This window comes from Arvicola amphibius, chromosome 1 (assembly GCF_903992535.2).
Source record: "Arvicola amphibius chromosome 1, mArvAmp1.2, whole genome shotgun sequence".
Taxonomy (NCBI): Eukaryota; Metazoa; Chordata; class Mammalia; order Rodentia; family Cricetidae; genus Arvicola; species Arvicola amphibius.
In genome coordinates, this window is record NC_052047.1 from 100,220,839 (window position 1) to 100,281,550 (window position 60,712).

The 60,712-nt window shown below is 55.9% G+C and overlaps 5 protein-coding genes across 13 annotated transcripts; 2 read left to right on the top strand and 3 right to left on the bottom strand.

Moving 5' to 3' along the window:
* Positions 1 to 1,066: 1,066 nt before the first annotated feature.
* Fstl3 (follistatin like 3) lies at positions 1,067 to 14,027 on the bottom strand. Of its 2 annotated transcripts, XM_038314068.1 has the most exons (6): positions 13,859 to 14,027; positions 5,670 to 5,927; positions 3,818 to 4,003; positions 2,607 to 2,822; positions 1,453 to 1,680; positions 1,067 to 1,370 (listed from the first exon to the last, which is right to left on the bottom strand). In XM_038314068.1, exons 2-6 carry the CDS (start codon positions 5,674 to 5,676, stop codon positions 1,327 to 1,329), a joined length of 681 nt encoding a protein of 226 aa, XP_038169996.1. In that variant the 5' UTR covers positions 5,677 to 5,927; positions 13,859 to 14,027; the 3' UTR covers positions 1,067 to 1,326. The 2 variants fall into 2 exon arrangements, with proteins under 2 accessions (XP_038169996.1, XP_038169989.1); XM_038314061.1 differs by lacking the exons at positions 5,670 to 5,927; positions 13,859 to 14,027 and adding an exon at positions 5,152 to 5,270.
* Positions 14,028 to 14,370: 343 nt separating this feature from the next.
* Positions 14,371 to 21,127, top strand: Rnf126 (ring finger protein 126). Of its 5 annotated transcripts, none has more exons than XM_038313997.2 (9): positions 14,371 to 14,522; positions 18,374 to 18,432; positions 18,540 to 18,603; positions 18,676 to 18,986; positions 19,422 to 19,490; positions 19,557 to 19,626; positions 19,976 to 20,069; positions 20,151 to 20,266; positions 20,676 to 21,127. In XM_038313997.2, exons 1-9 carry the CDS (start codon positions 14,448 to 14,450, stop codon positions 20,823 to 20,825), a joined length of 1,008 nt encoding a protein of 335 aa, XP_038169925.1. In that variant the 5' UTR covers positions 14,371 to 14,447; the 3' UTR covers positions 20,826 to 21,127. The 5 variants fall into 5 exon arrangements, with proteins under 5 accessions (XP_038169925.1, XP_038169946.1, XP_038169936.1 ...); XM_038314018.2 differs by having other exon boundaries at positions 19,976 to 20,065; XM_038314008.2 differs by having other exon boundaries at positions 18,742 to 18,986.
* Positions 21,128 to 22,801: 1,674 nt separating this feature from the next.
* Positions 22,802 to 24,678, bottom strand: Fgf22 (fibroblast growth factor 22). 2 transcript variants are annotated; one of them, XM_038314089.1, is made up of 3 exons: positions 24,492 to 24,678; positions 23,076 to 23,179; positions 22,802 to 22,999 (listed from the first exon to the last, which is right to left on the bottom strand). In XM_038314089.1, exons 1-3 carry the CDS (start codon positions 24,676 to 24,678, stop codon positions 22,802 to 22,804), a joined length of 489 nt encoding a protein of 162 aa, XP_038170017.1. The 2 variants fall into 2 exon arrangements, with proteins under 2 accessions (XP_038170017.1, XP_038170026.1); XM_038314098.1 differs by having other exon boundaries at positions 22,959 to 22,976.
* Positions 24,679 to 30,903: 6,225 nt separating this feature from the next.
* On the top strand, positions 30,904 to 41,077 carry Polrmt (RNA polymerase mitochondrial). 3 transcript variants are annotated; one of them, XM_038313806.2, is made up of 21 exons: positions 30,904 to 31,022; positions 31,543 to 31,641; positions 33,226 to 33,755; positions 35,262 to 35,392; positions 35,487 to 35,673; positions 36,207 to 36,356; positions 36,442 to 36,606; positions 36,687 to 36,857; positions 36,996 to 37,220; positions 37,408 to 38,196; positions 38,489 to 38,611; positions 38,831 to 38,977; positions 39,067 to 39,246; positions 39,424 to 39,510; positions 39,611 to 39,724; positions 39,810 to 39,862; positions 39,951 to 40,049; positions 40,479 to 40,551; positions 40,624 to 40,715; positions 40,803 to 40,873; positions 40,963 to 41,077. In XM_038313806.2, exons 1-21 carry the CDS (start codon positions 30,935 to 30,937, stop codon positions 41,010 to 41,012), a joined length of 3,624 nt encoding a protein of 1,207 aa, XP_038169734.1. In that variant the 5' UTR covers positions 30,904 to 30,934; the 3' UTR covers positions 41,013 to 41,077. The 3 variants fall into 3 exon arrangements, with proteins under 3 accessions (XP_038169734.1, XP_038169739.1, XP_038169747.1); XM_038313811.2 differs by having other exon boundaries at positions 38,855 to 38,977; XM_038313819.2 differs by lacking the exon at positions 36,207 to 36,356.
* A 634-nt stretch (positions 41,078 to 41,711) lies between these two features.
* Positions 41,712 to 59,982, bottom strand: Hcn2 (hyperpolarization activated cyclic nucleotide gated potassium and sodium channel 2). Its single transcript, XM_038313869.1, has 8 exons — positions 59,432 to 59,982; positions 51,242 to 51,665; positions 49,879 to 50,040; positions 47,447 to 47,665; positions 45,841 to 45,987; positions 43,255 to 43,495; positions 42,924 to 43,088; positions 41,712 to 42,394 (listed from the first exon to the last, which is right to left on the bottom strand). Exons 1-8 carry the CDS (start codon positions 59,980 to 59,982, stop codon positions 41,712 to 41,714), a joined length of 2,592 nt encoding a protein of 863 aa, XP_038169797.1.
* Positions 59,983 to 60,712: the final 730 nt, after the last annotated feature.

Genomic DNA, 60,712 nt, shown 5'->3' on the forward strand with positions numbered 1-60,712 from the left:
GGACTTGAGGAAGGGTGATAGAAAAGACCCTGGGAAATCCTTTCCCCACATGGGGCTCTGCATGCTCCTATGGTTCTCTGTATGTGATTGAACATTTTGTCTTCCTTTTTTAAGTTTTTATTTATTTATTTGTTTGTTTGTTTATTTTGAGACGGTTCCTCTGTGTAACAGCCCTGGCTGTCCACAAACTCAGAGATCTACCTGCCTCTGCCTCCCAAGAGCTGGGATTAACGGCGTGTAGAAATATGGGCCTGTGTAATATGGCCTACAACCACCCAACCCTTTTTTTTTGTTGTTTTTTGTTTTGTTTTTCGAGACAGGGTTTCTCTGCAGCTTTAGAGCCTGTCCTGGAGCTAGCTCTTGTAGACCAGGCTGGTCTCGAACTCACAGAGATCCACCTGCCTCTGCCTCCCGAGTGCTGGGATTAAAGGCATGCACCACCACCGCCAGGCCCACCCAACCCTTTTTAAGTTTTTTAGAGATATAAGGTCTCAGGCTGGCCTTGAACTCACTGTGCAGTCAAGGCTGACCCTGTGCTCCTGATCCTCCTGCCTCTATCTCCCAAGTGCTGGGGTGACAGGCATGTGCCCCTATGTCTGTTTTACATGGTGCTGGAGATGAAGGCCAGGCTATGTGGGAGCTGGGAAAGCACTCTAGCTACTGAGCGACAGCTCCCCATTCTGCGTGGTCTCCTTCAAGGCACATGTGGGTAATTCTGAGTGGCAGCTGTCAGAGGGAAGGGTCATGCCCCAAGCAGCACCTGGCTGATGTGCAGGGCTGGGTGGGCACTGGGTAGAAGCTGATTCTGGTGTCTCCAGAACAGGGTGGTAGGCACCAGAGTGGCTCTGGAATGCTCTGGGCACAGTGAGCCCTGGCATCCACTGGCTACCCTGGGCCTGCCAGTCAGCCACGGCCCGATGCTCCTACCAGGTCCCTCCTTAAGTGGAGCGAATAGGGAAGAACCCAGTGTTTCTCTGGGCTGAGGCCAAGAGGCCCTGTGTGAACAGCAGCTGAGGCGAACACACTACCACTCACCGTGCCCTGAGACTCAACTCCAGTCTGGAAAGCAGGCAGAGAGATGAAGTAGGAGTCTCCATGAAGCTGCCCTCCTTGGGATCCTAACTTGGTCCTAGTCCCTGGTGATGGCACATACCAACTCTTACAAAACCTCCCTTCAGTCCTTGTGTTACATGCTCAGGATCCTAGGGGACCCCAAGTGCTTTCAGGCCAGGTTTGGGGAATGTCCACGTGACATAAATTAGAATCTTTTCTGTGACAATAAATAAAATTGGAACGGCCTCAAATACCAGGCCCAGCTGCTGCAGCTCACAGGAAGTTCTCTTCCTCCTCTGGTGGTACTTTGGGGGCACCTGCAGGGGTGGAGGAAACGGGCGAGAGTGAGCGCACGTGCTATCCCTTGGTGGACCAACGCCCAGACGCACGGAGTCTCACCTGTGCAGACACCCGGGTGGCGAACTCCAATGGAGCGACCCAGGAAGCAGGTGGCCTGGCGCAGGTGACACGAGGAGATATAGGTAACGTTGTTGTTGCCACAGAGTTCCTGGCCGGGGCTGGAAGGCACTGGGCAGGGGGCAGAACGACACACCACACAGTGAGCGCTGCCGGTCTGGTCCACAAGGCATGACTGGGGGCGTGGGCACACTACGTGAGCGCAGGACTCTGTGGGCCGAGAGAGGGAGGGTCAGGTCCTGGATGGTGTTTCCTCCCAATGAGTCCAGCTACCCTTACACTAGGACTCCACTAGAAAGCCCCATTCCCTAGGACACAAAGGTACCGCCACTCTTCAAGCCCCGCCCTGGAAAGCCAGCTCCGATGTGCTGTCAAGACCCAGCCCTAGAGGGCAATCCCCACCCCGGCTCTACTAAGCCCCACCCTAAAACGCGAGCCCAGCTCACCTCCGTCAAGCCCAGTCCTTCAGCGACAAGCCCCGCCCCCAGGACAACGCCCCATTCAATTGTCAAACCCTGCTCGGTTCTGCCAAGCGCCACCCATCAGGTTGCCTTCATGGCTCCACCCACGTTCCCCCTCCCCCGTCCATCCCGAGCCTCTTTCCCCGGCTGCGCAGCTTCTCCCGCGCCAGCACTTGTGAGGGCACGCTGGCCCGCAGGGCTGTGGAATGCTACGTGCTGCTGCGCACAGCCCTGCCCCCGGACACGCCCGAGAGCTGCAGTTATCCCGGGGCTCGGGCTCAAACTCTGAAGCCAGCCAGGCGACTCTGACACCCACCTGACCTGACCCTCAGGCCCCTCCGTAGAACGCGGCCGTTGTGGCCACGCCTCTACAGAGCCCATTTACCAACATTCTCCCCCCACCACCACCACGTACAGGTCACGCCCTCAAGGCCCTGCCCGAAGTAGCCTCAGCCCCACCCATTTCAGACCATGCCCTTAAGTAGGTCCATCGCTCCCCAAGCACCTCTGCTCCAGGCTACGCCCCTGCTTGGGCACACCTCCCTTAGTCCCCGCCCCTCAGATACCCGACTCCACCCTCAGCATGCACTACCTCCCCGTCTTATCTCCCTAACCCCGCCCCCATGCCCCGCTTTCATCTTCCTGGCCCCGCCCCTCCACGACCGCGGCCCTTACTTTGGCAGCGGCCTCGGTACATGATGCGCAGGTCCGGGTGTCCACGGCAGCGCGCCACACGCAACTCGCACTCGTCCCGGTAGGTGGCGCCATCAGAGCCGCAGACCTGCAAGCCCGTGGGAAGCCCCTCGCAGTCGGGTGCGCACTCGCAGTGTGGACGGCCCCCCACCATGCGGCACGCCTTGCCAGGCCCACACTCCACGCCGTCGCAGGAATCTAGGGACACAGTTCGTGCACAGGTGTGGGTCACACGTGCCACTGGAGTCAGTTTCACCTTAGCGCACAACCACTGAGTGCATGTGCCCAGAGGGTTCCCACTAGGGCTTGGGGGAGGGGTTCACCCTGCACATCCTCATGTCTCAGGTGGAGAAACTGAGGCCCGCCTGGACAAAGTCTTGTGTTGGGGTTTCCACCTTGCCCCACACAAGACTTTATTTTGTTATTTTGAGACAGCATCTCCCATAGCCTAGGCTGGCCTTGAACTCCTGATCCTCCTGCCTCCTACTTCCCAAGTGCTGGGAATCTGGGCCTGCACCACCACTCCTGTCCATGTGTCCCTTTTAATACGTTGTTCAGCCACCATTTTACAGATGGGAAAACTGAGTCTGTTATGGATCCAAGTACAGGAGGACCCCAACACATCCTAGCTTGAGAACATCATGATAGACTCAGAATGGACATCCTTCCCTCTCCCAGTTCAGTTGCTTTGTGGGTCTGGGGAACAGAACTTGAATTCTTTGGAGGGAGCCACATTATAGGGCCCACCCACCCACGCACCCACGCACCCACGCACCCACGCATTGGGAACTGACCCTCTAGCCAACTTCAGGAAACCAAGGAACTAAAGGGGAGGGGCAAATTCCCATCCTCAGGACCCAGGGACGCAGGAGGCTGGAGAAGGCAACCATAGGCCCTTAGGCCCAGGCCAGGCCATTCTGGATATGTGTCCTCTTTCTGGAGGAGGGGCGTATGGCAGAGGGCTTGGGACACAGCCAGGATGATGTGACATTAATCCTATCCCAGAGGCCAGTGCGAGTCTGCAGCCTCGACTCCTGGCTAAGCTGCCTGTGGCATCCGGCACCCGGTCCTCCTAGAGACGGTGTGCTCTTCCTTGTGAGCTCCACCCAGCAAACTCCTAACCGGCTCCCAGTACCCTCCATCTAATGTCCATTCTCTCCAAGTTTGTTCCCAGCACTCTCCCCGGCCCACACCTTTGCATGGCAGGCAGTGCACCAGGCCCAGGAAGCCCAGCAGGCTGATTTTATTGCCCGGGTGGGTGAAGTTGGACCAGGCTGTATTGATGTTGCTGGAGGCGCAACACTCCTCCCGACTGACGTCTGTCTTCAACACCAGGCTGCAGGTGGCCTCTCTGCCCTGCTGGAGCCAGCACACACCACCTATGCGGAAATGGAGGAGGAGGTGACTCCAGACCCCATCTCTACCTATGAATTATTCTTTGCGGACGTTCTTTGTGTGGCAAACTCCTAACCAATCCCCAGTACTCCAGGTCTAATGCCCCCTCCAACTGAGAGATGCCCATTGCTATCATGGATATCCTGCCCCCCAACACAGGAGAAAGGCACAGAAAGCCACAGTTATGGTCCTAACTCTGCTCTGTGGGGAGCCCTCTTCCTCTGAGTCGCACCCCAGTGCTCCACCACCAGCTCCTGCCCAGCCTCCGGCCTGAGAGCTGGCACCCTGCCCAGCCCCTTCAAATGCCAGGCACTCGGCATGTGAGGGTCTGTGGGCCTGCACTGGCTTCCCGCCTCTGCCCTGTCTAGACAGTGCCCAGGGCAGCCGAGCCCCCGGCCTGCAGCCCCCCCTCGCCTGACCCGCCTCTTACTCACTCCAACTGGGGAACATTCCCTCTGCGTGAGCTCACTCCCCTGGGATGGGACGGGGGACGCGGCCCTAGGGGAGGGGGCTCGGCTCCCCTGGAGGCCAGCAACCCTGCAGGGCGGGGTGGAGGCTGGAACGCAGAACCCTCGGCTTTCTTCACCCTTAAATGGGGACAGCTGCATCCCCTCATCCGTGCTCAGGACACACTACCGACCGCCTTCCTCGAACTGGGCCCCGGCACCTCAGCAAACACTTTTCAAAAAAGGGAAACTGAGGCTAGAGCTCTCCCAGCCAGATGCAGGTACACCATTCCAACAGAGGCGTTCCTTCTAGGGGATCCTGAAACCCTCCACCCAGATGGCATTAGCAGGTCCAGCCACCCAGAGATGTCTCTCTAAAAGAGATGTCTCTCTAAAGGAGCCAACCACAGTGTCACTTACAAGGTTCATGACCCCAAGCCTCAGTTTACCCATCCTGAGAACGGGGATGGAAAAAGTACCCACAACTTTGGGTTCTGTGGTCTCATGGGAAAGCAGGTAAACAGTAAGAGCTTAATAAATAAATGTCAGTCCTCTCTTGAGGCTGGAGGCGTGGAGCACCCCACTCGCCTACCCAACCAGAGCGCACCCCCAGACATCCCCCTGCCGCATTCCGCAGGCCACGTGGGTGGCCCACTCTCCCGCCCCTTCCGCCCAGCCCCACTCACCGGGCGCGGAATCCCCCGAGCCCATCACGGCACCCACGGATCCCACAGCCCAGACCAGGGCTCCCCAAAGCAGCGGCCACAGTGCCCCAGGACACATGGTGAGTGTGGAGCAGCGGGGACTCTGTAAGTGCGGGCGCCTCGGCCTATAAAAGCCCAAGGCGGGCGGGGCCGGCGGCGGGCGGGGCGGGGCGCGGCGGGACGGACGTGTCCCCTAGGCGCAGGGCCCGGGCCTGCGCGGGGGTGGCCGCCGGGGGCAGGCCCTGTCCCATCTGGGAACCAGACAGTTGTCTAGAAAGAACAGTCCACAGTGGGGTCAGGTCACAAACTGCGGCCCGGGGGGCATGTTCTGGGAGTTGACTAAGGTGGACACCTCCAGGTGTCTGTGTTCCTTTGGGGTCTCCACCTGGAGAGTGTCTGGAAGTTCCTGCTGCGCACCTCTGGTCAGACCTTCACACTGACAAGCCCCAAGGAAGCAAAGGGTGTCCCTGAGCTGTTCCCAGCCGTTTAAAGGCTCATACCTCTCATTCTAGCCGTTGGGAGGCTGAAACAGGAGGATTGCTGCGAGTTCCAGACCAGCTGGGGCTTCAGAGTGAGTCAAACTCGAGTCGAGGTCATCAGTAGCTGACACGGTGGGCACAGGGCTTGCCCAGCATGCACGAGCCCTGGATTCCGTGGGCACGGTGGCGCACACCTGCTTTTCCACCTCGCTTGCCAACCACAAGCCTGGAGGATCAGGGTCAGAAGGAACTTCAGGCCAGTCTGGGCGACCTGAGATTCTGTCTCAAAAAGAACAAACAAAACCCAGGGGTTAGAAGATGCGTTCAGGAGTTAAGACTGATTGCCATATAAACATGAGGACCTGTTCAAAAACTCCAGCACCCGTGAGAGACCGCAAGTCCGGGACTGTGGGCACCGGAGACGGAAGGGCTCACTGGGCTCGCTGACCGAGAGCTTAGCTCCAACTTCTGCTGGAGAGTCTGTGTGGAAGGGGTAAGGCCAAGAGCGCTAGAGCAGGACACCTGATGTCCTCTGGCCTCGGTGGGTGCATTCGTGCGTCTGGACCCCCACACCCCCAGACAGGCACAGAGGCACACCCTAAAATCCCAGCATTTAGGAGGGTCACAAGTTGACGTCCAAACCGGTCTACCTAGGGAGTCCAGGGCAGGAAGACCCTATGTCAAAGCAGTCAGGACGGTGCACACCTGTGATCCCAGCCCGCGGGAGGCAGGGGCAGGCAGATCTCTTGTGAGTTCGAGGACAGCCCAGTCTGCACAGTGAGTTCCAGGACATGGTGAGACTCTCTCACAGAATAAGCACAGCAGAAAGGTGGCTCAAAGGGTAGGGTGCTTGCAGCCAAGCCTGACAACCCGAGTCTCGTCCTCAGGATAGACACTCATGGCAAGAGACCTGATTCCTTCAAGGTGTCCTCTGACCCCTACACCTAGCTGTGGCACACATATACAAAGAACATGTGTTGAGGAGTGGGAACTGCCTCCTCTTCCTCCCAGGTAGAACACTTAGAGATTCTGGCATAGGCAGAACATAGGTGCCATGGGATTCCCCCAGTCCATAAGGGTAACTGTTGAACCCAGACCCTCATATCTGAGGGCCTCCAAAGTAGCCAGGTCACTCTTCCTTGAAATGCCCTGAAGTCCTATGGAGTTGCTCGTGGAGTTGAGATAATTAGTGGACAAGCCTAGTGTTGGGGAATCCCAACAACCAAGGCTGATCTAGAACTATCCTCACCCGGCTCATGGTTTAGACAAGAAAACACACATTTGAGGGCCTGTAGAGAATGCTCAGCAGTTAAGAGCATTGACTGCTCTTCCAGAGAACTGGGGTTCAGTTCCCAGCACAAACATGGAGACTCACAACTGTCTGTAACTCCAGTTCCAGAAGATCTGACACCCTCTTCTGGCTTCTTCAGGTACTACACACACATGGTGCATAGGCATGGCAAATGAAGCACCCATTCACATAAAATAAATATATTTGAAAAATACACAGATAAATTAATGTAGAATTAGAAAATACAGAGGCTGCTATAGGGAGCACTGATCACCCCCATCCTAACATCTACTCCAGACCCCTTCAGGTGACTTCTTCCCCCCAGTTCTTGGCATCCGGAAGCCCCAGTGGGTCCACTGGCTGTGGAAGCCATCCTTTTCCTCACCATAGCTGTCCTGTGCCAGTGAGGAGGGATCTTGACCTGGCTCTGGCCCCTGGAAGTCCCCCAAGGGTGTTCCTAGGTTGGCGTGGGGCACGGGACCCTATGTTCTCACCAAGAGTTTGCAGGAGGGAGTGGACAGCACTGACCTTGGCCGAGGCCTGACCCCTCATGCTGGACCGCTGTGGCCTCGCCCGGGTGAATCAAAGGACCATTGTGTGGTTGGCACAGGTTCAGGGCCCCTCTCTGTCCTGCTCCCACATACTGGAAATCCACGGGTTCCCCAGGGACACCCATGGCACAAGTGTTCCCAGCTCAGCCTTCTCTTCTGCTGCCCACTTCCTACTGACTCACGCCCCATGATCTCTGCTCAGCTTCCCAGGTTTCTCTCTCACCCAGACCCAGGAGCACAGAGGAAATGACAGGCTCACGACCCCATGACCCCTGACACTAGAAGAGCCTGGAGGGTGAAGCCGTGCTTGAGATCAACACAAGAGGTCATGGCTGACTGAGGAGAGATTTGTGTGTACGTGTTTGTGTGAGTGGCGACCAGAGGCCGGGGCCCACACCTGATTGCTCCCCCCTTATATTTTGAAATGGGGTCTCTTGGGGACACTGGAAGTTAAGTCACTAATTCAGCTAGACTGGTTGGCCAGAGAGACCCAGGGATCCTCCTGTGCCTACCTCCCCAGTGCTGGGTTATATCCACACACCCAGCTGTGTCCATGGGTGCCAAGGATCTCAACTCAGAACCCCACGGTTGTGTGCCAGGCACTCTGCCCTTCAGCCACATCCCCACCCTCATTTCCTTTTGACAAAAAGTCTGGCTCTGTAGCTCACACTGGTTTGGGACTCCAGATCATTCTCTACAGCTAGGCACAAAGAAAGATCTGTTGGGCTTACAAGTCTGCTGCGATGTGCCTCAGGGCACCCAGGACGATGGAAGTGGGGCAGACTGGTCTCTAACCCAAGCCTGGGGATCTGTCTCTGTCTCTAGTTACAAGAAGCTATCCAGCTAAGGACCTTCCAAGTCTTGAGTGTGATGTCGTGATGCCGCACACGCATCCATTCCAGGCTGAGGCAGGAGGATGACAAGCTTTGGTTAGTCCTGGCTGCATGGAAAGACAGGGCCAGTCAGGTGTGGTGGCACACACCTTTAATCTCTGTGATTTCAAGGCCAGCCTGGTCTACTAGACTGGTTCAGGCCAGCCAGAAAACAATGAAATTTAGAAACCCAAACAGACAGAGTTACAGCTCTAGCTCCAGGTGTTGGAAGGGCAGGAAGTCCTGGGCTCTACCAGCGTACCTGAGAGACCAAAAAAGGTGAAGCCAACTGCTCTCCCTCCACCCGGGAAGACTCTGGGAGGCCAAGGTCATCCAACACTATATTTTTTTAATTGGTATTTATTGAGTTCTACATTTTTCTCTGCCCCCCTCCCTGCTTCTCCCGTCCCCCTTTCAACCCTCCCCCAAGATCCCCATGCTCCCAATTTACTCAGGAGATCTTGTCTTTTTCTACTTTCTACTTCCCATGTAGATTAGATCTATGTAAGTCTCTCTTAGTGTCCGCATTGTTGTCTAAGTTCTCTGGGATTGTGGTTTGTAGGCTGGCTTTCTTTGCTTTATGTTTAAAAACCATCTATGAGTGAGTACATGTGATACTTGTCTTTCTGGGTCTGGGTTACCTCACTCGAAATGATGTTTTCTAGCTCCATCCATTTTCCTGCAAAATTCAAGCTGTTGTTATTTTTTCTGCTGTGTAGTACTCCATTGTGTAAATGTACCACATTTTCCTTATCCATTCTTTGGCTGAGGGGCATTTAGGTTGTTTCCAGGTTCTAGCTGTGACAAACAAAGCTGCTATGAACATAGTTGAGCACATGTCCTTGTGGCACAATTGAGCATTCTTTGGATATTACCCAAAAGTGGTATTACTGGGTCTTGAGGAAGGTTGTTTCCTAATTTTCTGAGAAACTGCCACACTAACATCCAAATGGGTTGTACCAGCTTACATTCCCACCAGCAATGCAGAAGTGTTCCCTTTCCCCCACAACCTCTCCAGCATAAGCTGTCATCAGTGTTTCTGCTCTTGGCCATTCTTACAGGTGTAAGATGGAATCTCAGAGTTGAGTTGCATTTCTCTGGTGACTAAGGATGTTGAACATTTCCTTAAGCGTCTTTCAGCCATTTTAGATTCCTCTGTTGAGAGTTCTCTGTTTAGGTCTGGACTCCATTTTTTTTTTTTTTTTTTTTTTGGATTATGTGATCTTTTGGTGTCCAATTCTTTTTCTTTTTTTTTTGTTTTTCGAGACAGAGTTTCTCTGTGGCTTTGGAGCCTGTCCTGGAACTAGCTCTTGTAGACCAGGCTGGTCTCGAACTTGGTGTCCAATTTCTTGAGTTCTTTGTATATTTTGGAGATCAGACCTCTGTCTGATGTGGGGTTAGTGAAGATCTTTTCCCATTCTGTAGGCTGTCCTTTTATCTTATTGACCGTGTCCTTTGCTTTACAGAAGCTTTTCAGTTTCAGTCCCATTTATTAATTGTTTCTCTCAGTGTCTGTGCTGCTGGGGTTATATTTAGGAAGTGGTTCCCTGTGCCAGTGAGTTCAAGTGTACCTCCCATTTTCTCTTCTATAAGGTTCAGTGTGGCCGGCTTTATGTTGAGGTCTTTGATGCATCTGGACTTGAGTTTTGTGCATGGGGATAGATATGGGTCTGTTTTCACTCTTCCACACCAACACTACACTTTGAGTTCAAGGCCAGCCTGAGCTATAGGAGACCTGCGCCCATGTTTTCATTTTTTAGACTGGGCCTGGTCCCCTCCTGTCTAACTTGCTGGATTGGAAGGCTGAGCCCACAGCTGCAGGCTGCTCCTGCCATGGCCAGAAAGAAACCAGCCAGGCAAGCTGCAGAGCCAGTAGGGGTCATCGGCACTCGCTATGGCAACGGAAGTCCTGGGTTCAGCCATGCCTGAACTCCTTCCCTATGAGTTGAAGTCAGTATACAGAAAGTTCCTGCAGCATTTCCAAAGGATTGCTTTGCATTTCATTCAAATGGAGTCTTGAGGGCACGAAGTGGCAGGTTCTTAGGACTCTGGACAGTCACTTCCTGTGCTTGCTTCAGCTTCCAGGATGTGGGTTGTGGTTCTCTGCAGGACTTTCTAGGCCCCCCACTCTGGAGATGAGAACTCGAGGCCTTCTGCGTCCAGGGAAGAAGTGATATGCTCAGAACCAAGCACAGCCTGAAGACTCCACAGTGAGTGTCTCTAGCTCCATACCACCCATGGCCTCCTAGAGCCAGAGGACACATACAGGTGCAACCACCTAAGCTCCAGGTTCTGGCTGTGACAAACCACCAGCTCCAGGTCCTTCTTGTTTGCATCTTATGTCACCCTTCCCCATAGCAACTCTCCCCTGCTGATAAGGAGTCCAATCTTAAAACAAAAAGTTTTATTTTAAATTATCTGTATATGTCTATCTGTGGGTAGGTATTTACATATGCACGTGGATACCCAAAAAAGGCCAGAAGAAGACGCCAGAGCTTCTGAAGCAGGATTTACAGGCAGCTGTGAGCTGCCGCACGTGGGTTCTGGGAACTTAACTCCAGTCCTCTGCAAAAGCTATATATATGTGTTATTAATCAGAGTCATCTCTCCAGCCCAAGGGAATCACGCAGCCGGGTCTGGGACAGAGAGCAGGTCTGTCCTTGTGACACGGTGAGTCTGAGTAGCTGAAATGGGTCACAGTGTCATCAGTCATCCCTTTTTCTAGACATTGACTCCCAGGAGATGGAGTGAAGGTCCAGCCTGCAGTATCTGCACCAGTGTGGTCTTCTGTTTGCGAGCTGTGTTTTCCATTCTATTCCCTGGCAGTTCTAAGCACAAATCCCAGAGTTCTCTACTGAATCCAGTTTGTCTTTTTTTTGGGGGGGGGGCTCTTAGAGTAATTTCTACCACATTTATTTGTGTGTGTGTACATGGGTGCATATGTCAAAGTGCGTGTGTTTGTGGAGGGCAGAGAATAACCTGGATCCCTCCTTTCACCAAGAAGATTCTGACTGCTGAACTCAGGCCATGAGGCTGATAGCCTCGATTCTGGCATCTTTGTTTTGCTAGCACTGAGGATTGAAGCCTTGTAATGGATGTGCCCTGCCTCTGAGCATCACCCTCAGCCCTTCATGGGGAATCCTAGGCAGAGTCTCCACCCCACCACATCCCCAGCCCTCACTGGAGATTCTATGCATGACTCCACCCTGGCTGGCCACGCCTCCAGACCTTCATCTTGAATTCTAGGCAGGTGCTCCACCCCTAAACAGAGGTCCCTAGATCCTCACTGGTGTTTCTGGGAGACGGGACCCTCTAAACCATGCCCTTGGCTCTTTGGTTTTTATTCTAACACATGGTTTCACTAAGTTGCCCAGGTTGGACTGGCCTTGAACTTGTGAAGCTCCTGAGTCAATGTCTCCTGGAGTTAGGATGACTTGTCCCCTGAATACAGTAATTGAACAGGAAACTCCAGAGTTCATCTCAGAGGCGCTATTGCTTAATGGGATGGAGTGTTGAGCAGCTGGGCTCAGTGTGCTGAGCCTACAGCCAGAAGGTAGGGAAAGCTGCGTGAGGAGATAGAGCCACTGTACCACAGAAAAGGCTTTAGTTTTTCTCGGAGGGGGACATTCATCACATAGGTAAGTCAAGCTTAGGGAGGAAGAGTGCCTCTGCGCATGACTCCTCAGGAACACACAGCTTGCATCTTGGGCTCCATGGTCTGAAGAAGGAAGAGACTCTTGCAATGAGTCTCTGCTCCCCACTGTAGAACTTTGGAAATCTACCCCTTCAGGGGTCAAGGACCTAGGAAGTGCCTGTGTGTCTTGTTGATCAGTGGGACTGAACCCTAGGGAGTCATTGGAAGCCTCATGGTATAGAGGACGCCCTCCTTCCCAATCTGTTTCACCAGCCATAAAAGGCACACAGCCACCTGTTTACCAGTGGACCACCTCAGGCCACAGCCCCCAGGGCTGCTGGGTTCTCATCACTGGGTCTCACCCTAAAGTACAATACTGGATGTGGACCTGGGTTGCCAGTGGCAAGCAGCAAATACAGGGGAATGAGGTTCCCAGGAGGTAAGCTCTCTCATGGTTCAGGTAAAGGTTAAACAATCTGCTCAACGTCAGACAGCAATGGCCGGGTGGGAGGTCAAATCATGTCCACTGTCCAGTAACTTTTATCAGCTACCCTGAGCTGCCCCGTGGAGGGTATCTCCAATGAACGTCGTTGTGTTTAAACGACTCTGGGGCTGCTTTGAAGTCTCTGCAGGACCACCAGACTTGGCGCTATATAACTAGGTCCCATTGATGTGGCCCATGCGCCCTCTGGTGGTTAACGCCGGAATGAATGGAATAGTGGAAAGATAGCTGGCTAGTGAGCAGGTTGAATGTCCCCTTTTTATAAGAATCCCAACTCCATGCAACTCCTATCCTTTCCTCAAACTCTGGTTCCAATGCACCCTCCTGGCTCTCAGGAAGCCCTTCTTGTGCCGTCATACACATCCAAGGTCGGTCTGGAATCCTATCCTTTCCCCTAACCTCATGGGGTTGGGTGTTTGTGTGCATTTCGTAGATGCTTGATGAATGCTGAGTGAATAAGAAAATAAATACGGGAACTAGCTTCAGGAATATTCTGGGCCTACCCTAAAAGATGACGCAGGTTTCATCCTCTCTTCAAGGGTCACACGGGCTGCCTTCAAGTTAGAGGTTCTTCCTTTGACCAGAGAATAGGTTCCTATGCATCCATATGTCAGGTGTTTGTAGGACGCCTGATGTGCACCACCCAGACATAATACTCCTTTCTGCCTGGCGTTGTCAGTTTATCAGGTGCACGTAATTGTATGGAGGAGGGCTGTGGAGACCGCGAGAGAAGGCGACATTGGAGCTGAGACTTGGACATGAGAAAGGAGGACGCACTGGGAATTCTGGGGGACTGTGCACTTGGAGAGACACAGACAGTGCGAATAAATGCCTGGAGTCGCCTCCGTGCTTGCTTGGTGGATCAGAAAAAGGGGTAAGGGCAGAAGGAAAACAGGGCTTGACAGATCGAGAAGAGGAGCAGCCTTCTAGGCCCCGCCCATCAGCCTCCTCCAGGGGTGAGCGGTTGCCAAGGCGACTAAGCCCCGCCCCTCAAGCGACTCGGCTTCTCGAGGCTGTACCTGGCTTTCCGAGGGCTCTCCAACCAATCCTGGTTGCCACAGAAACTCAACCCTGTTGACTACAGCCCCTTTCCCGAGCTAGTCACCCGCTTTCAGGCTCCGCCTCAACCTCCCAGCCCGGTTACCAAGGAGACGGCCCTGCCCGACGTCGATCACGCCCCGAGCGCCTAAGCACGCCTCCAACCGACCCAGCTTGCTAGCCGAGTACCCAAGGAGACGAGCCCGGAAGCTTGAAGCTTTGGCTCCACTCCAAGCTCCGAGGCTGTTTCCACGATTGGTCCGGTCTCCGATCCTCCTTACCAAGGAACCGTGGCCCCGCCCTGCACAGGTTACAACCGTACCTCAGGTTGCCAAGGTCTCTGCGGCTTCCACGAGGCCCCGCCCCACCCAGGTTACCAAGAAGCGTCTCCTCCCCAAGTAACTCCTCCGCTCGCTTGTCCCTGCATCCACAGCTTGGCTTCACCTACGAAAGTCGTTGTCAAGGAGACCCGCCTTCGCGCCGTTCCGGAATTTCCGAGATCTTCAAGCATGACTCCGCCCCTACTCCGGTTGCCAAGGCATCTCGGCTCCGCCCACTCCGGATAGTCCCCGCCCCCAAGATGCTCTGCAGTCCCGGTACTGCCCACCTCCGCCCCGGTTGCCAAGGAGACTAGGCTCCGCCGCCTGGTCGGGAGGCTCCGCCCCTCTCGTAGGCTCGTGTCCCCGACTTCCGGACGTACCTAGTTTGTCCTAGTGCGGCCACCGTCCTCCACGAGTCTGCCCCCCCCCCACAGCGCGTCGCCCGCGTCCCTCCACGAGCCCCACGCCTGAACGTGCGTGCCGTGCGTGCTATGCGTGAGCGTGCGCGGGCGCGTCGGCCGGCGAGGGAGCAGCAAACGGCCGGCGGCGGGCGCCGCGCGGGGGGCGGGCGACGCGGAGGCGGCGGTGGCCATGGCCGAGGCATCGCCGCAGCCCGGACGGTACTTCTGCCACTGCTGTTCGGTGGAGATCGTGCCTCGCCTGCCGGTGAGGTCCAGACGGGAGGGCGGCGGGGCTGTGCGCGCGAGGCGGGCTAGAGGGGAGGCTGAGACCCGGTGGCGTGTGAGCAGCGTGGCGGGCAGGTCCGAGGCCCCAGGGCTGCGGCGGGGGTCTCTCGGGGGGACGTGTGGCGTTGGTCGGACTCCGCGGGAAGCTGAGCTCCGCGCCGGGGACGGTCGCCGAGCGCGTGGCCAGGACGCGGGGACGCGCAGCGCGGCCTCGAGCGCTGCTCCGGGCCTCGCAGCTGCGCCCAGAGGAGCTATAAATCGGACGCCGCAGTCTGGGGGGTCTGGGCTGGTCGCACCGGCACCCCACCTGGTTGTTACAGGCTTTGTGCTACTGCTTCAATGTGGCTTTGGCCAGCTGCATCCCCAGGGCCCCACCCGGGTGTCCCCAAGCCTCCTGCTGCTACCTGGTGGCTTTGGGTAGATGTATCCCGAGGACCCCACCAGAGTATCCCCAAGCTTCCTGGTTCTTCAAGGTGGTTTTAGGCATGTGTACCCCGAGGACCCTGCTTGGGTATCTTGGGGCCTCCTGCATCCTGTTCAAGGTAGTTTTGGCCAGGTGCCTCCCAGGGGTCTTGCAAGCCTGTTGAGAGTGATTGACTAGTTCTGTGTCTGGTATCAACCAGATCTCCCCTTTTCCCAGGTCTGTCTGTCCAAACCCTTGTGGGTAGCTCTTAGGTTCCCAGGGCAGCATCCTCCCAACACCCGCCACCCTCATCATCCCTTGTCTCATACCTAGGTTTGAGGCTTGCCCTCTTGAGGGTTCATCTCCCAGTACTTGAAGACTGCCGCCACCTTCCCAGGCCATGCATGGAGTCAGCTCCTGCTTTTTTGAGGAAAGGAAGCTTGGGTGGGCCCTTTGAAGGGGTACCTGGTCTGGTGTAAGTCACACTGCCATTGCTAAGGTGGTGGAGTGGTATCTGGATCATGCATAGGCAGTCCGGGTGAAGTGAGAGTTGGTGCAGTTTCTTCACGTCTCCCTGCACACTGCCCCTCTGGGTAGTGACAGTGGCTTTTTTTTCAGAATTCAGTTTGACCAGGCTAGGTGGCTCATGCTTTTAATCCTAGCACTAAGGAGGGGCAAGTGGAGTTCAGGCCAGCCTGGTCTACATAATGGATTCCAGGACAGCTAGGGTGACACCAGGAAACCCTGTCTAGAAAAAAGAAAATAAAACAACAGACTAAAGTAGGCTGAAGGGAGAATGGTGTCTGCAGTGGGCGTCTCCCTGATTGTGATTTCTGCTTCTCTGTCTGCTGAGCTTCATCCCTGTCCCTCCCAGCTCTGCCTGGACCTTTCCTGTTCTCAGTATTAAGGATGGGCCTGGACTGGGGGCTGTGCAGCCTCCTCACCATCCTTGTCAATTCTGGAAACTGAAGTGTGGTTCTTGGGTCTCTTTGCTAGGAGATGGCCTGACCCAGGTGCACACCTTGCTGTCACTTTTTCTTACTGGGGCCAGCACAGCTCCAGGTGCTGGCCCTGTGACTTTGACACAGAGGACCCTGACCTCTAATGCCACTGTGCCTGGCAAGGGCCCTCCTGTAAGTCCCAGTGACCTAGCATGGTCTTTGTTCTTACAGGGTTTGTAGGCCAGCCAGGAAGTGACAAGTGCTTAGACAGTGGCATGGGTGGTTTTTGTAGAGCATGCTGAAGGGGCTGGCGCAGGTCTGCATTCCAGGGTAGGCCACCCAGGAGAGGACCTGCCCCGTTCACAGCTGTAGTGACAGCTGCTGCTCTAGACTCCCACTTCCAGGGGTGGCACCTTCACAGACCCTGGGCTGCCCACTCCAGACAAGTGAGCAGCACCCCGTCTCCAGCGCAGAGGCTCTCAGCCTTCCTGACGCTGTGACCCTTTACTACAGCTCCTTGTGTGTAGTAACCCCAACCGTAAAATTATTTTCATTGCTACCTCATAACTGTTTGCTACTGTTAGGAATTGTAATCCAAATATCTGACACTCAGTGTCTGGTGTACTCTGAGAAAGGGCAGCTCAGCTCCCAGGGGTTATCCCAACCCACAGGTTGAGAACTGCTGCTCTGATGGGCAGTTTGTCTGTCGGTGCCCGTGGGGCTGTGACTGCCAGGCAGTGGCAGAGCTTCAGGGTGCTGGACGGATAGCTTGCTTGGTTGGGAACGTATCAGTAGGGAGCAGATGAGTTGGCTAGAGCCAGGGGCTGTGGGCAATATGTGCCCAGACTTGATCCTCTTCAGGGTGTGTTGATGGAGGCCATGTGACGTACAGGTGCAGACATGGGCTTTCCATGTGCAGACACCTGCAGCCCAGCTCCTCATTTTACCTGCTCACAGCCTCATGGGTCAAAGGAAGTAGATGAGGGCACCAGTGCCTGCTGCATGAGTGGAACACAATACCTAGCATGACGTGGAGCCTGGCCTGGGTTCTGGGCAGAACCACTCCTACATACAGAGCCCCAGGCACGGTGGGTGTGGTGGGAGACGGCATGGCCATGTGCTGGGTAAGGTGCTGCTGCATGGGCTTGTGAGACAGGTAGTGGCTAGCTGCATCTTCTGGGGATGTGGGACACGCATGTGCCCAAGGATGATGCTTCTACCCTAGGAGCCATGGCAGGGAACTGGGCCTGTGGCTCCCGTGCCTCACGCCCTGTCAGTTCTGAAGAGCAGTCTGCAGGCCAGTGATACTGCCCAGAGATGCTTGGGATCGGTCCCCTGCTTTCCCTATGGCACCTGAGCATAGGGCCCCCCATGTTCTGTGGCTATCCTATATCCTTGGGTCTCTATGGGGATCTTCTCTGGGCAGGCTGTCATTGGGACCATCAAGAGCAGAGTAACAGAACCAAGCAAGGCAGAATGGCTTCTGCTGGGTCCCCCTGGCACCAGATGCTATGAGGGGTGAGCGGGTGCCTACCTGAGAGACAGACATTGGCAGTGGATACAAGCCCCACCCTAACTGTCCCTCCTCTGAGCCAGTGAGAGGTGGCTGGGCATGGCAGTCGAGCAGAGGCCACCAGACCTGATGCTGTACTGTGTCAGGAGAGGTGATGGTGGTCAGACTTTGGCCCTGCTAGTAGTGTGCCACCCAGCTCTGATGAGGCTGCCCTGGGTCTGCTGACTGTCTCAGGTCAGCTGAGTTGTACTGGCTGGCTTCGCCCCTTCACATGTTCATGGCGGTGCATCCATCTGTGGAGGTGTGTCCACAGGGGGGGAGGTAAGCAGGCCTCCTATGTCACCTTCTCTGCCCACTCTACTCTTGTCGGACAGCTTGCAAGCTGCTTTTGGCTGGAGCAGGACGCAGTGTGGGCCGTGCTGTGTGAATCCCAGTGGTCAGGCCCAGGCCGTGCTTGTCTGGGATCCATTCTGTCAATGCCAGACCCATGGTCTGGGCTGCCTGCCTGCACCACTGCCTTCGCACTCGCCAGCTGTGGCCTTGGGCAGCACACTCTGCACTTGTTGAGACCTCCCGTGTGTGGTGTTCCCAGAGGTGGCTCAGCCTCTGGGTCTGTGGGTTCTGGCACCAGAAGCACAAATGCGGTTTACAGTTGGTCTCAGGAAGGCTTTTCCTTTTCCTCCTGCTGTGCCTACACGAGTCCCTAGCTGTCCAAGTCCACCTTTGTGAAGTGGAGAAGAAGACACCATAGGCCCTGTCCTTGTGGAGTGTACACTGTCTGCTATTCACCAGGATTGGGAGGTCACTGGAGGAATCCAGACTTGGGGAGACCTAGCAGGGTGCTAGAGTTGCTAAGGCTGTAGGAGGGGGCAGCTGTCTTTGTAGCCCTGTGCCCCTCGGGCGCAGGCTAGACAAAGCTGCCATATGCGGCTTGGGATGATGGATAGTCATACTGACCCCTGCTTTCCCCACAGGATTACATCTGCCCAAGGTGCGAGTCTGGCTTCATTGAGGAGCTTCCAGAAGAGACCAGGTAGTGATCAGGGCTGGGGGTGGGGGGCTACCATAATCTTGACGTTCTCTGACTTGAGGACCTCGGAGAAACTTGAACTGCAGTTGACAGGCGCTCTCTCCCCCCAGGAACACAGAAAACGGCTCTGCCCCCTCCACAGCCCCCACCGACCAGAACCGGCAGCCATTTGAGGTGAGTCAGGGTCCCTAGTTCCCAGGTCCTCCCCTGCCCCATACTTGATGGTGCTCTTCCTAGCCCTGACAGTTGTCTCCCATTCCTTCTCCCTTCGCTGTTGCGGTGTACGGCGGCCTCACTGCATCTTCCCCACAGAGTGTGGACCAGCACCTATTCACGCTGCCGCAGGGGTACAGCCAGTTTGCTTTTGGCATCTTCGACGATAGCTTTGAGATTCCCACGTTTCCTCCTGGGGCACAGGCCGATGATGGCAGGGACCCTGAGAGCCGTCGGGAGAGAGAGCACCAGTCTAGACATCGGTACGGAGCCCGGCAGCCCCGGGCTCGCCTTACTGCCCGGCGGGCCACTGGCCGGCATGAAGGTGTCCCCACGCTGGAAGGGTGAGTGGACGGGGTACTGGTAAGGGCCTCACGACCACAGTGCAGCCTAGAAACATGGGAGGCAAGCATACTCCACTGACCTGAGTCTCCAGGCTTCCATAAGGAAGTCATCTGGCCACCTGTCTCCTTAGACAGGACCCAGGGAGTCTGGGTCACCCACGGGACCTGAGTAGTGCATCCCCAGTCCCCTGTGGAAGAGAAGTAGGCTGGGGTCCGGGTCCTTGGGGCCATGCCCCATGGCTGCTGGCTATCAGGAGTCCCTGTAAAACGGTTTGCACCATTGGCTCCCTGCCATTGGGTAGAAGGGTGCCCACCTGTCATCCCAGTACTTGGGTGGTGGAGACGGAAAGACCACGCAGTGCAGGACTGGCTGCTCTGTCTCGTGAGGTGTGGTGCTGGCTGTTGTAGGCCCCTGTGACACCGTCTCTCCCACAGGATCATCCAGCAACTTGTGAATGGTATCATCTCCCCGGCCGCTGTACCCAGCCTGGGCCTTGGTCCCTGGTGAGTAGGGGACGGGTGCCTGGCCCCTCACACCCTGCGTCCCCTGACCCGGCCTCTCCCCCCCAGGGGCGTCCTGCACTCGAACCCAATGGACTACGCCTGGGGGGCCAACGGCCTGGACACCATCATCACACAGGTACAACCGGCCACTCAGAATCTGGGGGGGGGCTAGGAAGTCGGCCGGCCAGCCTGGTGAGGCAGATGGGTGCAGGCTCTGTAGTACCAGAGGCCCCTGCATCCCGCCCTCTGGTGTCAGCTCAGTGACCGGTCCCTTTCTCCCCTCCTCTTGAAGGATGCCTGCTGTCCTAGAAAGGACAGTGGCCTGTACTAAAGCTGTACACCTCAGACAGCTCTGAGGTTTAAGGGCCTGGTGTGTCCTGCTGGTTTGCAGCCTTGCAGAGCTGGGCAGGTGGAGACTCCTCGATCCCCACTGCCCTGCTGGGAACCCTGCCCCCTTCAGGTCACTGCTCCTTCTTGTCTTTCAGCTCCTCAATCAATTTGAGAACACCGGCCCCCCACCCGCAGACAAGGAGAAGATTCAGGCCCTCCCCACGGTCCCCGTCACAGAGGAACACGTGGGTATGCTCACAGGATGGTGGCCAGAGTCCTGGGTACCTCCCCTGCCACAGCATGCCTCTCACTGACCCGCTTCCTTTGCAGGCTCGGGGCTGGAGTGCCCCGTGTGCAAAGAGGACTATGCGCTGGGCGAGGTCGTGCGGCAGTTGCCCTGCAACCACCTGTTCCATGACAGCTGCATTGTGCCCTGGCTGGAGCAGGTGACTGCCCTACACTCTGAGGCGGCCCACAAAACCAGACACAGCTCTGACCTTAACCCTAGTCTGCTTGCCTGCCAATCAGAACCCTGTGCTCATCCTGACTGCAGCCCTAACTCTAGCCATAGCCTTCTTGGCTGCACTTCCTTCTGAGCCTGCCTCCCACTGTGACCTAAGGCTGACTTCACGCCAGCTCCGGCTGTACTCTGCCCCACACAGATCCAGAAACAGTTCCCGGGTAGAGTGTGCATAAGCAGTAAGCGCTGGTTTCAGTGCTGACTCGCACTGACTTTGTCCCTAACACAGACTCTGATTGTGAGCCAGACTGGTCATGAACCTGATGTTAACCTTGGCCCTGACCCCAGGCCCTGCTCCTCCTCCTCTTAACTCCTTCCTCCTCTGTCCTCTCAAGCACGACAGCTGCCCAGTCTGCCGCAAGAGCCTCACCGGACAGAACACGGCCACCAATCCCCCAGGCCTGACAGGGGTGGGCTTCTCGTCATCCTCGTCTTCATCCTCGTCCAGCTCGCCCAGCAACGAGAACGCCACAAGCAACTCCTGAGTCCCACCTGGCCACCCACCCCCGGGGCTCGGTCATCCCACCCGCCCCAGGTGCCCTAGCACCGCCGTGACCATGGACTAGAGGTGCTGCCCCATGGTGGCCAGGAGAACCTGGCGGGCCCCAGGCTGCGACAGGCGTGGACTTGGCCGTGGCTGCTCCTGTTTGGAGGCACGCACGTGGGCCCCATGTCCCCAGCAGGCGCCTTCAGTCCGTCTTTAACCTCACCCTCAAATGTTCAACGGCAGAAGGGTTTTTATGATTTTAAATTATTACTGCTTTGAAATAAATGGACATTTGAGCCACGTGCGGCCATGCATGATCTGTGGAGAGTCGGCAGGACTGTCGCCAGGCCCAGCCTACCACATGCCCTGGGAGGCCGGGCCCAGCACCGGCCAGCACCGACCTCGGGACCACAAGGGTGACCAGCAGACCCAGGAACAAACTGCTCCAGCAGACTTTTTTTTTTTTTTAAAGGGAAATGTGTGTTATCTGGAAAGCTATTTAAAATACACCTCCTCAAAAAGCAGAGCCCATGATTTGGCGTCTTCCTTCAGCCAGGGTATCCATGACTGCCAAGTGGGGCAGCTCACAGGGTGGGTTTGTGCTTCTGGCAAAGGCCAGAAGGTACCCAGGCTTTGGCAGTATTCAGCAGAAGGCATTTTGAACTCCTGCCTTCAGGGCTGCTTGGAGTGGAAGCCATGTGTTGCAAGCCCTGCGTGTGGGTGACTGCGTGGTAGGGCCTGTGACCAGTCTCGCGCACACACCACTTTCCTGGACTCGCAGCATGGATAAGCTCTCCTAATGCCACGCCAGCATTGCTGTGGGTGAGCAGGCCCGCAGCTCTGTTCCTGAGATCCCGTGAAGAGCCCAGAGCAGTCGCTGATGTCAGCACCGGTACGAGCTGCCCATCCTGTCCTCAGAGCCCAGAGGAGCATGAGTCCTCCAGCCCTGGCGCTGCGGCGGTGTCATTCTAGTCTATCGTCTGGGGCACAAGTCTTGGCTTCCTCAGGTTGGTGCTTAAATGACAAAGCTGCCAGCCATATCCCACCCTGATGGCCTGGTAGCAGAAAGGATCCCAGCCATGGGTACCATGCAGACTGCCATTCCCTGGAGGTGCTGGCACTGTACCCTTGGCCATCCCTGTTAGCATGGTGCGTGCATCCTGCCTCTGACGAGCAAACATGCTCACTTAAGGCTTAAGACATTTATTGTTGATGGTTCTGGGACAGAAGCTGACACTGGTGTCCTCAGTCTCTCCCAGGGACTTGAGGGAACACAGACTGTGAACCCATCTAGTGTCTAGAGGCCCCATGTCAGCCCTCCATAGTGGCGCATGCCTTTAATTGCTACAGAGGCAGGCAGATATCTGTGAGTTTGAGGCCAGCCTGGTCCACAGAGCAACTTCCAGGACAGCCAGGGATATGTAGATACTCTGTCTCAAAAAAAAAAGTGTGTGTGTGTGTGTGTGTGTGTGTGTGTGTGTGTGTGTGATCTTGGGTGTATGGGAAGCAGGGTATGTGCACATGAGTGCAGGTACCTGCAGAGGTCAGAAAAGAGTTGGATCTCTGGAGTGGGGCATACAGGTGATTGTGAGCAACCTCGTGTGGGAGAACTAAGCTTAGTCCCCCTGGAAGAGCAAGAAATGCTCTTAGCTCCGATCCCCTACTCTAACCACATGGGACGATAGGTGTGCCTTGCTGTTACCACCAACCTGGGCCATGCCCTCTACAGCCTGTCCACCCTCCCTGGCCCTTAGCCACCTGGTGTGTCCCACCTCCAAACTAGATGTGTGGAAACTGCCAGTTTTGTGTATCCCCTGAGAGTTGGCCTGCCCTATAGGGCCCCTGCCATATCTCCATGCCTGGCAGCCAGCAGACACCCATGTAGGTCCAGGCTCTCTAGCCTGGGCCCTTCCTGCCCAACTCCAGGTCTTCCAGCCTCCTCTGCCATGCATGCTTCCTTAACCAGCAAGCCCTTCAAGACGAGACCATCACTGGCAGGAAGTGTGTGGACAGTTGGTGTCGCCATGTCTGTCCACCTTGCCGGGGAATGCCCTGGCCGTCCAGTGCCAGGAACATAGGGCGACCGTGGTGCCGCCAGCGTCGTGAGGCGTATGTGTTGTAGCCGTTCTCCTCAATGCGTTCTCGGAACCTACAGTCCACAGAGTAGACCCGCTGCAGTGCGGGCATGTGAGGCTGGCTGGCTGCCCCACCAGCCACCACCACCCCCTGGGTACTGCCCATAACTCACCGACCCATAGAGGTGGCCTCTGCGATTCATGGCCACGTAGAAGCCTGAGTACACAGCCTTGATCACCACGGTGCCCACATGGACAGAGCGGATCTCAACAATGCCTAGGAGATGAGATGGAACAGTCAGACAGTGCCCATGTGGACAGAGCAGATCTCAACAATGCCTGGGAGACGGGGTGGAACAGTCAGACAGTGCCCACGTGGACAGAGCGGATCTCAACAATGCCTGGGAGACGGGTGGAACAGTCAGGCAGTAGCCACACTGGGCTTCCCATCACCACTGTCTCCAACCCCAGCTGGCGTGGACCGTGAAGACCAGGACTCCACCCTGGATGGAGGAGTCCGTCCACAGCCACCAGGAGCTAACCAGAAGAGACCTCGGGAACCAGGACACCAGCTGCCTACACAACCCTGGGTCAGGGTGCCAGCTGTACCCACTTCCAGAAGAGAAACTGAGGGCCAGAATTGAAAGAGCCAGCCTTGGACTTCTGTCTGTTCAGTCCTGTGAGTGGCCCTGGCAAGCCCTACGTGTCTGAGCTGCAGCTTCCTCCAGGAACCCATTCAGGGAGATGAACCCACCACAGGCCTCCAGGCCCTCTCCAGAAGCTTGAGGTCCCATGCTGGGGATATCAGCCACATCACTGTGTCCCTGTCCCTTCGGGAATGAGTGTATTTTCTCCACCGCAGGGAAGACCCATCACAATGGGCCATCTTGGTTAGCATTGCATCCTCTTGGCCAGCATCACATAGTAACTCACAAGCCCGTCACCTACCACCTATAGATAGGATCTAAATCTCAGAAGTACTAAAGGGCCCAGGTCACTCAGCTGGGCCTCTTCCCCAGCCTGGGGCCACCCCACCTGACTGTGCTGCCACAGATGGACCTGCCCAGCCAGTCCCCTGTCATAGCCCTCGTCCTGTGTGGCCTAATGAGTGCCTTGGAACCCAGATGAAAGCCACTGGGATGGGCAGTGCTCTGTCACCTGCCCAGGGCTGAGCTCAAATCCTCCCAGGAACTCCTACCAGACTTTAGCACCAGGGGAGCTAGCTGTGGCCTCCCCATCACCGGTGGCCTTTCCTTTTCCTACATAGATGCTGCAAACACTATCAAAGGCCTTTCGGATGTAAGGCAGGGTTCCGTCCCGACCCAGCTCCATTTCTTGTGCAGGACCTTGAGATCAGGGCATCCATCTTACCTCACTTGCCAAATAGGGGTGTCTGGAACAGAATGAGCCTCAATTCAGGCAGGTCTCAGTTCCAGGAGCGGGATTCCTGTCTTATGGTCCCACTGGGCATGCACAGCTCCTATGGGCAGTCTTAGTTTGACCCTGTATGTAGCCCAGGCGCTGGCCTCTGCCTCGCCTGGGAGCCCACAGGAGGTATGCCCATCTCGCCCTGCCGCCCCATCACTCACTGTCCTGGCCATGCCGCCAGCGCGTCCCCTCCACCCGGCCACCGGGGTCCACTCGCAGGAAGAAGTGGGTGGAGGAGAAGAGGCGTCGCCAGCGCACGTCGCCCTCCAGATGCGGGTACCCGTCCGGGACACCCGTTGCCCGAGCCAGCAGCAGCCAGGCCAAGCCCAGCCAGAGGCGGCGGCGCATCCCGACCTGTGCCCGCCCGCGCGCGGTGGCCCAGCTGCACAGTCAGGGGCGGGGCTAGGTCCGCGATTGTCCAATGGGCGTGGGGGGGCGGGGACACCGACCTGGGCGACACACACATACACACTGGAGTGTGTGTCCTGCAGGCGGGTCCGCTGTCACTCCGGGGTGCAGATGGAGAGGGAGACACAAGAACAATTTCGCAGAGGAACAGAAATTGAAGACAGAGGGCCTGGATATGGAGAGAAACAGAAACCAGAGACAGGAGAAAGGAATCACAAGGAAACGGACAAAAGACAGTGCTAGGAGACAGAGAGAGACTGTATAAAAGATGGGCACGTGACAACAAAGTAAACCAGAAGATTTCAGAAGGTGTCAGTCTGGCCAGCTGGGCTGAGCATGCACAGGACATCCCAGAGATTCTGAGGCTCCCCGTCCGGAGGGACTGTGCCATGGAAGAATGGGCAGGGAAGGGATGGGATGGATGGAGGGCAGCGTGACAGATGCGGGAACCTCTGTTTGAGCAGGAGGGACAGACAGGTATGTCACCACCAGCTTAGGGGCATTGAGAACAAGAGGACAGCGTCTGGGTAGCAGAATTAGGGCAGTGCGTCCACCCTCACACCTGCTCCTCATTGCAGCCACACCCATTCCCAGGAGACACCCATGGCGTCCATGGTCACCCACACCTTCTGCCAGTAGCCAGTGTCTCTGACGGTGGGTGCAATGACCTGCAGATGCAGCCTAGAGTCACTGGTGTTGGGGAACCTTGAACCTCAATGCCAGTTCCCTCCCCCTGGCCCCAGGCAGCACCTTTAAATAGCACCAGGGTGAGGTTCACTGACAAGTTTGCCTTTTGGGGAGTCCTCTGGAAAGACAACCAGTCCGTCAGGATGCCAGGATGCCTTCTTGGTGGCTCAGTAGATCCCATCTCTTACTGGACCTGCGCAGGTCACACTGTGGGGTGGTGCCAAGGATAAGATGGATTGGCATGTCCCATGCTTGGGCTCATCAGAGGCTCTCACTGCACACATAGAGCACAAGGCCCTGTGACCCCTTCCTGATCACCCACACCTGTGTGCTTTCTCTGTGAGGCAGGTAGGCGAGGGGGTGTCTGTCTGGGAGGTACACTGAGAAAGTCTAGACACAATGCTGGGCAAGCAATGGAGCACACAGCAGCAAATGCCACTTGTGACTTTTGTTCCGTGACTGAAATTCTAAGCTTCTGGGGTGAACACCTCGCAGCCCCTAGACACGCCCCTGGACATTTTTAGATTCCCTGTGTGAGAGACCGAGACGCACGCCTGGGAGGTGTCTGACTTGGTTTAATTTAAGAATAGCTCATTGAGATGTAATTTGCATACCACATAAATCACTCATTTAAAGTATAAACTGAGTCATTAGTGCATGAGTGCCTGCAGCTCTCACCTGTCACACTCTGGAGTGTGCTGCCATCCCCACGAGAGTCACCTGACTTTACTGGCCTCCAGGACTCGCAAGTCTGGCCATTTCCTGTCGTGGAGACCCACACTGTATGGCCTTCTGGGTCTGGCTCTCTCACTGAATGCCTTCCAGGCTGTGTCATGGGTGGGAACCTCACTCCTGTTCATGGCTGAGTAACATTCCAAGACAGTGATGGCCCATACTGTGTGTCGCCTGTCTGTTGAGACTGGGTTATCTCTGCATTCCAGGTACTGTGTGTATTTTAAGTTTTGGTGTGGATGTGGGTCTTTATTTCTTTCGGGCACATACTTAGGAGGGGGAATCTCTGGGTCATGTGGTAACTGTATTTAATTAATTTTGTTTGTTGTCTCAGTCTGGCTTTTAACTCAAAATGCTTTTCCTTCAGCCTCCTGAGTGCTGGGATGGCGGAACGCACCCCTCACAGTCTGTCCTTCTTTCTTCTTTTTCTTTTCCCAAAACAGAGTGTCTCTGTGGTGCTGGTCGTCCTGGAGCTCACTCCAGACCAGGCTGGCCTGGAACTCACAGATCCGCTGGGCTTAAAGGCTGTGCCACCATCGCCCGGCTCTTTCTTGGTTTTTCAATGTTGGATTACCTTTTATCTGTCTAAGAGGTGATGGTACATGTACCACAGCTCAAACACAGAGGCCAGAAGAAAGAGAATCTCCTGAAATCACTTCTTTACTTCTGCTGTGGGGCTAGAGGGTCAGGGCGGAATCTCACTCTAGAGTCAGCTCGGGTTAGCCTTGAACTCAGCTTGTGGAGTGCTCTAAGTACTAGGATGACAGGCAGGAGCCAATACTCTTGGCAGAAAACTAGGAGGAATCTTTTCTTGGAGGATACTAGGGACTGAACCCAGGTCTTTTCCACATGCTAGGCTCTATCCCTAAGACCTTCATCCCTGACCACGCCCCCAGTCCCTCACTGGGGAATTCTAGGCAGAGGTTCTAGCTATAAGCCACAGCCCCAAACCTGTATTTAGTTTCTTTTTAACATAAGATCTCAATAAGCCATGAGGCTATCCTCAAACTCTCCATCTTCCTGAATATCTGAGATCAGGCCATACTTCAAAATTCTTAGGCTTCATAAGAAAACTTGAAAAAAAAAGAAAACTTGACCTCAAGTTCAGATTAGTAACTTTCCTATCCATTAACATGTTGACGGGTGACTATAGTGGAGACAGGACAACCTATATCACTGACCATAAATCACAGTTTGGCGGGGGTGGGGTGGGGTGGGGTGGGGACTAAGGCTGTGATTCAGAGCCCTTGCTGCCCAGGGAGGGTCGTGGTCACGGTGGAGCCCCGCCTAGAATCTCCCAGTGAGGGGGTTAGGGGCGTGGTCAGGGTGGGGCCCCGCCTAAAATCTCCAAGAGAGGGACTTGGGTGTTGCTCAGCAGGAGCATCCTTCTCTAGAATCTGTTGACTAAGAACAAACTGAAAACTCTGAGGTGGAAAGTCTGGTGCCTCAGCAAATCAGAGAGGAACCTGAATAATAAGGGACGGGAAGAATCTGAGTCCCCGAGTCTTCCAGCCCACAAAGATGTCAGTAGCTGTGGGCATCTTGGGGTTAAAGGTCCTGCTGCTTCATACCTGGGGACCAGGAAGGTGACCCCAGGAAGAAGTCAGGGTTGAGGTCACCATGCTCTGGGTATCCTGGGGAATGAGCTGAGCTACAACCAGGAGGGCAATACTCAGTGCTAAAACTGTTGTTAGCTTGTGGTATTAGCAAGGCCAGGCATGCTTGGGTACCGTGGAACATGTAGTAGAGGAGGGGCCATGGGTTTCGTTCTCAACTCGAGGGCAGGTGGCAACTTCAGTTTAAGCAGAGGCCTCTCCAGTGGCTCCGACACTCTGCTCATGCCTTGGGGCCTTGGCGTTGGCTGGCATTCCCCTTCCATCCCTCTTGTCACATGACATCTGTCCTAGCTCAGGCTGATCCTCTGAGCCTTACGTGGGCATGCTTCTAGATTTGACTGCGTGCCACACCTAAGTGGACTGATGACCTGGTGGCTATAGCCAAAGGGATGGAGAAGCTGGGATTGTCACTTCTGTGTCTAGCTCACTCTTTCCCTTTGAGACAGGGTTTCTCTGTGTAGCCACCGTGGCTGCCCTGGAACTCAGAGGTCTGCCTCTTCTGCCTCCCAAGTGCTGGTTTAGCTCACTCCTCTTGCTCTGATCCTGTCTGTGGAGGTAAACTGTGGCTATAATAAGGGGAAATATGAGACCTGGGTTTTCTCACATATCTATCTGAGATCCATTCTCTGCATGTATGGGCCCCTTGATGGTTGTCTCTGAACCTTCACAACTGAGGGATAAAGGCTGAGAAGAAGACTCAATCTCTGTTCCTCTCCCTTTCTCTGAATAATTAATTAATTATTTTTTTATGTGCATTGGTTTTTTTTTTTAACCTGTATTTATCTCTGTGAGGATGTCAGGTTCCCTGAAACTGGAGTTATGGTCAGTTGTGAGCTGCCATGTGGGTGCTGGGAAATGAAGCTGAGTCCTCTGGAAGAGCAGCCAGTGTTCCAATCACCCATCCACCGATCCAGCACCAAAGAGACCTTTTCTTTCTTTCTTTTAGCTTTTCAAGACAAGATTTCCCTGTGTAGCCTTGGCTGCCCTGGAACTTGCTCTGTAGTCTAGGATGACTCAAACTCAAGAGATCCGCCTACCTCTGCCCCCAAGTGCTAGGGTTATAGAGTCTTGGCAGTGAAAAGGGGGAAATAAGCTTCTTGTCATCTCAGGAGGATAGTGTGCTTTTAATTTACGTCCAGACCAGCCTGGAAAATTTAGCAAGACTCTGTTTCTAAAATGCTGGGGCATGGTGGTGAATACCTGTCATCCCAGCACTCCTAAATCCTAAATTAGAGGCAGGAGGATCAGATATTCAAGGTCATCTTTGATTACATAGGAAGTTTGAAGCAAACCTGTGGTGCATGAGAAAAAATATACATGGTTGGGGGTCTGAAAGACCTGGATAAATCCAGACCCCCCTAGCAGGAAAAAATAGAGCCAAAAATCTAAGCAGGGAGAGAAGAATCAGAAATCTAGGATTAGCCGGTTCAGTTTCAGGAACTAGCTGAAGATAAAGTTAGATTGTAATCTTGAGAATAATCTTGAGAAACAGGGAGTTACCCCTCGTGATCATCACTGGTATTTTCGGAATTTTCTGTGACGCCCTCCCTACCCCCTTCGGATCACTGGGCTGTGGTTTCTTCCCTTAAAAACCCCTTCTCGGGGGCTGGAGAGATGGCTCAGAGGTTAAGAGCATTGCCTGCTCTTCCAAAGGTCCAGAGTTCAATTCCCAGCAACCACATGGTGGCTCACAACCATCTGTAAAGGGGTCTGGTGTCCTCTTCTGGCCTGCAGGCATACACACAGACAGAATACTGTGTACATAATAAATATTTAAAAAAACTCTTCTCCTGGTCACTCGGGGGTCTAACTCCTCCCCTGCGTGGGTTATGAGTCTTGGCCCCAGTGCACATATCAAATAAATCTCATGCGATTGCAGCAAGGACGGTCTCTTGTGAGTTACGGGGGGGTCGTGTTATCCCGAGACTTGAGTGAGAGTCTCTCCACACTGGGGGTCTTTCAGGTCCAGGGAATTGGGGTCAGCTGTGGCTCAGAGAGCAGAGCGCTTGCTTAGAGTTCACAGAGCAGCACCAACACCAGATAAATCAGGCCTGCTATCTAGCAGCGTCACCCCAGCTCTGGGTCAGGAGTTCAAGGTCAGCCCCTGGGGCTGTGAGAGAATGAATGAACCAACGAGTGAACAGGGACGTGGTACTATTTACGCTTCTTTTTCATTTTTAAGGCTGTGGATTTCATTTGCATACACACACATACATGGAAACAAAGAAAAAAAATAGGAGATTGAGCATGGTTGTGCATGCTAAAATTCCATCACTGGGGAGGCAGAACAGGCAGGTCTCTTTGAGTTCGAGGCCAGCCTGCACTAAATATAACAAATTCCAGGAAGTCATGATTACATAGCGAGGCTCTGTGTCAAAAAAATTAATATATAATATATATAATATATACATACATACTATATATATTCTGTAATATGTAGATACACACATATATAAAACAGAAACAAGAACAGTAAAACAAAGCAGAAACCAAACAATCAAAGAATAAGGAAATAAAAAAATAAACAGTGGCGGCTCACGCCTTTAATCCCAGCACTGTGGAGGCAGAGGCAGGCGGAGCTCCGACTTTGAGGTCAGCCAGGTCTACAGAGTGAGTTCCAGGACAGCCAGGTCTACACAGAGAAACCCTGTTTCAAAAAACCAAAATTAAAAAATGTAAATACATACATACATACACACACACACATACATACATAAGTTTTTTTTTTTTTAAATATTTATTTATTATGTATACAATATTCTGTCTGTGTTTATGCCTGCAGGCCAGAAGAGGGCACCAGACCTCACTACAGATGGTTGTGAGCCACCATGTGGTTGCTGGGAATTGAACTCAGGACCTTTGGAAGAGCAGGCAATGCTCTTAACCACTGAGCCATCTCTCCAGCCCCATAAGTTTTTTTTAGGAAGAAAAAAATCAAAGCGGAAACTTGGATTACAGAAAAAAAAAAAAATGAAAAGATCCAATCAGAAGAGTATTTTTGCGCGTGCTCTCTTGCCGCCACCTGGCGCGCTTCCTCCTGGGGGTTGTAGTTCTACTTCGGCGCCTCAGGAGGGGCCCACCCTGAGCCGCTTTCGGCAGTCGTGGAACCACAACTCCCGGCTGGCTTTGCGTGCGCGTGCGTACTGCGGGCAGCGGGCGGCATGTCTGCGCTACGCTGGACCCGGGGAGCCGCGGGGCTCGGCAGGGCGTTGAGCTCCTCTGGGCGCCGCCGCCCGACCTTGGAGGAAGGTAAAGCAGTGTCGGACCCAAGGCTATGATTTTTCGCCTCCTTGAGGTCCGGTCACCTTCAGCCTTTGCCCTTTACCTTATGAGGAGTCTCTGGGAACAGGCGTGAAGAGGATCCGAAGGATACTTTGCCTTTTGACTCTTGCTTGCTTTTGTAGCTCTCTAACCTATCGTTGGAGACTTAGGGGTTGTGACTTTGACCTTTATCGCTACTTTTAGTTATGGGTCTTGCTGGATCCTGCACTTCGGCTCTCGTAGCTTTGGCCTGCTCTGCCCTTGAGCTTACATTTTCCTGGGTCTTGATTTATTTGGAGTGGGGTGGGGTTACTTTTTGAGACATGAATCTTCCACGTGGCTCACGCTGGATGTTGAGATCGCAAACCTGTACCTCCATGCCTGACTGTCGTTGACTTTGATACCCTTTCTTCCTGTGGCTTAGGCTGGACTCCAGCTGGGGACCGTCCTACCTCAGCCTCCAGAGCGCTGGGGTGGTTAACGTATAGTCTCACCCTCTGTGTTTCAGGGACCCTTAGTGGCCTCTGTAGCTCAAGAAGGAGCTCTGCCGCCAGTCCCCGTGAGCAAGATGCCCAGAAGGAGTGGGGCCATGCTGAACTGCTGGAGGGTGAGCGGCATCTTCCATATCCCTATACCCCTGTGCAGGGTTCACACCCTCGGCTCCTCACAGTGGAGGCCTTGAGGGAATGGCTCCTCACTGTAGCTGAGCACACTAAGACAGTATGTCAAATGTGGCCCAGAGTCCACCAGCAGGTGGTACGGTCCGGATGTCCTATACGTGGCTGTTGGGTCCTCTTGTGTGCTGGGCTGGTTCTGGGAGCTGTTGTTATTTTATTCCCTGGGTCCCAGATTCCTACCTGGGACTTGGAAGACAGTTGAGGGCCCAAATTAAACCTGAACAAATGCCAGCGGTCCATTTGTTAGAATGGTCTTCTGCTAAGGTAGAGTCTCCAGTTTGTGTCCCGTACAGTCAAGGTGAAGTTGGAATCCAATTTGTTTGTTTGTTTTTCGAGACAAGGTTGCTCAAACTTGCTCTGTAGACAAGGCTGATCCCGAACTCACAGAGATCCTCTTGCCTCTGTCTCCCAAGTGCTAGATTAAAGGTGAACAACACCACTCAGCTTTAGAACCCAATTTTAAGGGTTAGGCAACCAAGTCTAGTGGACAAAATGTCCCAGGCCAGGCCAGGTTTCCCTCCTGATCCAATGTCATGTCTGCATGGTAGCCACAGAAGGTGGAGGTAGAGGGACGGACACACGTGTTAAGACAGTGCACAGCCATGGCCCTGCTCCATCGCCAGCAACTGTTGATTCCCGTCTCAACGCTCCCAGCAAACTTAAGATGGGATCTGTCATCTGACCAGAGGAGGGTATCAAAGACTTAGTCATGCTGTGTGTCTTTTCCCATGAGGTCTATTTCTGTCGTGAACACAAGCACTCGCTGGGGTCAGTCCCACTGACGTCTCTCCTGCCCCAGACTCTTAGCACCGTCTTGTCTTGTCTCTGGGGACCTTGCGGGTGCAGTCCATACCCCCTCATTTATCAGGAGGCCTCACATAGGTGCACCCTCTGCCTTGTCAAGTGTGCATTGAGACTGGAGTTCACCCAGAACTTCGGTCCTCTCCTATCCACCCCTGACTCATGCTGACCTCGGCCCATGAGCCAGGGACTGGAGTTCTGGAAGTGGCAGACAGTCAGCTGTCCTAGGAACACTTGTACTGAGGGCCTGGGGATGAGCCTGCTCTGCTTCTGCACCAGCACTGACCATGGCTGCCCCTGTGTGCTGTGTTCCTAGCCAGGCTTTGACCTTTTGGAGCACTAGCTTGGTCACCTCTGAAAGCTGTGTGGCAGGGACCCCGGTATGGTTGGAGAGAATGTGAACATTTGGTCAACTGACTTAGGGCACAGAGCTAGCTATTTGCTGTGTCGCTCCCCAGGTGTATCAAGTATGTGCCTGAATCAGAAAAAGCAGGTTGCAGCATGTGTGAAGGCCCTGAGGTGGAAACCCTTGAGACTGGGAGAAGTGAGGGAGGGAGAGCAGCAGGCTGTGGGGAGCAGGAGGTGACAAGAGGTTTGGCAGGCTGAGCAAGGCACGATGATGGCCAGGAGGAAGTTCGGGATGACCCTGGGGCTAGGTTCAGAGCATCCTGAGGTGCAGAAGACAGTCCCTAAACTTCCCCTTCCCCTTTCAGTGCTGGAGGCTCGGGTGCGGCAGCTTCAGGCAGAGAGCACGTCCCAGGTGAAGAAGGGGCCAATGAACCGGCCCCTGAAGGGCCGCAGCGGCCGCTGGGCCCAGAAGCTAGAGGCCGAGAAACTGGTGAAGCAGAAGCGCCAGGAGGGATTTCTTGACCAGCAGAAGCAAAGCTACACACTGCACACGGAGCCCCGGATCTGGAGCAAGAAGCTGGCCAGCTGCCTGCAGCAGAGCAAGAAGAGGGCACCCAAGAGCTCAGAGGAGGAGGAGCAGCAGCTGACCTGGGCCCTGCAGGCTGCCATGCTGAAGCGGAGTTCCTGCACCCCGGCCAGGACGCAGGCCAAGGTGGTGGAGGCAAACTTCTTGCTGCTCCAGCAGAAGTTTCTGGTTTTCTTTGAGTGCTGCGCCTGCACTGACAACATGCCCCTTGCCCACCACATGCTGGTCACTCACCACAGCAAGTGTGACAGGCAGCAGCTGCTTACACTGGACATGTATAACACAGTGATGCTCGGCTGGGCCCGAAAGGTGAGCCTGGTTCAAGTTCCTCAGGCTTTTCAGGTAGAAACCTCTTCCCTTAAAAACCAACAACAGAGCCGGGCAGTGGTGGCACATACCTTTAATCCTGGTACTCAGAGGCAGAGGCAGGCGGATCTCTGAGTTCAAGGCCAGCCCGGTCTTCGACGTAAAAACCCTGTTTTCCTTCCCCACTGAAAATAAGAAACTGAAAAGGCCTGAAGTGTGAATGTCCCAGTGGCCCCGCGCCTTGGGGATATTCAGTGCTCCAGGGTCGGGAGCTTGCTCTTTTTCATAAATTCCCGAGGTGGGAACCTCCAGGGTCAGGAGCTTGCTCTTTTTCATAAGTTCCTGAGGTGGAATCTTGTGCTCTGTGTTCTGTTTCTTCCCCAGCACCTTGGCAGGGCAGGAGAATGTCAGTCTAGGAGTTCAAAATGAGCCTGAGAAACACAGCAAGACCTTTTTCTTTTTTTTTCTTTCTTTTTTTTTTCAAGACAGGGTTTTTCTGTGTAGTTCTGACTGTCCTGGAACTCCCTGTATGGACCACGCTGGCCTTGAACTCACAGAGATCCACCTGCCTCTACCTAGTGCTGGGATTAAAGGCATGCACCAGTACACCCTACCCTTTGTGTGTGTGTGTGATATTTTTATTTTATGTACATCGGTGTTTGGCCTGCATATATGTCTGTGTGAAGGTGTCAGAAGCTCTGCAACTGGAATTACAGACAGGTGTGTGATGCCATGTGGGTGCTGGGGATTGAGCCCAGGTCCCCTGAAGAACACTGCTCTTAACTGCTGAGCTGTCTCTCCCACTCTTTGGTTTTTCGAGACAGGGTTTCTCTGTGGCTTTGGAGCCTGTCCTGGAACTAGCTCTTGTAGACCAGGCTGGTCTCGAACTCACAGAGATCCGCCTGCCTCTGCCTCCCGAGTGTGTCTCTCCCACTCTTAAAGAGCTTATTTCAAAGAGAAAAAGAAAACGAAAATTAGAAAAGGAAACTAAGACAGATGGGAGGCAGAGGCTCTGAATTTGAGGCCAGCCTGATCTATGGTTCCAGGCCAGCAAACAAACAACAACAGAAAATAAGCAGCATTGGGCTGGAGAGATGGCTCAGTGGTTAAGAGCATTGGCTGCTCTTGCAGAGAACCTAGGTTCAATTCCCAGCACCCACATGGCAGTTCCAGGGGACCTGACACCCTTACACAGATGTACATGCAAGCAAAACACCCAGTGCACATAAAACAAGAATAAATAAATCATTAATTTTTTTTTTAAAAGCCAGCAATAAAACACAGACAGGTAGGTCCTGGAGCTGGAGCTCAATGGTAGAGCGCATTCCTGGCCCGCAAGAGGCCCTAGGTTCAATCTCCAATAAAGCAGTGTTCCTCAGAAGGACACCCTGTGGTCCACCTGTTGCTAGGTCTCCCAAATCACTGATGTAGAGAGTAGGTTTCTAGGGATCTCAGAGAAGGAGGTCCAGGTGCTGTTGTTGGTCCTCACTGCCCCACCTCTTCCCCCAGGGCTCCTTCAAGGAGATGGTATATGTGTTCATCATGCTGAAGGATGCTGGCCTGTCCCCTGACCTGTGGTCCTATGCCGCCGCACTGCAGTGCATGGGACGCAGGGACCAGGATGTCCACACTATCCAGAAGTGAGTCAGGAATGTGCTGGGGTGGCCCTGTCCTCTGGGGGCAAGCTAGCCCCTTGAGTGCTCAGCTTACACCATCCCACCCCTATTGCCTCAGGTGCCTGAAGCAGATGAAGGAAGATGGCTTTCAGCCTCAGCAGCTCTTCACTGACCTGGCCCTGGCAGGAGAGGAGCGGGCCGTGCTGCTGAGAGCAGTGACCAAGGTTGAGCCTGCCTTCAGTCCACCACCACAGGCGCCAAGCCCAGTCAACACGTCCACACTGCTCAGGGAGATCTATGCCAAGGTGAGCCCCAGGCACGAAGCCGCCATGGCAGTCTCATTGCCTTTCCTCTGCATCGGGAAGGCTCACCTGCAGGCACAGGCTAGTTTGGTACCTTCACAGATGAGCTTTCTCTGGATTCTCCTGTCCTGGACATTTTCTGTCATGGAGCCTCATACTGTGTGGCCTTTTGTGCCTGGCTCACTGATGACAGTATCCTCAAGGTCCCTCTATACTGTGGTGTGTGTTGAAGCCTTGTTCCTATTCATGGCTTAGTAGTATTCTAAGTGTGTTGTAGGGCATCCTGTCTGTTCATCTGTCCATGGACGCTGGGCTGTTCTGAGTACACGTGTCAGGTGTCTATATGTTCCAGCTGTTGAGTACACGTGTCAGGTGCCTGTGTCCGTGTTCCAGATGTTGAGTACACGTGTGTTCAGTTCCTAGTCCTCCAGATTATTTGGGTGGGCACACTTTGGCAGAGGCAGTGAGGGGGTTCTTGTCTGCGCAGGGTGGTCTGTCTCCCTGTGTCCTGCCTCACTTGCCTGTCTGCCCAGCAGAATGGTCCCAAGTCCTACCCGAAACTGCACCTGCCCCTGGAGACCCTGCAGGACCTTTTCTCCCAGCAGCTCCGTGTGGAGCTGGGTGCCAATGTCAGTGTCCAATCGGTGGAGAAGGCCCCAGAAATGACTGAGGAGGTCATTGAGGCAGTAAGGGCATCACCCAGTCCAGGTCCTGGGAGGTCTTGGCAGGGGACTCTTATCTAGCTCAGGTTGTGACGCTGCTCTCCCGTAGCGGAAGATGCTGAAGACGCTGCGAAGGCAGTGGGAAGTGGAGCTGCTGCGCGTCCTGCAGCAGACCAAGGCCACCATGGCCTGCCAGGCCCAGGAAGGCCAGCCCACCCTCTACCCGTTCCTGTGCCTGCTCAGTGAAGGAGAGTTTGTCAGCATGCTGCTGCAGGTGGGCCAGGGCTGGGTGCCCTCGCAGAGGACAGGCGGCTGTGTTCAGGCAACCACAGCTTCAACTCTTGTTGCACCCAGGTTCTACGGGTTCTGCCAGCACAGGGCGAGCCCCTCCTCCACCTGGCTCATGACCTGGGCCTTCGGGTCTTAAATCGGCATTTGGTGAAGCAGAAGCAGGTCACCAACCACGTGGAGAAGCTAAGGCAGCGATACTCGCAGTACCTCCGGCTGCTGGCTTGCAACACGCAGGTGAAGGGGGCAGATTTCGTCCCACTCCTTCACCACACTCCCCGGCACCCTCCCCAACTACATCAGTCCATCCGAGCCTTGCTCCCTGTTTAGAGAACATGGGCAGCCCTGGCCTCTCCTGACCCCTTCTTCCTGCAGGTGGAGGCGCCCTTCCTTCCTCGGGAGTACTGGGAGTTGCTGGGCCCACCGGAGTCCCCGCCGCAGCAGCCCTGGGCCCTGCCAGTGCTGCTGCAGCTGGGAAAGCAGCTGGCCGAGTTGCTGGTGCAGGCTGTGCAGATGCCACACAACCTGGCTGCCCCGCAGGGCTCGCGCCGCCTCATCCCGGTGCTCTACCACGTGTACTCCTTCCGAAGCTACCGCCAGGTGAGCGGGCCACAGGACCCGAATTCCGTGGGGCTCTGAGAACTCTGGGCAGTGCTGCTCTCTCATCCCTTTCTGTGCTGGGGTGTGTGTGGAGAGCTGGGTGGGGTGGGGGGTTGCTTTTCCCTTCTCCCTGTGTGGTGGCAGAGAGTGGCCGTGCTCAGTCCCTTGTATCTGCTGTCTTCCCCAGGTCGGCATCCTCAAGCCTCACCCTGCCTTCATGCAGCTGCTAGAGACGGCAGCGGAACCCACACTAATCTTCGAGACCACAGAAGTGCCTATGCTGTGCCCACCGTTACCCTGGATGTCACCGCACGCCGGGCCCTACCTTCTGAGCTCTACCAAACTGATGCGTGCCTTGGAGGGCACCACACAGCACCAGCATCTCCTGGAGCGCTGCGCTCCCGCCCAACTGCATGGTGCACTGGACGCGCTCACGCAGCTGGGGAACTGCGCCTGGCGTGTCAACGGGCGCGTGCTAGACTTGGTGCTGCAGATCTTTAGGGACAAGGGCTGTGCGCGCCTGGGTGTTCCTCCTCCACGCTCAGAGGCGCCACAGCCAGCTCGGCAGCGCCTGCCACCCGGCTCCTCGCCCGTGCACAAGGCGGAGCTACGGAAGGAGCTGGAGCGCTGCCTCAAAGCTGCTCGGGAGATGCACAGCCTGCGCAGCGAAGCCCTGTATCGGCTGTCGCTGGCACAGCACCTGCGCGACCGTGTCTTCTGGCTGCCACACAACATGGACTTCCGCGGCCGCACCTACCCCTGCCCACCGCACTTCAACCACCTGGGCAGCGATTTGGCACGTGCGCTGTTACAGTTTGCAGAAGGCCGGCCACTGGGGCAGCGTGGCCTCGACTGGCTCAAAATCCACCTGGTCAACCTGACTGGCCTCAAGAAGCGTGACTCGCTGAGCATGCGCCTGGCGTTTGCGGACCAGGTTATGGAGGAGATCCTGGATTCTGCAGACAACCCCATGACGGTGGGGAACCGTGTGCTCTTCTCCCTAGCTGCTCCCATTCCTGCCTCCTCTCTTTCTCTGTTCCTCCCAGCCTGTTGTACACTCAGATCTCTCAACCCCGACTCCAGCTGTCTCCTTCCCCTGCTGCCTGCTGTGTCCCTCTCAACGTGCCCAGTAGCAGCTGACGGCTGTCCCATGGATGGCCCTCCTCATCCCCCAACACACACATACACACATGCTTGCCTGGTGTCGCCTGAGCTGCCCTGGCCGGCTTTTGCTGACCCTTGAGTCCTATGGGTCTTATGCTCCACAGGGCCGGAAATGGTGGATGGAAGCTGATGAGCCCTGGCAGACCCTGGCCTGCTGCATGGAGATAGCACAAGCAGTCAGGTCCCCAGACCCCACTGCCTACATCTCCCACCTGCCCGTTCACCAGGTGAGCACGTGAGTGGACTGCCCACTGGGACTGGGCCCAAGGTGCCTAGGACCTGGTACCTGAAGTGGGGTCTCTTTAACTGGGATTGCCCTGTGGAACTAGCCTCGTGATGCAGTGGCTTTGCTTTGTAAGGGAGGCGGGTCCCCAGTCTCCCTAAGACCTCTTTTTTTTTTTTTCTTCACTGGGATGTGGGATGATGCCTGTATTACTTGGGCTCAGCTCATGGGCACCCCTTGTGGCCAGGATGGCTCCTGCAATGGTTTGCAGCATTACGCGGCACTGGGCCGGGACAGCGCAGGTGCAGCCTCGGTCAACCTAACGCCCTCGGACCTTCCCCAAGATGTGTACAGGGAGGTGGCAACACAGGTGGGTGCCAGGGCCCCTGTCCTTTCTTGCTAATGTCTGAATAGAATCCTTGGTGGGGAGGTGGTGTGACAGGGCTTCCTTGCTTCCAGGTGGAGGACTTCCGCCAGCAGGACGCCAAGGAGGGCCTGCAGGTGGCCCAGGTGCTGGAGGGCTTCATTACCCGCAAGGTGGTGAAGCAGACCGTGATGACTGTGGTGTATGGGGTCACGCGCTATGGTGGGCGCCTGCAGATAGAGAAGCGTCTGCGTGAACTCAGCGACTTCCCCCAGGTGTGCAGCCTGCCGGGTCCCCACCTGAGTGCTCCCTTCAGTACTGGGATCTGAGCCTTGTTCTTCCGAACAGTGCTAGCCCTGTAGAGCCTGGGTTCTGGCTCTGGGCCAAGGGGAGAGGCAACCTGCTAGCCCCACCCACCCGCCTGCCATTCACATCACCCTCCGCCCCTGCAGGAGTTTGTCTGGGAAGCTTCACACTACCTCGTGCGCTTGGTCTTCAAAAGCCTACAAGAGATGTTCTCCAGCACCCGGGCTATACAGGTGAGTTGCCGCCCAACTCCCTGGGGGGTGGGGCGGGGGCGGGGCCGGGCTTCCACCCTTTGGCCTGCCCATCTGATCAGGTGTACTGTCACACCCTCAGCGCTGGCTGACCGAGAGCGCCAACCTCATCTCTCACGCGGGCTGGCCTGTGGAGTGGGTCACACCTCTGGGTATCCCCATCATACAGCCCTATCACCGCGAGGCCAAGGTCCAGGTACTCGGAAAGGCCCCTCCCCTCTCCTCCCCTCCCGTCCTCCTGCCCAGGACTGCACTCACCAACCCCCAACCCTGGCCTGCAGGTGAAAGGTGGCATCCAGAGCATCACCTTTACCAGCTCAGTGAACATCAGTCAGTGAGTCCCAGATGCAGGAAGGGGAGGGGAGGGGCAGGGAGAGAGACGGGCCAGGAGGGTGCCAGGCCTAGAGCTTCTGGGTCCACAGGAAGCCCAACACTCTGAAGCAGAAGAATGGCTTCCCACCCAACTTCATCCACTCCCTGGACTCCTCCCACATGATGCTGACCGCCCTGCACTGCTACAGGTGCGTCCCAGGGGCAGGCACACATTTGCTACAGGTGGACCCAGGGTTCATGCGTGGGCAGTCCATGTGATGTTTAGCTGTCTTTCCGGGGCTGCGGTGATGCAACAGGACGGTGATGATGGGGTCGCGTGTAGTGGGTAGACACTGCCTGTGAAGGGTAGGGCAGGGTGGCGGTCTGCTGTGGATCCCTGCCTTGTGCCCAGGACCTGCCATTGGACTGAGCTGGGATTCGAACGGGGGGGGGGGGGGGGGGGGAGCAAGGGTGCGGGTGGTTCAGTTTACTACCCTGCTTGAGGGTGTGTGAGGTTAGTGTCTTCCTGAACATCTACTGCTTAGAGCACTGGGGAACCTGGGTGTGCTGGGGACCCAGTTTGAGGTTGGGGGCAGTGGGCAGGCAGCCGCTGCCTCACTCGGAATCTCCCTGGCCAGGAGGGGCCTGACCTTCGTCTCTGTGCACGACTGCTTCTGGACGCATGCCACTGACATTCCGGTTATGAACGAGGTATTTCCGGCCCCTACTCTCAGGGACCCCACGAGTCTGTACCATGGGTGACTCAGAGCTGTCGCCCCTCAGGTATGTCGCGAGCAGTTTGTGCGCCTACATAGCCAGCCAATCCTGGAGGACCTGGCTAAGTTCCTGGAGGAGCGTTTCTGCTCTGTCTCCAGGTAAGCAGCCCCTCTTCCTGAGGCCTGGTCCCTGCCTGCCGCCTGTTCCCCTATTCATGTCTACCACAACCCTGTTTGCACCACCAGGTCCCTGAAGCCATCGGAACTTGCCCTGGTCACCAAGCTGCAGGAGACACTACGGTCCCTGCCAGAGACAGGTAAGGATTTTAAAAGGGGCTTGTGCACTGGCCCTTCCAGGCATGTCCAATTGACCTAGCCTCAGCTCCACGCTCTTTTGGCTCCGCAGGTAACTTCGATCTCAGGCAGGTGATGAGATCCACCTACTTCTTCAGCTGACCCACCCCGTACTGTCTCTAGACTTGTGCATAGTGTAAATAAATATAAAAGTTTGTGTCCACTCATGCCAGCCGCCACTTTCTGGCGTTGCACAAACCCACCAAAGCAAGCAGACTCGGCGCTGGGCGCCAATGCTGTCGTTTATTGCGCGGAATGGGGTATGGGTTAATGGGGCGTGGGGGCCGCTGCTGCCTCGGCTCGTCAGTACATTCATGGCGACGGCGGGGACTCAGCCTTGCCCCCACACCGCCCGTGAAGCCCGCCCCTGGGTGCCTGAGGGAGGTCACTCGGACGCGTGGGCAGGGGCCAGGCTGGTTATTGCATGAGCTTGCCGGGCTGGGGCAGCGGGAAGCCGGCGGGCCGAGTATTGCACTTGATCCATATCTTTCCTGGGCAGCCACCGCAAATGCGGGGCATAGCCAGGTCCTTGGCCAGGGCCGCCCCGTCCCCGTCCCAGATTGGGCTGAGGCACCGAGGTGATCGCGCCCCTCCCTCTCCCGTGCGCGGCCGCCGCTGGGGCAGGGGCAATGGGGTGGGCGCAGGGCGATGTGGGGAAGTGGGCAGCCGGGCGCAAGGCCGCCCGCCGCCTAAGCTACCTAAGTCCCTCTATGGCTTCTGCGCGGGCACGGGCGGGCGGCGCGAGGCATGGCTTTGGTGTGGATAATGGCCCCGCCCAGCCCGCGGGGCGGCGCGCAAGGGTCACAAGTTGGAAGAGAGGCGCGAACGCGCAGAGTCCAGCGGGTCCAGACCACCCGCAGCGCCGGGTGAGGCTGAGTCCCTGCGGTCCGGGCTGGGTGCGGCGGTCCGGGCGGCGGGCGCGGGTCCCAGGCGTGGCGTGGAGCTGCTGGCCGGGCGCGCGGAGGCCGCGGGGCTGGGCGTGGGTGCGCCGTGGGGCAGCGAGGGCTGCGAGGCGGACAGCGGGCGCGAGGCTCGGCTGAGACGGCGCGCGGGCAGTGCGGGCCCCACGCGGGTGGCTGGGGAGCCGGGTGCACCGTAGGGCGAGGTCCGCGGTGCCCGGGGACTGGAGGGCGCGGCCGGGGGACTGGCCGTAGGCGGCCCTGGTGAGGCTGCTGGAGGCGGAGGCCCTGGGGGTGTGCGGCGCATGAGGCGTGGGGAGCCGAGTGCCAAGGGCCCCACGAGCGGGCGCGCCACCTGCGGGCAGAAGCTCATGGCCACGGCCTGCTGCAGCGTGGCAATGGCTGAGGTGACCTGCGGCGGCGGTGGTGGTGGGAAGAGCCCCACACGCTGACCCAGCTCTGCCTGCTGCACCATCTCACGGTCATACTTGACAATCTCCTGGATGATAGCATTCTCCTGGTTGTTGAACACGCCCGAGCTGAGGTCGTGCTGAACCTTGTGCAGCAAGATGGAGTTCTTCTTGCCTGCGGGCAAAGCAGAGGTCAGCACTAGCCTGGCCACCTGCCTCTGCAGCCAGTCTTGAGTCCAGCAGCAGGCATGTTCTCAGCACCCACTGTATTTCCTGTGTAGGTTCCAAGGACTGAGTGCCTCTCCTGTGGCATGCTAATTGCCTGCTGCATACAGCAAGTGTATCCAGCACACACATTCTGTAGAGTCCCTGTTGTGTGCGGGTGTGTCTGAGCGCTTGCTGTGTGCCCTCTGATTTGGACCACTGTCTTAGCACCTGGTTCCTCTGTCCTGTCACCAGGAGCTCCCACCTCTCCCTGCCTTCCATGTCTGACACAGAACTTTGCTAATGTGCCTGGTTTATTGAGTCAGAGCTGTTTCCACCAGGCTGTTTCTGGCTCTTCTTGCCTTTTCACCCCACGGCTTTTGCCTGCTATGTTTGGTCCAGGAAGACACCTTCCCGTGTCACCCTCCTCAGCACCCTGACCTTTCTGTATGCCATGCCTTTACCTCCCGGGATCCCTCTCAGGCAGTCTGGTAGCTCACCGATGCGGTCCAGGCGGTCAATGGCCACGGTCTCAAAGGCACGCCGCATCATGGGGTACTCCTCCAGCACCTCGTTGAAATTATCTACACTTAGTGAGTAGAGGCGGCAGTAGGTGTCAGCCCGCACACTGGCTGTGCGCCGGCCCCTTGTGAGCAAGCAGATTTCTGCAAAGACAAGAGTGAGCCTCATAGGCTGCGCTGTGTACAACTGCCCACCCAGGACATACCCAAACCCACCCGCTGCTGACTCAAACCCTCCTGGACCTCCCTGGAATGGAGCTGTCCACTGTCCCGTCCCATCCAGATCTCTGCCTTGCCTTGGAGTACTCACCCCCGAAATAGGAGCCATCTGACAACTTCATTTCCTTGTTGCCCTTGGTGAGCACGCTCACCACCCCGTGCTGAATGAAGTACATCTTCTTGCCAATGGTCCCCTCTCGGATGATGTAATCGCCGGGCTGGAAGACCTCGAACTTGAGCTTTGTCAGCATGGCTGTGACAAAGTTGGGGTCTGCATTGGCAAATAGTGGCATGGAAGCCACCAGCTTCCGGCAGTTGAAGTTCACAATCTCCTGTGGGCAGGAGAGAGGATAGCTAAGTGACGGACTGGCTTGGTAACTCAGACCCTCAGTCTCCTCTGTGCTAGACAGTGGCCCCTCAGCTCCAGTCCAACTTCCTAGGCAGGGTCAGAGACAGGCTCAAGACAAACAATAAAGTCCCAAGTCCCCACACCACCATGAGATGGGTGTCAGACACTGGACTGGGAAAGTCAAACTTTGTAGGTCTCTTTGTAGATAACAGGACCACAAAAATACCTAACAGGATCAAAGGAGGGACAGAGCTCAGTGGGCAGAGCTCCTCAGGACATGGATGAGTCCCTGGGTTCCATCCCTGAACCCCAGCATGGCACGAACCAGGTCATGCAGGCCTATCATCACAGCGCGCTGGAGTGGAGGCAGGAGGGTCAGGAGTTCAAGGTTAGCATCACCTAGCCCTAGGACGGCCTCGGCTGCGTGAGACCCTGACTCATAGAAACAGTAAAAGACTTCTGAAGGAAAAGGAGGCCACACCGCATGCGTCCTCGGGCCCTTGGGCCACCCATTCTCTCTTGGTTATATACGAAATGTCATTCCAGCCTGGACGCTTCGGGTTTGTGCGTTTTATACAGCTGGACATAGAAAAGGGCATTGCTAAGAACCCAGTAAGCGGGGCTGGAGAGATGGCTCTGTGGTTAAGAGCATTGCCTGCTCTTCCAAAGGTCCTGAGTTCAATTCCCAGCAACTTGGTGGCTCACAACCATCTGTAATGAGGTCTGGTGCCCTCTTCAGGCCTGCAGACATACACACAGAATATTGTATACATAATAAATAAATATTTTTTAAAAAAAGAACCCAGCAAGCAACTCATGGAGACCAGCCTCTATGACTCAGTACAGGGCCGGGACACATGAAAAAGTGACCACTGAGCCAGACAAGGTGGCCCACAGCACTCGGGAGGTTGAAGCAGGAGGATTGCCATGAATTTGAGGTCACTTTGTGCTGTCTCAGAAATGGAAAAGAGGGCCATACTATGGTGGTGCATGCCTTTAATCTCAGAGGTCTACAGAGTGAGTTCCAGGACAGCCAGAGTCTTGGGGAGGGGGGAGAGGTTTCCTGTGGGCATCTGGTAAAGTTCTAGGGCTGGGAGTGGATGTGGGTGCCATACAAAGCCATGTGCTTGGTGCACTCCATGGCCTGTGAGCTAGGCTCTCTACAAAGGACAGGTGAGCAGACTGCCTCCCGGCGTGTGTTCCAGGCCCCGAGGCCCCCAAGGCTCTCCTCCTCTAAGTCCCTCCTGGGGCCTCTGCCCTGGCTGTGCCCTCCCCTTGGGACCTAGACATCATGCCCTTGCTTCAGACATGTGTAAAAAGCTGAGGCTGCTGTGTGCCTGGCATCCCAGGCCTGCGGAGACAGAGACAGGATCCTTGGGGCCAGCCTGCCTAGCTGAGTCGCTCAACTCCAGGCCAGTGAGAGACCCTGTCTGATGGTCCCAAGGGCAACATTCAAGTTGTCTTCCGGCTTCCATGTACATACGTGTGCACCGCATACACATGGACATATGCATGTATGCATTTAAAAAGGAGATAGGGCTCAAGAGGTTTCTTAGTGGTTAGGAGTGTTGGCTGCTCAGGGGCTGCAGAGATGGCTCAGTGGTCAAGAACACTGGCTGCTCTTCCAGAGGACCTGGGTTCAATTCCCAGCACCCACATGGTAGCTCACAACTGTAACTCCAGTTCCTCACACAGACATATGTGCAGGCAAAACACCAATACATATAAAAAGAAAGGAAGAAATAAAAGAAACTGTTTGTTCAATCATGAGGGCCCAGAGTTTGATCCCAGCAGCCACATCTGGCAGCTCACAAACGCCTGTAACTCTAGCTCTAATGGATCAGACACCCTCTTCTGGCCTCCATGGGCACCTGAACACACTTGTGGGCACATACACACATGCACACACACACATGTAAAAAAAAATCTTAAAAGGTGGGGGGCATTGGCTGTTCTTCCAGAAAACCTGGTTCAATTCCCAGCAACCACATAGTAGCTCACAACTGTCTGTAACTCCAGTTCCGGGGGATTCAATGTTCTCTTCTGGTCTCCACGGGTACCACGTGCAAGCAAAGCATCCACATGCATGAAATAAGTAAGGGCCCAGATGGCAGGAGAGGCACGAAGGACCCTCTCCAGGGTCTGGGATGGAGCATGGCTGCACAGATATGTGTGTTTTATATTCTGCACCTAGGAGACTGTAGCTTGGTGTGTGAAGCTGGCAGGACTGCAGGTGTTAGCCAGGGCACCCACAGCATATGTCAGACCTGATCCCACGTGCCCTGCCAGTGTCCATGGGATGCTGGGGTGTGGCTGCGGCCACCTCACCTCACGCAGCGGCCCGTTGAGCTCCCCGAGGATGCTCTCCTCATCAAACATCTTCCCCTGGTACCGGTGTTCATAGTAATCGTGGATTTTTTGGCGGAAATCAGCAGGCAGCTTGTGGAAGGACATGTATTGTTCTACTTGCTTGTACTGAAGGGAGGAGAGCAGGATCAGTGTTTGCTCCAGAGAGAGAGACCCAGCTCGGGGACCCATCACCCTGTCTAGCCCAACCCAGGGAGATGATAAGCCCAGCTACACCAAAGACAAATGATGTGTTTTGTTTGGAGACAGGGTTTCATGTAGCCCAGGCTAGCCTCAAGTGCCGGGGTGACAGGTCGCCGCCACCACAGGTTTTTGATGCTGGGGTGGAACTCGGGTCTTCACAGATGCTAGTGCAGCGTTGTATCATAGAGCCCCCGCCAGGCTGTGTGTTTTGCTCTGTTGTGTGAGGAAGGGTCTCACTCTGTAGACCAGGCTGGCCTGCAATTTGAACTCAGCCTCCTGACTGGTGAGATGACAACCTGAGACACCAAGCCCAGTTGGCAGATAAGTTTATGTTTATGATTCTACGCGGGGCTTTCCACTGACCACACTCCAGCCCCTCACTGGGGGCTTCAAGGCAGAGCTGTTCTGCTGAGCCACCCCCAGCTCTTCTTACTTTCTGTTGAGCCAGTCTCGCTTTTGCCCTTGCTGTCCTCCTGCATCAGCTTCAGTCTAGGCTGGCATTTAACATTTAACCCCATCACTAGCAGGAGGGTCAGGAGTTCAAGGTCATCCTCTGTTTTAGAGTGAGTTTGAGGCCACTCTGGGCTCTGTGATGCCATAGCTCTCAAAATGTCTATTGTGTGGGCACCTTAGGGTGTCTGGCTCATATTTCTGAGACGCGGTTATCTACAGTGTCAACATCAGTATGCATGTTGACTTCCATCCCAAGTCCTGCCACCGGGACCTGAGGGACAACAGAGTCAGCTCCTCCCTAGCAAGGCTGGGGTGTGGGTGCCAGGCTGTCCCCAGCACAGTACCCCAGGGCTGCTCCAGCCCCACTTCTAAGCCACAGCTGTCCTTATCTCAGCAGACCCCGTGACGGCGGGTGGGTGGCAGCACCAGCTCATGTTTGGGTGCAAGACGGAGGCTTCCGGACACAGGCACCTGGCACAGAGCCCGGGTGACCCGGCTGTCACTGTAGGGGGTAGGGAACTAAGGCCCATTGCAGAGCATGAGGCTGCAGGTGGTTGAAGGCAGGGCTCCTGCCCTTTAGGCTGCAGTATGCTCCAATGCAGTCGCCCCTAGGACCAGCCTGGAGGATACACTCTTTGTACCCCTACTCTCTCCAAAGGCTCACCCTGCTGCCCAGCCACCCCCATGTCACTGACACCCCAGAACACTCAGAAATGGGCCCCGGGGGACTGGTCTTACTGGTTCTGAAACCTACGGGCTCCTGTCCCTTCAGCTCACCTACCCAACCTGGCACCTTTAACTCTGTCCTGAGCACTTACAGATGCTCTTAGAATCAGGCATTGCTCCTACTCCTCCCCCTCCCCACCCAGACTCAGGGCAAGCTTCCCCCTCTATCCAAGGCAGACCCAAGGCATGGCCTCCCCCGTCTGACCTTCTCCTGGTACTGGCGCCGGGATGAGTCCAGAGACTGGATGAGGGCAGTGGCGTGCCCGATGAACATGGCATAGCAGGTGGCCCCCACAATCATGCTGAGCATGGTGAGCCAGATGTCTGTCATGCTCTCAGGAGCCTGCCGCCCGTACCCGATGCACAGCATGTGGCTCATGGCCTTGAAGAGCGCGAAGGAGTAGAGCTCACTCCATGAGTGGTTCTGCAAAGGCAGTGCAGATGGTTGTGGGGGGGCCTGAACCCACCTGCCCACCCTCCTGTGGGCACTTGAAGGGGGTGAGCGCCCCTGATCAGAAATAACCAAGTCAGTCTCAGGCAAAGGACACGGGCAGTGACATGTCTGGGGTCTCAGTGAGGCACTAGCAGGGACAAACCTGACAGCACCTCCCACTTCACTCTGGAAAAACTAAGCCACAAAAGGGACGCAGTTGGGCCAAGGCAGCTTCAAGTGCCCGTTTCAGAGTCCTGGGACACTGGAATAACACCCGAGGGGCAAGGAGGGGGAGAAGTCCACCCCTGGGTGTCCTCAGTTGACCCGGCCAGAGAAGGGGGGCACTGGGCCCGTCCAGGAAATGGAACCACTTGTGCAGGCAGCAGTTGGACAATGGGTTCCTCAGCCGGGGCAGCTGTGCCAGGCTGTTAGGAGGGGCGCTTGTGGGTTCTCCCTACCCGGCTTCTGACTCCATTGATGCCTGCCTGCTGTGTCCTGACTGACACACACCAACCTTCAGTGTGTCCCTGACCTGGGGTGCGACCCTCGCTGTAGACTTTCAGTTCCAGGGATGCAACCTAAGGCCGCAGGTTTGTATCACTGAGCCAAGTCCTCTAACCTCACTAGGGGATTCTATGGGGACTCCACCCTGACCACACCCCCAGCCTCTCACTGGGGGATTCTAGGCGGGGCTCCACCCTGACCACGCCCCCAGCCTCTCACTGGGGGATTCTAGGCGGGGCTCCACCACTGACCACGCCCCCAGTCCCTCACTGGGGGATTCTAGTGGGGGCTCTACTGCTGAGCCACCCCCAGCCCTTTTTTTACTTTTGAGAAAGTCTTGCTAACCTTGAACTTGCTATCACCCTACATTTGCCTCTCTTAGGAACTGGGAGAGACTTCTCCCTGGGCTGTACAGTCTCTTTTTAAATGTGATGCAGACATGGGGATGAGGGTATCTGGAGTTGTTACTTCTTAGGGCTGATGGCAACAACTTTCCCCTTGGTTTCGTTTTAAATATATTTACAGGCCGGGCGGTGGTGGCGCACGCCTTTAATCCCAGCACTCGGGAGGCAGAGGCAGGCGGATCTCTGAGTTCGAGGCCAGCCTGGTCTACAAGAGCTAGTTCCAGGACAGGCTCTAGAAACTACAGGGAAACCCTGTCTCGAAAAACAAAAATAAATAAATAAATATATATATTTACATAAAGACATAAGGAAAAGTGACTGTCGGCACACTGCCATCCCAGCACGCTGGAGGCGGAGGCAAGGTGATCGGTAGCTACCTAACCAGCCTGGGCTAATGAGGGGCTGGTTACAGAATGTAAGAGGTCAGACTGGAGAGACGGCTCTGAAGTTAAGAGCACTGGCTGCTCTTCCAGAGGACCTGAGTCCAGTTCACAGAACTCACAGGGCAGCTCACAACCACTTGTAACTCCAGCTCCAGGAGATCCGATGCCCTCTTCTGGCCTCTGAGGGCACTGCACTTAGGTGCATATACCCACACAGAGACCCATGATTTAAAAAATAACCAATAAACCTAATGGGAATCCTTTTAAACAAACAAGTAGGAGAGGCTGGAGAGAAGACTCGGCTGTTCAGAACACTTGGTGCTCTTCAAGAGGATCCCAGTCCAGTTCTCAGCACCCACATCCATAGCTCCAACTCCTGGGGATCTGACACCCTCTTCCGACCTCCACAGGTGCACATACATACATGCAGGCAAACACACACATAAAATAAGTCTAAAATAAACTTAAAAAACACTTTTTTGGGGGTGAGGGAATTTCGAGACAGGGTTTCTCTGTGTTGCCCAGACTGTCTCTGTAGACCAGGTTGGCCTTGGACTCACAGAGATCTGCCTGCTTCTGCCACCCGAGTGTTGGGATTAAAGGCGTGTGCTGCCATTGCCAAATAAGTGAAACATTTTTTTAAAGTAAGAGCACTGAGTAGTATGTCCGTGTGACAATGAAGAATGGTATCAGACGCCAGGGCGGGTGGGCTGAGGGATCCCGGGGGCACTGGCAGGTATTAGGCACAGGGGCCAGTGTGCATAAAGACCTCTACATCAAGGGGCTCTAGTGGTTATCAGGTGGGAGCTGCTTTGCCCATGGAGGACTCTAGATGGCGCTGGTGGGCACAAGGGAAAGCTGGAGCGGCGCCGTCCCTGGGGGCGCCGAGGGGGTTCCACCAGGAAGCACTCACCACCATTTTGTTGATGGACACCCAGCAGTCGCTGGGGAAGTCTTGCAGCATGGGCACCAGGAACTGCAGGCAGCCGTCCCAGTGGCAGAGCAAGAGCATCATGCTGATCAGGTTACATATGCGCATCACCGCGCTTGCCAGATCGTAGGTCATGTGGAAAATCTGAGAGGGCGCACGGCCATGAGAATCCTGCACCCCTTTGTTCTGTATCCTTCCCCGACCACTTTCTTTTCTGAATTCCACCCAGCCTACCTTACCATGACCTCTCTAGAATATCCTCCCCAATCCTGCCCAAGTTCTGTCCCCACCTGCCAGACCCACTAAGTTTCTCCCAGAGTCAGGGATCTTGAATTTGGGGGTTGGGTAACTGAAGACGTCTGAGCCTCTTTCCCCCACATCTTACAGGGCATAGGAAGGGGCATGGTAACAACGTGTCCTGAGGGTCCCGGGCCTGCATCTCCATGACTCTGTCCTCCAGTCCTGCTCCTGAGCCTACAGCCACAATGTGAGATGCTGCCTGTCCCCATCGTCCATCTAACAATGTGGACCCGGACCCCCACCCCTCTACAAACCTTGCTCATCTTCCCAGGACCCAACCCTGGGCCTTCCATCACAGGCAAACCTTGCTTCCCTTAAGGCTCCAACAGTAAGGGTCCTGCCCAGTGCCATTGGCCCTGGAGCACTTTGGTCCTGCTTCTGGTGAGACTCAGGGCCCAATGCTACAGCTTTGACTCTGCCATAAGATGCCCATCTTCATTCCCTACGGAGGCCTTAGCCCTGCTTCTTCTTAGGGTCCTCAGCCTTGGCCACACGCACAGCCCAACACCCTGCACTCCCAGGATTGGCATCCATGTGGGCCACACATGCACAGCTCTGGCCCCGCCCAAGCATGGGTTCTCTCCCTGCAGCTTTGACCCAACTATACCCCAAAGTCCCAGCCCTGAAGCCCTGGTCTGTTTCTCATGAGCCCCCTACCCCACCCCTGCCAAGTCCCTGCACCCACAGTACTGGTGTCCCTGTCTCTCGTGTGCACCCCAAGTCAAAGCTCTGGTCCTAAAGGTCCCAACCTCAGATAATTGGCTCGACCCACAGAACAGACCCACCCAAGCCCGAGGTCCCACCCCCACTCCCAAGACCCCACACCGAAGGAACATCTGTAACCCCTAGACTTAGTTTCCAAGATCCCTCGTGACCATGCCCCAGCATCCTTTGCTGGGTCCCAGCCGACGCCCACCCACACTCCAAGCCCAGCATCCCTGGACTCCATATCTCTGATGGCTCTGACTTCAGTTGTAGCCCCAGTCCTGCCCAAGACCACATCTCTGGGGTCCCACCCATCCTTGGTCCTCTCCCTGCCCCTCACCTCCTCCCACTGGTGGATGTAGCGGATGAGCCTCGACAGCCGCAGCAGCCGCAGCAGGCTGAGGATCTTGGTGAAGCGAACAATGCGCAGTGCGCGAGCTGTCTTATAGACCTCGGAGTCGATGCCTTTCTCCACGATGAGGAAGATGTAGTCCACCGGGATGGACGACACGAAGTCTACCACGAACCACGTGCGCAGGTACTTTTTCTTTATCTTCTCGGGGTCCAGGATGATCTCCGTGTTGTCCTCGATCACGATGCCAGTACGGAAGTTCAGCACCAAGTCCATGAGGAAGAAAGTGTCCGAGACCACGTTGAAGACGATCCATGGCGCAGTGGTCTCATCCTTGAAGAAAGTGATGCCCACCGGGATGATGATGAGATTTCCCACCATGAACAGCAGCATGGTGAAGTCCCAGTAGAACCTGGGGACAGGCAGGGTGCTCACAACGCCCGGCCTTGGCAGGCGTGCCCTCTTCCCCAGCCCAGGTGCTTTCCGGGACCCCAACCCTGAGGTGGGTCTCCTGAACCCCAATCTTAAGGTGGTCTTCGGAACCCCAGCCTTAATGTGGTCTCTGGGACCCCAACCCTGAGGTGGACTCTGGGACCCCAACCTTAGGTAGTCTCTGGTTCCCCAACCCTGAAGTGGGTCTCCACCAAAACTAAGGTAGTCTCTGGGATCCCAATCTAAGGAGGTCTCTCTTTCTGGGACCCCCAACTCTGAGGTGAGTCTCCAAGACCGCAATCCTAAGGTGGTCTCCAGGACCCCAGATTATAACACAGCCTCCAGGACTCCAGGTCTTGCTGTGTGGCAAGGACTGGGCTTCCTCAAAGAAGCCTCCTGACCCCAGGCAGCAGGGTCCCTCTCTCTGGCCACTGTGACCTTCCCTTGAAGGCACCTCCAGTCTGCAGAGAAGGCTCAAAATAGACTAAACACATCACATGACCAAAGAGGGACAATGAGCCTGGCACAAACCTGGTCTTCAAAAGGGATGGGAGCCGGTAGGTGGCACACTGCTGGGCACGGGTGGGAGGCTGAGAGCTAGGTAGGGAGACAGGGTAGTGACCAGCCGCCCTCTTCTCCACCTAGAGCTGCAGGGCTCACACCATGGTGGTGTCACAGCTCCTGTAGGGTACAGCTGGTCACCTTGGAGAGCTAGGCACGTGGGCACAGCTGTTGTCTCAGCACTTGAGAGGAGACGGGAGGATGAACAGCTCTAGAAATAGGCTGGGTATGGGGGTGCACACCTATAATCTCAACACCAGGAGGCAGATGCAGGAGGATCTCTGGGAGTTCCAGGCCAGCCAGGGCTGCAGTCTCAGGGGTCTCCTTACACCTAGATTTTGTCAGCCCCCCAGATCCCTAGAGGTCTGTCGCTGCCTCTTGGAATTTGGGCTTCCCGTAGGCACAGTGCCCACTGTTTCTAGAGCACACAGGCTGGGTCAATTCACCCAAGTCAGCTCAGAGGAGAGGCGTGCATCAGGGGTGCGGTGTCTGGAGCCGCTGGCTCAGAGCTTGCCTGTGAGCTGGCTCCTTCTGCCGGTTATAAACACTGTGCCCAGCGGGTGACCAGCACTCCACTTCAGAGAACTGAGCTCAAGGAAACGGTCCAAAAAAGAGAGAGAAAAAAATCAAGAGTGATTTGTACTGGGGCATTCTGGGCAGCTCAGATTGTGAGAGCCAACGACGGGACAACACCCAGTGTCTTTGAGCACAGCCTTGTGCTTGGCTCCTGCCATGCATGAGTGACCTTGGGCAGGCTTCTCTGTCCCTTGGGGACCGTAGTCCCTTCTCTCCTCAGCCCTGTGTGGGAGGATTTTGGGACCGTATTCATGTGTGATGCCCCTCACAAGCCCTCTTGGTGGGAATGAGCCCTCTGGAGCGGAGGGATAACATCGGCTGTGGGGGAGGGGTCTACCAGACCTCGCGAGCGCAAAATAACGTACTTGAAGAATTCTTCCTTTTAAATTATGTGTATGTTTGTATGTCTGGGGTAGGGTGGCCTTGCACATGGTGCAGAAGAGGGTGTCTAAGTCCCCAGGGGCCAACCCACTGAGAGGGAAGAATCAAAGCACAATTCTCTACAAGAGCCCTGCGGCCCATCGCGAGTGGGGCCCGATCCAGACAGTAGTGCTGGCTCAGACCCTGTTGTCAGTGGGCAGCTCTGAACCGCTGTCCCCAGGATCTGTCATATAGCTTGGCCCCAACCTCTCCCCTTCTGGATTGAGGATGCCTTCTCTTTGGAGGAGCCATTGAGTAAAACAATTGAAAAGGAGCACGCAAGAGTCAACGGGAACCAGAAACCACCATTAGTGGATACAGTGACCTTCTGTGGCAGGGGAAAGCTAGCTGGAAGCAACAGGGTGGGCCACGAAACCACCAGGGGGACCTAGAAACCACTGTGGGCCACTTTCAACGGTGATGGGAACGAAGCTTAGAAACTATTTGAGGGCCGGGCGGTGGTGGCGCACGCCTTTAATCCCAGCACTCGGGAGGCAGAGGCAGGCGGATCTCTGAGTTCGAGGCCAGCCTGGTCTACAAGAGCTAGCTCCAGGACAGGCTCTAGAAACTACAGGGAAACCCTGTCTCGAAAAACCAAAAAAAAAAAAAAAAAAAAAAAAAAAAAAGAAACTATTTGAGGGACCTGAGACAGCAGACCATAGCAGGTGTCTCTTTCTAGGCTGCAGTCACCCAATACTTCTCTTCCCTTCCTGAGGTAGTCAGGGCCAGGCATACTTCCCACGGAGGCCCAGGGATTTCCCAGTGGGAAACAGGGCCCAGGCCTGAGACTGTCCTCTGTACCCAGCCACTATGTCCTGGAGCCTCCCTCAGCCTCTGCCTCTCCAGGTCACAGGGTACGGCCTGTTTTCCCCCAGTGCCTGAGGAGAGGGAACGGGTGGTGGCTGTCCCTGTGGTCCTGGTAGGGACCACTTGCTCTAACCCAAGTGTCCCCAGCCTTCATCCTCCGCAGAAAACCTGGTCCCCACAGATAGAGTCAGAATGGGTCAGAAGTCCCACACCAAGTGGGAGGGAACAGGCCGGGCACATCGTGATTCCCAGGACTCCGGAGGTCCCCTCCCCCACCCTCATTCACGAGTCCCAAGCCATGACTGTTTGAAGAGATAGGACCTGGGATGACGGGTCCCAGGCTGTGCTTCCTTGGCTAGCGTTTCCACCTTCTCGACCCCATCCACAGTCAGGACCCTGGGGACCTCTGGGCACAGGACAATCCTCTGATACTTGGAAAGTTGAAGCAGTTCAAAGACTTCCTTAGTTACATTGTGAGTTTGGGACGACCCTGGACTACATGAGACCATCTCAAACAAAACAAAACAAAATAAATCCCCTAATAAACAACAATGAGTCCTGATTGACTGCCTAATTCTGGGAGGACACTCAGGACCATGCACCTGACATGCACTCAGGACATCCCCCACCCCCGTCCCCGGCTCAGGGGTCAGAGGACAGATCCAGTGGAGACAATGGGAAAGAATCTCTTTTGCTAATCCTTAGCCCAAGTCCTCTCCAACCCATAGGTAGATTCTGGATGGTTGACACCAAATGAACTCTCTTCTCCCTCAGCTGCCCAGTCATTCTCAGCTCCAGCAAGGAAACTGAGGCCCATAGATCATGGGGTAACAGAGAGAAGCCCCTTCCATTCACAACTGGGCACTGCTGGGTGGGTCACAGCCCCCCATTGGCAGAGTCAGGATCTTATCGCTGATCATTGAGCCCTCAAAGCCAAGGCCAGACCTCCACAGACCAACCAGGACAGCCACATCTCTCCAGGCAGATCTGAGATATAGCCAGAAGTCGTCTGGTCTGGGATCACAGATCCAAGCAAAGCTAGAGGGATTAGAGGCTGGAGGTCAGGGATTACGGGCCAGGCTCGGACAGAGGATCAGGCTGAGCCCACTGAGTCCCCAGAGCAGGTGACAGGATTAGGGCTGGAAACCACGGCGGGAAGACAGCTGGAATACCAGGTGCAGACATCTGTAAAGGCCCATTGTGTGCCAAGCAGCAGGGACACACAGTGACCAGGGACAGCAGATAGCCGCACACAGGCTGTCTGTACCCTAACCCTGCTCCTATTGGGGAAGGATTGTGCTGAATGCCAGGGTGTGAGGGATGGACCTGGTATCAGTGTTCAAGAAGGCTGCTCTGAGGAGGCGACATCTAAGGGCTGATGATGTGGGAGAGAGGTGGTACCTGGGCAGAATGGCTAGTACAAAAGCTCCGAGACCACCATGGGGCTTCCCAGGTGGAGGCAGAGGGACCTGGGAAAATGGAATCTGCAGAGAGCTGAGAGATCCCGCCCTGGGCAAGTCTCAAGTCAAGAATGATGGAGGGGGGGGGGGCTGGAGAGATGGCTTAGAGGTTAAGAGCACTGGCTGCTCTTCCAAAGGTCCTGAGTTCAATTCCCAGCAACCACATGGTGGCTTACAACCATCTATAATGTGCAGGCAGAACACTGTATACATAATAAGTAAAGAAATATTTAGCCGGGCGGTGGTGGCGCACGCCTTTAATCCCAGCACTCGGGAGGCAGAGGCAGGCGGATCTCTGTGAGTTCGAGACCAGCCTGGTCTACAAGAGCTAGTTCCAGGACAGGCTCCAAAGCCACAGAGAAACCCTGTCTCGAAAAACCAAAAAAAAAAAAAAAAAAAAAAATATTTAAAAAAAAAGAATGATGGGGGATGCGGGGGTCATCCGATGCTGTGCTCCAGTGTGTGTTGGAGGGTGTCTTAAGGGCAGGCCAAGGAGAGGGGTCTCTCCAAATACTAAAGTGATAGCCTTGGGGTAGAAAAAGAGGGGGCTTTGACTATCCTGACCTCAATCCCTCCCCCAAAGACTTCTTTCACAACACTGAGAGTTTGGGGATCCCAATACTCCCATTTGGGAGGCAGGTGTATGCCCAAACCCCCCATCCTCGATGATAAATCGATGATATGCGATTTATTCTAGGGCCTTGATACAGAACCCATTTCTAGGGATTTACATGCAGGGAGCAACATCCTGCCCTCACACTGAGCCCTGGCCACCTAATGGGGGGATGTGGCAGTCTCAGAAGCAGTGTCTACAGGTCTGGATTGGGTTTTCACCTCTTTCTTTCCCAGGTGCCACCCATGTGTGTCCACACCTGGAACACTTCCCAACCCTCAAACTTGCTTCTCCACAGAAGCTTCTCACGGCCATGGTGGATGCTCAGAAGAACCAGATGAGACTGAACCCTCAACTGCCTGTGATCCTAGCACCTGGGAGGATGAAGCAGGATTGCCGCAAGTGAGAGGTTGGCCGGCCTATAGATGAGACCTCAAGTTGGAAGGTTGGTGGGTAGCAGTAGCGTCTACAATGCCCAGGCTCAGAATTCTAGCAGCACGGAACACAGAAGCCAGGCTGTGTGGTACATTCCTGCCCTCCAAGCACTCAAGGAGATTAGAAGTTCAAGGTCATCGTGGGAGCAGTGAGAGAGCTCACAGGATAAAAGCACAGCCACCAAAATCTGACAGACTGAATTCAGTCCCTGGGACCCACATGGTGGAAGGAGAGAGGTGACTCCCACAGGTTGTCCTTCTAGACACCTGCCCACACCACAACCTTCTCACATCTTGGGAAACTGAGGCAAGCCAACCTAAAGTGGGCCCTAGACAGCCTGCATTCCTGATTCTGGGACAGAATTCTGCTCAGAACTGGGCTCCCCTAGGTCCTTGCGGACTGCATGGTGCAGGTAAGTGGTGCCCAAAGGGACTCCCACCCCACAGCCCTGCCTCTCCCGTTCCTTCAGTGACTCCTCCTTCCCCTCCTGCCTGGGTAGGGAGAACTAACCAATAAAGTCCCAACTGGATGTCAGGCCTGCCAGCCAAGTCACAGGACAGAATCACTGGGGAGCCAAGTCAGAGCCAACAGAGGGAGATGCTTAGCTGCTCAGCCCCTGGAGAGAGGCAGGAGGTCCCCACCCACCACTCTGTATAAAGACACACACACACACACACACACACACACACACACACACACGTCCCATCAGGCCACCAGCCACCGGAGCACAACAATAACCATAACTGAATGACTTTAACTCTCCCAGGCTTGGGATAGGATCTTCCTTTTTTGTGCTTGTTAAATCAATACAGCTGGGCCTAGTGGTGCACACCTGTCATCTCAGAAAACAGGCAAGAGGACTAAATTGAAGTCTACAGAACAACGGAAGGAAACCCTGTCTCAGGACAAAAAGCAGAAATTGAGCTGAGGGCACGCATGGGTCTTCAGGAGAGAGCTAGCCTGGGGTCTACCCCAGGAAGACCCCAATCAACCAATCTATCACCTTCCATCATCAGTCAGCACCCACATGGTGCTCCCAACAGCCCCTAGAGGCTCTGGAGACCTGTCTTGGCCAACATTGACCTAGAAGGGGCACGAGTCCTCAGGCATGAAAGGCGGGTGACCCCATGAACCAGTTTTGGAATCTGATGGTCACACTGACTCCTTTAGCCTCAGCTACGGTCTCTGCCCCTTTGCTCATCCCCTACTTTACAATCTGGCTGTCCAGGCAAGATGTGTGGCCTGTGAACCTGTCAAGGCTTAGAGTGGTGACAGTAAAGAGTCCCTCAGGCATCTATACCCACAGGGCCTCAAGGACAGGAGTTCAGTTTCTTCTCCCAGCCTCCCCTCGCCATGCACCCCAAAGCCAACCACATGTCATCACTGCAGCTGAGAACCCAAGCCTAAGGGCTGGCCTTATGTCCCTCAGCTAAAACCTGGACACGAAGGTGATGCTGGAGTGGAGTGATACGCCCCTCAGCCTGCCCCACCCCAGACTGCCTTTCACTGACTGGCTAGCTGGCACTAGACTCCATTCATATTGGCCAAGCAGGAAGTCTTGGCAAGCCCACCCTCTCTTTTGCCATTTCACAGGTGGAAACACGGCAAATGCCCAGGGTCCAATTCTCAAGCCTGGAAGTCTGTGGAGCAATGCTAGGTCTGGCACTCATGCTAGGGCATGCAGGAACAACTCCTGTTGACCAGAATGTGCCTCCCCAACCGCTGGGACTCTTTCCCAAACTCAGGTTCCTGGTAAAGGTGGCATTCTAGTCTCAGGGAGGTAGTTCCTGGGCCTCTACTTGCTCTATTATCAAGCACTAGAGATAAAGAGGAATGACAGAAAGGGGGCGTCACCACTGAACTATCCTTGGAGACTCAGGCCTGGGGGAGAAGGGACCTGGATACCAGACTAGCTGGAGCTGCAGCAGGCCCCAGAGCTGTCCGTGGTCCTGAAACTCCAGGCTACAGTTTTCCAAGATAGCACCCTGTCCACAAATCTGCATCCCGACTGTCACCAAAGACAGGGACATTCTCCTGCATTCCCCGCACGCAGCTCTCCCTACGACTCGCGGGTGTACACCCACCCGGGACACACATGCGCGCGCGTGCACAGCCAGTATCCCAACAGGTACTTCTAGAGACCCACCAGCCACACCCCTAGGGACACGCCTCCTCTTGATTGGTCCGCACGCGCCTCCCAGGACTCCTGTGGGCATCATTTCGCAAGCTCGCGCGGAAAGGAGAAACACGCAAACACTCGGGTCGTGGCTCTGCGCCAGCGCCTGCCGCTGCACGCAGCAGCCAACTCAGGCCACGTCTATATCCACACACCCAGGACGCACCCGCCCCAGGCTCAAGCGGAGACCGTGGGAACCCGCGGCGTCCGCTTGATAATCCCCTCCCCGCGCGGCCTCCAGGGCGCGTCCTTCCCATGTGCCCTCCCTCCCTCCCTTCCTTCCTTTTCCTATTCTTTTCCTTCCTCCTCTTTTTCTTCCTTTCTCCTTTCTATCCATCCTTCCATCCCTGCTCCTGCTCCGCGGCCTCCGAGTGCCTACGTTCCCCTCTATTCGTCCTCTTCGCCCCTCTGAGCTCAGACCCTGGCCCTGCAGCCACCGCGCGCGCCCACTGCAACGAGGGCACGAGGGAGGGGGCGCGCCGGGGACCCCCTCACTCCAGGCCTCTAAAAGGGCGGAGCCTCTGCACAGCAGAGTCCCTCGGGGGCGGGTCCGGGAGGCGCCTGAGGTCACCGAGAGGGTACTCCCCCAACCCCGGCCCTATGCCCCGAACTGCCACCACTCCGAGGTCACCATCCGGGACGCGGCGCCCCGCCCTCTCCCGGGCGCGCCAAGGACGGGCCCCTCCCGGAGGCGGCACCTGAAGTCGCTGTAGGGGTGAATGATCCAGGCCCCCGCCGACTTCACGCGCTCCTGCTCGCGTTCCACGGCCTTCTGGCTGCCGAACATCCGCAGGGAGAACTTGTTGACGCCGGGCTGCAGGAGCGCCCCGAATTGGCGCTGCAAGAAGCTGGCCTGGCTGCCGCGCGGCTCACCCGCCGGGCCCGCCTCCTCGCTGCCCGCCTCCTCGGCCTCCGTGGGCCCCGAGGCCGCCCCGCGGCATGAGAACGACACCTTGGGGCCGCGCGCGGGGCCCTCGGGGCTGCACTGCGGATCCCCGCGCCCGCACTCGCCATTCGCGCCGCCCTTGGCCGCGCTGGGGGTGCAGGAACTGTCGCGGCTGCAGAGCCGGGCGCGCGGGCCGGGCTCGTCCACCGGCTCCGGGTGTGAGGGGGTCGAGGGGTTCGGGGGTGGCGCGGGCGGTGGCTGAGGCTGAGGGGGCACGGGTGGCGGCGGCGGTGGCGGCGGCCCCGGTGCGGGGGTCGTGCCCGGACTGTCACCGGGCCGCCCGCCGCCCCCGCGCGCATCCATGGCAAGGCGGCGCCGGGCAGTGAGGAGCGCAGCGGCCGCCGCCACCGCCGGCCGAGCCCGAGGGAGGGCGGAGTCGGGGGCGGAGCCTCTGTGCGCGGGGGAGGGGCGGGGGCGGGAGCCCCGCCTCCACCTGCGCTACCCTCACCCCCTCACGGGGATGGATGGGGGAAACTGAGGCTAAGGTCAGCAGGCAGACTCAAGGTCAATCAGGCACCTCCGAGACCTTGGAAATGCGCTCAGACTTGTTTTCCCAGGGGAAACTGAGGCCAAGGACGCACCCAAGGTCACCAAGCACAGCCCGCCAGCCCCTGCCTCTGTGCGCGCTGCAGACCAGGTCCTGGTCCACTCTGGGGCTCCCTCCGCGGTCTCTAGGACACCACGGGAGGGGTAACCGCTGGACGCTAACCCCTTTCTCGGCTCAAGGGGCCAGATTCCATAATAAAAGTCTGCTCCCGGAGGCCACCTGGCTCTGTTGCTTTCCCCATCTTCGCTACAGAAACCTATGAATATGTGTGGGAAGAACTGAGATCATTCTAGGATCTAAGTTCAGTCCCTCTCCAAGCCCTGCTTGCGGGTAAACCGAGGCACAGTAAAGCCTCAAATGCATAGTAACTAGAACCTCCTGTGGCTGCTTGCTACCTCATCCCCAAAAGGTGCCTGTCAGCGTAGTAAATGCTCCCAGGACCCAGGCTCAGCTTCTGCCTCTGCACTCCCCCGGCCCCGCTCCTCT

What these genes read in the sequence shown, in the direction of transcription:
- Fstl3 (XM_038314061.1), bottom strand. Translation starts at nt 5,248, where the DNA reads ATGTGTCCTGGGGCACTGTGGCCGCTGCTTTGGGGAGCCCTGGTCTGG. An exon ending in CTCGGGGGATTCCGCGCCCG is followed by an intron (nt 4,004 to 5,151) that starts GTGAGTGGGGCT and finishes ATTTCCGCATAG; the next exon opens with GTGGTGTGTGCTGGCTCCAG. An exon ending in CCACCCGGGTGTCTGCACAG is followed by an intron (nt 1,371 to 1,452) that starts GTGAGACTCCGT and finishes CCACCCCTGCAG; the next exon opens with GTGCCCCCAAAGTACCACCA.
- Rnf126 (XM_038313997.2), top strand. Translation starts at nt 14,448, where the DNA reads ATGGCCGAGGCATCGCCGCAGCCCGGACGGTACTTCTGCCACTGCTGT. An exon ending in GGTGTCCCCACGCTGGAAGG is followed by an intron (nt 18,987 to 19,421) that starts GTGAGTGGACGG and finishes TCTCTCCCACAG; the next exon opens with GATCATCCAGCAACTTGTGA. An exon ending in TGGACACCATCATCACACAG is followed by an intron (nt 19,627 to 19,975) that starts GTACAACCGGCC and finishes CTTGTCTTTCAG; the next exon opens with CTCCTCAATCAATTTGAGAA.
- Fgf22 (XM_038314089.1), bottom strand. Translation starts at nt 24,678, where the DNA reads ATGCGCCGCCGCCTCTGGCTGGGCTTGGCCTGGCTGCTGCTGGCTCGG. An exon ending in CTGGCGGCATGGCCAGGACA is followed by an intron (nt 23,180 to 24,491) that starts GTGAGTGATGGG and finishes CTCATCTCCTAG; the next exon opens with GCATTGTTGAGATCCGCTCT. An exon ending in GAGGCCACCTCTATGGGTCG is followed by an intron (nt 23,000 to 23,075) that starts GTGAGTTATGGG and finishes CCCGCACTGCAG; the next exon opens with CGGGTCTACTCTGTGGACTG.
- Polrmt (XM_038313806.2), top strand. Translation starts at nt 30,935, where the DNA reads ATGTCTGCGCTACGCTGGACCCGGGGAGCCGCGGGGCTCGGCAGGGCG. An exon ending in CCGCCCGACCTTGGAGGAAG is followed by an intron (nt 31,023 to 31,542) that starts GTAAAGCAGTGT and finishes TCTGTGTTTCAG; the next exon opens with GGACCCTTAGTGGCCTCTGT. An exon ending in CCCACCTGCCCGTTCACCAG is followed by an intron (nt 38,612 to 38,830) that starts GTGAGCACGTGA and finishes ACTTGGGCTCAG; the next exon opens with CTCATGGGCACCCCTTGTGG.
- Hcn2 (XM_038313869.1), bottom strand. Translation starts at nt 59,982, where the DNA reads ATGGATGCGCGCGGGGGCGGCGGGCGGCCCGGTGACAGTCCGGGCACG. An exon ending in GGCGCCAGTACCAGGAGAAG is followed by an intron (nt 45,988 to 47,446) that starts GTCAGACGGGGG and finishes TCCTCCCTTCAG; the next exon opens with TACAAGCAAGTAGAACAATA. An exon ending in TGACCGCCTGGACCGCATCG is followed by an intron (nt 42,395 to 42,923) that starts GTGAGCTACCAG and finishes CTTTGCCCGCAG; the next exon opens with GCAAGAAGAACTCCATCTTG.